General features: G+C 39.4%; 1 long non-coding RNA gene across 1 annotated transcript; it reads left to right on the top strand.

Annotated features, from left to right (window-relative positions):
- The first annotated feature begins 4,491 nt into the window (after window positions 1-4,491).
- LOC135983996 (uncharacterized) lies at window positions 4,492-45,038 on the top strand. Its single transcript, XR_010601901.1, has 2 exons — window positions 4,492-4,702; window positions 44,433-45,038. It is a non-coding gene; the product is annotated as an uncharacterized LOC135983996 (long non-coding RNA).
- The last annotated feature ends 27,051 nt before the right edge of the window (window positions 45,039-72,089 follow it).

Here is a 72,089-nt window from a genome sequence, read left to right on the forward strand (position 1 = left end):
TACTAGACTTTGACCCTGAAACTACTATTTGGAAACCAAACTGTTCCAATTTTTGACAAAAATCTTACTTCAAGCCCATCGTCTTCTGGAATCTTAATTAAGTCTATGGAGAAATTGCCAGAAATGAAAAGCACTTAAATGTGCTACTTTTGCTCCAGGCTGACAAAGTTATTATTTTGCCTTTATTTGAGTAATTCTCAGATGAAGTATGTGAATCAAATATATAAATATTGCTGTGTTCAGGCTTGACTTTCATCAGCATGAGGTGAACAGCAGGAAGTTTGCAAGTTTTTTCTAAGCATAATTACAATGATTTGTTCATCACAGCTGAGATCTCTGGAAAACCACCTCACTGTCATTCTAGATAGCACCAAATTTTATAGCAGAAACAAAGACAATTTTAACACACACACACACAAACACACACAATATGATATACCTGCGGGGTGACTATTTCAGAGTAGTTATTCCCAAACACTTTTAAAAAATGTGATTTTCATTAAAATGATTCCAGACACAAAAATCAGAAACGGAACTTCTGTACTGACCTCTATTTTTTATTTGCTTGCAAAACCAGGATCTCACAATTCTCCCAACATGCTATATGAGACAAGGACCTCTGATTGGGAATCATCTACCCATTTTCTTAAATCACCACTTCTCACAGATTTCAAATGAAGTGAATCTCCATATTGTTTTCTCAGAGTTAAAGGATTCTTAGAAGTAATCTACTGACTCAAAATAGCTGGTAAGATCATAAATATGAGTTTGTGACCACATTTCTAATATGTGAAATTTAGGACTCAAAGCTTAGGATGTGCTGAGTTCCTAAAATAGGATCACAACCTATGACAAGCTAGGGATGTGATTACCAGCGTGCATACCCATATTCACGCTAACTAAATAAGAGCTAAAATGAGTATGTGTACATGAGCTGAGAATCACACTTCTAATTCACAATGTAGATGTAGCCTTAGTTGTTGCTCACATCTTAACTTAGCAGTGTCCCAAAAGAAATAAGGAACACATACTAGAAGGGTCCCTTTCATTTTGTAAAGAAAGCATGACAGAATGTCGCTCAGTACATTAGTTATGATAATATTTTGAGAGGCTCATTACAGAGACATTTTAATAACATCAGAAAGAGATGGAGTGTCTTAAACCTAACTTCCAACTATTTTTAAGAACAAGTAAAGCAACATGGGACTTTTTCATTTATTTAACTCTGAATAATATCTAGATAAATATGATTTCAAATATGTTTATTAAGAACAAAGAAAGCCCAAGCAAAGGAAATAGTGGTAGCAAAGTCAACTTAATTAGTGCATGCATATTAATTCCAATACCCAAAATAGTTAATTTACAGTAATGGTTGCTCAAATACACTTCTTTATCAAGACAATCATTGAAAATTGAGTGAATCAATAACTGAACCAAGATTCACCTCCACAGAAACCTCAACTCACATTCCTTCTCCTCAACCACACTCAAAAACTCTGCTGCTCTTGTAAACTCTTTCAGTTGTTGTTATCTACTCCTCCACATAATACACACATCAAATATCCATAAACATACTCAGATGAATTCTGATCTAACTAAGTTAAAACAAGTTATCTATATACATACATGTAATGGTGAAGTCTGTTATATGTTATTTTTAAAGGAGAAAACATGAAATTGGAGTGAAGGTTTAGTGAGTGTGAGGAACTGTATGTGCATATTTTAGAATTGAAAGGGATTTTCTTATATTCATGGAAATGTAGGGCTGGAAGAGACCTTGAGAGGTCATCTTGTCCATCCCCCTATGCTCAGGTAGTACATAATGAATTGTTTAAGGATAGAAGCAAGATCTCGTTGAAAGTTTTGGATTGAAAAGTTGTGGAGGTGTTTTTGTTTGTTTATATGTGTTCTTTATTTGTCAAAAATGAAAAAAAAATAATTCTTTTAAACACAAAATTGTTAATGACAAATTGTTAATATTTGGAAATTTTTTAGATTTCTAGAAAAAATCTGTTTTCTTTTTGGTATTATCACTAGCAATATCAAAAAGGATTTTGAAATTTTTCATTTACTAAAACTGGGTCTCATATTAAACAAAAACATTTCAAAACAATTTTGATAATATATTCCAGTAGTTTCAATATTTTTAATTGCAAAAAAATCTGAAAAAAATAAATAATTGGTCTTCAAGCACTTTGACATGAAATCAACTTCAACATTTTGTAATTATTTCACAAAAATAGGTTTTTATCTTTCAACCAACTCTAATAGGAGTCCAAAAATATGAGTCTCTCATAAAATATCAGAAATAAGTAACTCTGAAATGCTTATAGTTTTAACAATCAGTAACTTCTGAGTTTAACAATCCTTTAGAAAGTTGAAGGATGTGCTCCTTTTAGAAATGTTATAAATTTGGAAAAATCCATGTTAGATTTAATGTTAATTTATAAAATTTAATCACTGTTTAAAGTGGAAAATGCAATGTTTTATGAAGCTGCTTGGGTGCCTGGATAATAATGAAACAATAATAACAAATAGGTCTTATATAGTGATTTTCCTTTGCAGGTCTCAAAGTGGTTTACAAAAGTAGGCAAGTATCATATCAGCATATTACTTGTCCAAACACTCCAAATCCAATCTATGGGTACAAGTAGCATCTCCAAATGGTGATGAGCATAACAACCTAGACTGACAGAAAACAAATTATAATAATTTAGCATATTTGCTATATCACCAAGTATTCATGACATTGATTTAAGATACAAAGCACCCAACCCAATGGATACTATCATCTAAGAATGAGCTAATATATTAAATCAAACAAAACAAAAGGAAGATAATAGAGTACACTTATCAGTCTTGCCCACACGTAACATTCAGCCTCAGAGATTTACAAGTCTCTAATGAGCAATGAAACCCAAATATTAAGCTTAAAATATTATGAGAAAAGGTTACTGGAGTAAACATCAATTAGATAGACTGGGATAATATATTTATAAAATTCAGGGATGTTTCATGGAGCAGCAGATAACTATCGAGTATAATTTAGTGAACAGAGTTTAATAGACATCTCAGTAGTCCCAAATTGGGTACTAATTAGATTATAATCTCTTTGGGGCAGTGACTATCTCTTATTCTGTGTTTGTACAGTGGCTAGCAAAATGGGGCCCCATTTCACTTGGCTCCTAGGTGCTGCCATAATAAACAGCATTAATAATAAAGTATTAACACAAATAGCTGAAGATGTGTGACATTCAAGACTACTATTACATACATGGTTTGTGATAGTCCCCAAATGACTCCTTTTCTGAAAGTCATTAGAAGATAAGCCTTGATTCTTGATTTTTTAAATATCTGTTTTTACATGGAAAAGTGGTTTTAGAGAGTTGTAGTGATGGTTAAATGAATTTGTATGTATGATTTGGGAATCCAAATCTATTCCACACATGAAAGCTTGGATCAATGTTGCATGCATGGTACAAAATGTCAAAAAACAAGTCCTTCTCTTTTCCAAGAAACAACTGGAAGATTTTGTTCTCATATGGGACTGGATTGTGCCTAGCCCTTCCCTCAGAATGCAATATGAGGAACCTATCCCCACCTCAGTTCAAAGTCTGCATTATTGTCAAACAGAATTTCAATCCTCACACTTAGGAGTGGGGAGGGCTGCTTCAACTCTTTCACCCGCTGCACCAGCCCAGGACGGACTTGCAGGGAGAACTACCTGCGCCCCATAAAAGGGAAGAATCGTAGACACCATTTCCCTTCCTGCCAGGCCTTTCTGGAGGCACTATGCCTCAGGGAGTCCGGTATCCTGGTGTTCACCCCCTGTGATACTGCGACACCATGTCATTTAGCAACATCTGTGCCCTGGAGATCATCCTGTGATCTCTGCTGTGAGTAGCTAACTAGTTACTGAGTGCTCTATACATGCAAAATATTATTGCGATAACATTTTATATTTGGTGTGAAAATACAGATATAATTGAACATTATTTTTATTAATGCTATAATATAGTATCTGACATAGACATTTATCTATTCAATTAAATTTCTAGCAAATTAGACCAGTCAAACCGCTGATTGCCATAGATTTAACAATTTTCTTATCATTACCTAAAACTGGTGATGCAACTGATCTAATGAACTGTGGTCCTCATTACTATATTCAGCTGGTAATGTAGTAACTCCTCGTACCATATTAACTGCATGTGTACTAATGACAGCTTTGCACAGGTAATTGCAGAGGCCAAAGTTATTTTACACCTTTTTTCCTTTTATTTGTGTTTCTTGCATTTAACATATAGAAGAACAATATTTCCCACCTTGAGAGCATCTGCATACTTCAGGGGATGGTGTCAGACAAAAGAGAAGATTACTGTGGGTGGGCACAGCTGCAAGACCATATATAGCCACAGACACTCTGCAAATTGGCTGCTACATCTGCAGGTGGCTGCTTGTAATTCATTCACTTTCCTTTCAAACCCCCACTTGTCTCCCATAAGGAAATTAGGTATGGGAACAGCTCACATGTACAGGGCTGCAAGCTCAGTCAGCAGACCATTTGCCCAAGATTCAGTTGTCAGCTACCCACTAAGCCTTATGTAGAACCAAAGGAGTCCCCTCATCTCAGCAGCAGCTAATCTTCCTGTGAATTGTGGTTGGGCGGCAGGAGAAGAGGAGTAAAACCTAACAGATGAAGGTAGGAGAGGAAGAGTCAGCATACACACTCACAGAAAATCCATCAAGAAAGAAAATAGAAGGGGAAAGGGAGGGGAGAGAAAATAAACATGAAAAGAGATAACAAGAAAAGATAGAAATGGAGATGAGAGAGAGAGAAAACAGGCAGAAGAGTAGATTTCAGCACTGACTCAGAAGCTCTAATTTGGTGGTCTGTGGATCAGCACCTCCAGTCTGCTGGTCAGGAATCAAAGGGCAAACCTTTGTAGTATCAGTGGCTCAGCATTTCCACCTTACTGGGCTGAGGTCTAGACCATCTCAGTTTCTTTCGCTCTCTGGGTTGATGACAAAGCAGGGGACTTTCTGAAGTTACTGATTCAATATTTCTAGTATTCTGGTCTGTTGTCAGGACTCAGGATTCTGTGAAGTCACTAGCTCAGCAACTTTCACATGCTTAGATGATGTCAAGGCACAAGCCTCTGTGAGATTACAGGCTCAGATCCTCTCCAATGTTGGAATGATGCCTAGGCACAAGCTTCTGAATGGTTTCTTGGTAAGACCTCTAATTTGCTGAGCAGAAGTCAAAGGAGAGGACTCACTGGCTCAGCCTTTCTAGTTTTCTGGGTTGATGTAAAATAATAAGTAGAGCTGGGCATGAAATGGTTTTCTCATCCCATTAATATTCTTGGGATTTCAGAAGTGTTTCCTGGTCTGTACTGAGATGAAACTGAGACATTTTAAGGTATTCTAAAGAGACAGACAGAGATGGCCCCAACCAGAAATACTAGGATAGTCACCTGTGATGTGGGATACCTAGGGTCATGTACTTGTTCTAAATTGAGCAGAGTAGGAACTTGAACCCAGGTCTCTCTCACCCCAGGTAACTGCCCTATCCACCAGGTTATGGGCTAAGTGGGTCTCATGTTTTGATCAGAAATTCCAACCTGAGAAAATTTTCCAGACAAAACTTTATTTGAACCAATTATGGTCACACAAAAAGTTTCACAAACTGACATTTCCCAATTAAAAACAAAAACAATAAAACATTTAATCAACAATTCCAGGTGAGCTACTCTAGTAACAAGTGTTTGTGAAGTTACTGGCTAACCATCTATATGTTTCTGGGATCTTTGACTTTACTGATTCAGTATCTTTATGTTGCGGGCTGATGTTTCAAGATGTAAGCCTCTTGAGAATACTCAACATTTCTATCCTGCTTTGCCGATGAGAAGGCACAGACACTGGTTAGCTTACTGGTTCAGTACCTCTAGTTTTCTTACCCAATGTCAAGACACAGATGTCCATGAGCTCATTGGTACTACAGTTCTAATTTGTTGGTTTCTGTGAGTTCTCTGGTTCAGCATCTGTACCTTCCATCCCTGATGTCAAGTCACAGGCCTCTGACACTGGCTAAGCACCTCTAGTTTGTTGGATTGATTTCAACACACAATTTTCTGCAAGGCTACTGGCTGAAGCTCAGCGTCTCTACTTTTCTGTGCTTTGGTAAAATTGCAATCCTCTATGAAGCTATTGGATCAATACTTTTAACTTGCTGGGCTAATGTGACACTTTTGTCATGTTTTTGGCTCAGTACCACTAGCAGGCTGGTTTGCGGCCAAGGCAAAGTAACTTGTGAGGTTGCTGGTGCTGAACACCTAGCTTGCTGATATGAAGTTTAGGATCTCACCTTTTGTAAATCACTGATTCAGCATCTCTAGGTGGCTGGCTGATGATCAACAGAGGACTCTGATGCTATTCTTGTAGGGTGACTTGGGGAGGTGCTTACTCCAATACAAAAAAAGTTTGGAATCACTACACTGCCCTTGCTAATTTGCATTAATGACTGGGAAACTTGTAACAAATTATTCACAGACACATTTACCAGATCTTTAAACAGGTATGCATGTCCACCTAAGGGTCAGTCAGAATTGCAGAACTCGTAGTCAGAGAGGCACATGTTTGCTCCGTCCCTGCTCCCCAGGGAGGTGTAGAAAGAAGACCGAGCCATGGCTCCACTGATCCCTTTTCATTCTATGCATCTGGCAGACAACTGGTAGGTAGTATGCTGTACCCCATGAAGGGTGTAATAGTAGGAGAGAAACCACTGCATAACTCCCGGTACTCTGTTTGATCATTGTGGAGATATATTGCCTCCAATGTCTAAAGACATCATCATGGTCTGAATTTAATCAGTTAGGAAATACATTGTATTTATTTACTTTGATAACTATACTGGAGTGGTAATTATTTGTAGTATCACAAGAATTGCCATACTGGTTCAGACCTGAGGTACATGGACTCCAGTAATGTTTTTCTGACAATGACCAGGTCCACATATTACAGAGGAAGGCGTAAGAATGCCACAGTAGGCTGATGTGAGATAATCTGCCTCCTTATAAGTTTTCTTCCTGATCTCTAATAGTTAGAGGTTGACTTAAATAAAGACCTCATAATATTTTTGGTATTATCCACAATCCCATTCTTCTTAGGTTCAAATATCTTGTTAGTTTTTTTCTGACTGCAGCTACACACTGAGCACAGGTTTTCCTTTAGCTGTCTACAGAGATGCCCAGGACCCTTTCTTGGGTCAATTCTGTTAACTTAGAATCTTGTAAGGTGACTGAATAGTTTAAATTTGTCCATCCCCTCCCACCCTCAGTGTGCATCAATTTGTGTTTACTAGCACTGAATTCCATTACCTTTTTATTCACCTGAAGTTCATTACAGTTCTCTCTTGTCCTGATTAACCTAAAACCAATTTTGTCATCTGCAAATTTTGCACCTACCTATTCACCCTCACCACTTTTGAGATTGTTAATAAATATATTAAACTACATGGAACCTAGTTCAGAACCTTAAGGCCCCCACTGCTAACTTTTTGCCAAGATGAGAATTGATAATTTAATCCTACTCTCTGCTTTCTGTCTCCTAGCCAATATTTGATCCAAGACAATACTTGGCCTCTCATCCCACATCTGCTTAGCTTCTTTACTGTGGGATCTTATTAAAGGTCTTTTGAAAATCTAAATAAATGATGTCAACCTGTTCACAATTATCCAATACATGATTGGCATGTTCAAAAAAATGTACAAGCTTAGTAGAACAAGATTTTCCTTTTAGAAATTCAACTGGATAGGCCCAAACAGATCATGATCTTCCAAGCATTTTGTTATTCTGCTTTTAATTATCATTTCAACCAATTTGCCATATCGAGCTTTAAAACTTACAAGCCTATAATTATCTGGATTACACCAGAGACTTTTAAAAAATACACACACAATTTCCTACCCTCCAGTCTTCTGGATTTGTGGCTGTTTTTAATGAGAGACTGCAAATTTTGATTAAAAGTTCAGCCACTTTGTACTTAAGTCTTTTCCATACTATTGGATGTATGACATATGGGTCGGAAGATTTATTGCTTTTAATTATCAGTTTGCTCTTGCTCTTCCTCTGACAGCACAGTCTTTGATAGTACCTCATCTGTGTTACCAAGAAATAATACAACCAGACCAAACATCTTGAGTGGTGAAGACGGACACATAGGAATCATTTAGCTTCACAGCAATATCATTATCATCTTTAATTGGTCTCTTTATTCCCTGGTGATCCAACAGTACCATCAATTGTTTTTTAGTTTTCTTATTTCTGATATAATTTACAAGAATCTCTTGTTTGTTTTAAACTATTAGCTATTTGTTCTTCTAACTGTTTTAGCCCTTCTAATGTCCTTCTTACGAATTGTCTCATGTAATATAGGCTCCTGTTTATTGATATCACTAGGATCAGATTTCCAAATGTTGAAGGATTTCTCAAACCTAGCCATATTTACTCCTTACCTTCCTGGTTCCCTTATTTTTCCTTGTCTTCCTGGGTTCCTTTACATTATTCCATGGTGTACCATGCAGTACTAGAAAAAGTACTGTCTTCTGCTGAGTAAAATTAATAAAGTCTTACTAATATGTGATCGCACTACAACATTCTACTGTTAAATCTGCAAGGGAAAGAGAGAGAAGACTCATGTGGAGATTATAAATGTACAGACTATGAACACTCTACTGCATTATATGGGGTTAGGAAATTCTACTTCTCCATGAAGTCCATTAGGAACTTCAGCGTGGTCAATCTGTTTTACATGGAGGGTACTCAGATAATATAGTAATGAGTAGTATTATAAGACCATAAAAATTAACAAGTCTGGAGTGAATTGAGATTCTCCTATGTTATCAAGGTTCTTTGAGTTATAGTCTTTAAAACAGATTTCCAATATTAAAACAAACAAAAAAGAAACACATTCCCAGAAATGGTAGATAGCTGTATAATTTTTCTTCATCTACAATTTTTAAATACCTACCACCATAGAAAAGCAAATTATTTTAATGCCTATACCATTACATTATAAGACTATGGGAGTTTGATTGGTTTCAATTCTTGATTAACTAAGCAGCAGGGAGTTAACAGCTGTAGCTCTGTGAAAAGTATGAGTAGTCCTATTATAAAATTAACATTTGCTGACTCGGATAATGTAGTGTATTGTAGGTCAATTGCATCATCTGTCTTTAGCTGTACATAATAATTGCTAACTCTATTCAAAATCATATTCTAAGCAATCTACTCTGTTAGGACCTTCATTAGGTGATGTACAGAAAAATAGCTGTGTCTTTAGAAAAGTATGGCTTTAGGACAAAACAATAGTCAGTTTGATTTCAAACAAAAAATGCAAAATATAATAATGCTTTGTACTTATACAGCATTGTATATCTGAGGATCTCAAAGCACATTAAAAGCATTGATTAATTAAGATCCTTTACCTTCCTGTCAGGTAGATAGAGTAAAATGCCTTTTAAAAATCAATATAATACATTAATATTAAATTAAAACATTCCACAGTTCCCACAGTTGTTTCTTATTCTAAGAAAGGAAAAAACAAATCTCTTGTATCTCAGATAATGTTTGAATGCACTATGGAAAATAATGAAAAGTGATAGAATCAATCTTGAAAATAAGGGACAAACAGAAGGAACCATACTTGAGGCTATATATCAATATTAGTCTAAATCTAGGAGCTATTTTAAATAGGGGACAGGCTTGTTAGACCATTGTCTGCAAACTAAAATGCTTCCTTCACCACCATCCTAAAAAGAAACCATACACTGCTAGCTAAGGAAAAATTGAAAATAAAACTCCAGCAGCATGTGGTTAGCTAATGGAGATCCTATATAACTGCTTGAGTAGGCTAAAATAACATGCATATAACAATAGTACTTTCTTATATTTACACAGATTGAATACAGAAGGTAGGCTATAAATCCTAGGAATATCATTAAATCATTACCGCTTATTGAATATTTACATAGAGTTCAAGGCTAAAAGCAACAGAAAAGGAGGTTTCATTGCTTATTGGCATTTAGGCACTGAAATACAAATTCTATGTGTTTAGCAGTATTTTTCAAAGCAGTTCTAGGCTGTTGGTTTCCTGTATGTTTTGGCAGTGCATTCTTCCAGACAGAGCACTTCATTTCTGTATTTCACTTTGAAAGCCTTGGCATGCAGCTGACCCTTTGGTAATTCTATCACTCTGCTGGCTCTGAACCGCCTAATAAGCAGCAAAAGGAACTGAAGATTTGATTGCATGACAAAAGACTATATAATGTGAATGCTGTCAAGCAGCAGAAGATGGAGGCAATAAAAAAAAAAAGACTGAGATTAAAAGCTTTGCCACACATTTCTGGCCCCTTGGGAAAAGAAATGCTAACAGGACATAAACCAAGTATATAATCTAGGGCAAGATATACAGACTCCCTGAAAAGATTATCTTGACAAGTTCCTCATCAGCATCATTTTGAGATGAGAACCTAGGGAATCTATGAGTCATTGAATCCAAACTTTCTCCAATTTAAATCTACTGGTCTATAGAAGATGATCAACATCAATATACAAGCAACAAAGAGTCCTGTGGCAACTTAAAGACTAACAGAGAATCTGACTGATTCTTGCTGCATATTTATACCTGCCCCTGGAAATGTCCATTACATGCTTCTGATGAAGTTGGTATTCACCTACAAACGCTTATTCTCCAATACATCTGTTAGTCTTTAAGGTGCCACAGGACTCTTTGTTGCTTTTTACAGATCCAGACTAACACGGCTACCCCTCTGATTATTGATCAATATACAAGTTCTGTCAATTTTGCCTTTTTAAAATTGTTATAAAATCCTGTTAGTAGAGAAACTACTCATGTTCTGAAAAATGTGTCAGTAATGTCACTTTTATAGTATAGCAATATGGAACTTTCATTTGTAAAATTAAGTAACCTTTCAAAAAATCTAACAGAGAAGAACAATTTGGTTACAAATCAAATTAACAAAGGAAACTTTCTCATATCATTATGCTATTTGTATTGGAAAACATTGTTGTGAGATGAAAACGAGATATTGCAATGTAACATTATTAATTTTGATGTTATATAAAAGCCTACATTATTTACGCATATCACTATATGAGAGCTTGTTTGCGGGATGTAATGGACTTGTCAAAGAAAGACTTGAGTACTTCTAAGTTTGGATATGTAAGAATATTTTCCCCCTCCAAAAAAGGAAGTTATCTTGTAACGTTGGAAGGAGGGCAGAAGACACTGGATGTGGTTTAATTAGGCTGCAACTTTATTCCTAAATGTCTGGGAGTACCCAAAAGATAAAATTGTACAGTGCAGGTAACTCCATAATAATTTACATATTCCTGGGAAACTGCTGGCAGCCTTCCCCCTGACCTATCCTGGCCCCAGCCAACCCACTGTTGGGACCTCCCTTGAATGAGAATAAAGGGAGAAGCTATGAAGGAGGGGCGGGGTTTGACTCCCTGCTGTACCACTCATAGGAGCCACAACCCCCCACTCCCCGTTTCCTGTTTGACTCCCTGCTGTACCAGTCATAGGAGCCAAAAAAAAACCCTCTCCCTGTTCCCTATTTCCACTCCTTTAAAGATTCTCTCCTTTATATCCTTTCTATTTTATCTGATCACTGTATCCATTCCCTACGGAGTACATGCACTGGGCATCAGCCACAAGTAGCCACCAGCAATTAGCTTGGCTGTCTCCCCTCTCTATACCTAACCAGGTTCCCTGACTTCTCCTGATACGTTCTGGCCAATATTAAAGAAGGTATCAGCTCCCAAGTTGGCCCCTGTGTGCTATGTCTGGATGAGAAATTAGCAAACCTGGTCCAGATGAAAAGACTTGGGCATAAATAGTCCCCTCTCCTCTGGTCACCTGGAGGTAAATGGGTCAGCAGCCCTGCGCTGACCTAGTATGAATCTGCCTCCATGTGGCAGGTAACTTTCTGGCTCTCTAGTCACCCTTCAAGGAACAGGACTCCTTCTCTGACAAGCCTGAGAAAGGTCCCTATGCTTAATGTGCAGTGAGGTCATTGTGCTACTTTATATCATATACAGTGGGAGCAAAACATTGTTAATAAGGTAAATGAATCAATAATAGTTATTATGAAAATCTACTTTGTTTTTCCTCTTACAATATTGATTTAATTTTACTTTAATTCACTGTAACTTTAAAAAACAAATAATCGAACTATTCAGAGCTAGGATACAAAAAATAAACTGGCAAAACTCATTCAGCAGCTAAAATTGTGTAGAAAAAATACAAATACCATTCAGTTATGTATTCTGTATGCAAGTTACATGTGTACAATATATGTGCCTCACAATAGTTTTATGAGGAGTCTGATATTATAAATATTATAAAGAGGAGCTAATAAATTGTATTCATTATGACTAATTTAAAGCTTGACATGTGTAGGGTAAATTTTGAATAATTCCATTCACAGCCAAAAAAACCTGAATACTATCTAGTCAGAAATGAAATAGTATAAATGCCCAATTCATCCTTTTGTTACAAATGTTTCAAAATGGTGAAATTCAATTAATTACCGGGGGGGGGGGGGGGGGGAAACCTGGTGAAATGAAGTGCAGTGCCAGCCACATCACACTTTAACGGTCACTTTAATAAATACATATTCATTTGTAAAGCCCCATCCTGAAACTTTTCAAATTTGTCATACTGTAAACTCCCCCTTGGTTACTTATTTATCTTCATCCTCACAGTTATGTCAATGGAACATCCAGGAAATGAGCAGCAGAAAATGCTGAAACCTCTGAGTAGAAAACAATATATGTTTCTTTACTTTTAAAGTATTTTATCATTTGTTGTATCTAAGGTCCCAACTCTGTAATCATTTGCATGCGCTTAAGTTTTGTGTTTATTTTTAAAGTTGAGCATGTGTATAAATGTTTACAGGATCAAGGCATGAGCTGAATGTATTCCAGTGATAATGTTGGAATACATTTACAATAAATGACTTTTCCTGCTAAAAGTAATCAAAAACTCATCCACACTTTGGCATTCAAATGACTACAAAAATAATATTATCACCTGGAATATTGCAACAACATTAACTTTATCCTTTAAGTCTCCCTAGGCTGGGAAAAGAAATAACAGTAGCTATTATTTTATAGTGTTAGGTGAACTGCAAAATTAATTCTAGTTTAATTCTTCCCTTTATCATTACAGATTTCCCCCCTACACACATACCACCACCACACAAACAACTCTTAATCCTCACCATCATGAAGGCTTACTTATCATTTACTTAAGCTTTCCAGCCCTTTCCTACATTGGTGAATTTTAATATTTTCTCCTACAGCACATTGCTCATGAATGGTCTGACATTGGTCCAACTCCCAGTGAAGTCAATGGGAGTTGAATCAGACTCTAAGGTCCAAATTCAACTCCCACTAAAGCCAAAGACTGGATATCCCATAAAGTTCCCCAACAAGGCTGATACTTCAGACTCAAGGATGGTCCTTACACTTGGAAGCAGCCCTATTCACAATATGAAATAAGTAACTTCACTGGGGCTACTTGCATGAGTAAGCAGCAGTAACTACAGGCCCTGTCCAATAATTAGTAGTGTTCATATCATTTTAAAATCACTAATAAAAGCACAAGTTAAAGTTATGAAATGCATATCCAGTCCAAAAACAATTTAGATGAGATAAGCCAATGACATTAATTTTATTTTAAATTAATTGTTATATTCAACAAATCCTCTATATTTTCTCAATCCCATAAGGGGTGAAACACCCTAACTTTCCATTGAAGGTAATGGAAATTGAGAGCAGTCACCACCTCCCAGGGCAGGCTTTATATGCGAGGCACAATAACCCAGTGGACTAAATGAGAGACTGTGATGTGGTATGATTGAAATATGACCATGTATATCATTGTTACTACCACTGTTATACAATTGCAACAAATCATATACAAAGTATGTCATGTAAGGTATCAACTATGATTATCCTCTTTATATGCATGTATCATCTTTGTACGTACATTTATGAATATTGACTATGTACCTGTATTTCAAATGTGTTTGCTCCTGGTATCACACCTGCCAGGTAATTTACATTCAGTCTGGCCAGCACATTGTGATAGACTATTAAAGAACAGTTAACTCTCACAATGGGTCATAGAAGAAGCTCATCTCCTCCTGGTGAGCCTGTGGATGTTTTAGTAAGAATATGGGCAATGGCTGCTCCTGTGAGTCTTCAAAGCATGTAAACACATGTGACTTGCTCATGTGACCCTGGACTCCATATTGTGTCTGTAATTTTCCATAAACTGTGGTGTGGGCTTTGTTTGGGACAGTAAAATTCCATCTACAGGGGAGAGGGTATAAAAGATCCTGGGAACATCTCCATTTTGTCTTCATTTCCTGCTTTAGTTCTCTGGGCTGGATTTCTAAGAAGAAAGCTTTAAACAAGGACTGATGACCCCCAAGCTGTTTGGGTAATTTCCAGAGAAACTTTTGCAAATTAGTAGTTTAGTATATCACTGCTTCAAAGCTGATATAAAAACTTTATAATCACTGGTATGTATATGATTTCCTTAACCCTTGTAACTCTACTTATTTTCTCCTAAAAATAAACCTTTAGATTTAGCTACTAAAGGATTCACAACAGCTTGATTATTGGGGAAGATCTGAGATATATATTGACCTGGCTATGTGGCTGATCTCTTGAGATCAGAAGAACCCTTTGTTTGATGAAATTGGTTTCCAATAGCTACACATCATAAAGTCTAGTGTCTGAGTGGTGAAATAAGGGATTGGATGCCTAAGAAGAATGCATTTGTGACTTCTTGTTTCCCAGTACGGTGAGACAGTATGGCATTACTGGCCTGGTATATCAAATGGTAGAATCAACACCAGTATGGAATGAGTCTGCCCTTTTTCTCAGTAATTTGTCCTGAATCTGATATTCTCAACTGTGACCCACTGAGGCCTGGTGACAGGGACTAAAAATAATATTTGTTCGGTCACTAATTTACTTTGTGGCCTTGGATGCTTCATTTACCTGCATCAGGTTTCCTCACCTGACCTGGTGATAATACCACTTACCTATCTCACAAGCATATTGTGAGAATTATTTAAGGCTTGAAAGCACTTTAGAGTTGTGAAGCACCATAAAAGTCCTACGAATTATCCTTTACTGGTTCATTAGAATTAATCTGTACACTCTTGTTTGCATGAAATTCCCCAAACTGTTTGTTTTGCGCTCAAATTTCATACAGAAGAACAACCATCAGTTGCAGCAAACTGTATCGCAAAGGGTGACTGAATAGATACATCATCCTACCAGATGTGCTTCTTCTACTCTTGACACTGAGGCTCCACTCAATGTTATGAACAAAGTGAATGATTTATTTTATTTTTTTAATTTAATTTGCAAAATGTACCTGGCATGCTCACTGGTGCAGGAACAATTTAAAAAACAAATTAATGGCTAGAAAACCAAACGAATATAGTATTAAATAAAGATCTTACTCAGCACAAACCTCCATTCCCAAGAACTTCATAAAAAAGATGCTGTATAAATAGACAGACCTTGCAGCATATCAAACTCAGGTTATCAGATCACCTGGATAATAAATTTCCACAGCCATCCAGGACTAATCACTATGAATCCTAGTTTCCTATGATTAAAATATATCTAATTAAAAAAACCATAAACATCTGTGTTTTTCCACGATTAAAATGAAATGCTGAACTTTAGTTTCCCTAGCCACAATATATATAGGTATCACTTGAACACAATGTTTTATTGATATAATTACAATTTTTAAGCTGACAGCAAGACCACTGCCCATTCTCCTGATTATCCAAATTCTTGATTATCTGGCTCCAGTCCCAATTAGATCATATAATCATATAAACAGTATATATGTTTGTTTTTATTGTTTTACAAAATGTAAAAACTAAAGATTCTCTGTAAAAACACAAATTCCACATTTTTCCCATGGTAAATGGATTTCTAGTATCCCTGGTAATCACTGAGAATGTCCTGCTTCCCAGCATGTCAATATGGGGTCTATAAGGAGGAGTGACTCAGCTAATCTGAACTATAAGGATTGCATATGGGTAGAGATGTAATATCTAAGACAACCAAGAGCCAGGGCCTAACCCATACAGGCTTGAACTGAATTGAAAGCCAGTGAAGTCTATGGAATATCAGTATAATATGGTCCATAACAACCTGAGAGACACAGCTAAATAAATGGGCAGCCTCATTCTTCACTAACTGAACTTTGTCAGCAGTCTTCAGGTGTAGTTCTATTCTCATATGCTGCCATAAATTAATCAGAAAATGACAACTGTGACAAGGTCTGTATCAGCAAGGAAAGGATGGAACCTCTTCATATAGCAAAGCTGGAAGGAAGCATTTTTGGCTTCTGCTGCAATTTGGTCATCTTTATAGAATCCAAGGCTATTCCATAGGGACGTGATAGATTGCAAACCCAACTAAAAGAATCATAGAAGATTAGAGATGGAAGAGACCACAGGAGGTCATCTAGTCCAACCCCCTGCTCAAAGCAAGACCAAACCCAACTAAATCCTCCCAGCCAGGACTTTGTCAAGATAGTCAAATCCATTCCATCAAGGGGGAAAGATAGCATATTAGGATATTTCTACATTGAAGTAAAACACCCTCTGCTGGCATGTGTCTTTGGCTGACAGGGCTCAGGCAGTAGGGTTAAATTTTTTTTTGAAGTGTAGCCATCAGTGCTTGGGCTGGAGCCTGGGCTCTGAGACCCTATGGGAGGAGGGACAGTTCCAGAGCCTGGGTTTCAACACAAGCCTCAATGACTACACTGCCATTTTATAGCCCCTCAGTCTAAGCCCCATGAACCTTAGTGTTTTATTGCAGTGTAGATATACCCTTAGTTATTGAATCTGGATGATATGCTTAGTCAACCATCATCCAGCTAAGTCCAGCTAACCTTCATTTTCATGTAATGAACTAGGGGTCAGCAACCTCTGGCATAAGGCTCGCCAGCGTAAGCCTTCTGGCGGGCCGGGCCGGTTTGTTTATTTGCCGTGTCCCCAGGTTTGGCCGATCACGGCTCCCACTGGCCGCGGTTCGCCGTCCCAAGCCAATTGGGGCAGGGGGAAATGGTGCGGGCTGAGGGATGTGCTGGCTGCTGCTTCCCACCGCCCCCATTGGCCCGGAGCAGCAAACCGCGGCCAGTGGGAGCCGCGATTGGCTGAACCTGCGGACGTGTCAGGTAAACAAACCGGCCCGGCCCACCAGAGGGCTTACGCTGGCGAGCCTCGTGCCAGAGGTTACCAATCCCTGTAATGAACCATGACTCTGTACATACAAACAACACAGTCATCCAAATGAATAAAAATAGAGACCATCAACATCGAAAGCCCAAACTCCTATCACTGGAGGGAAAAGAGTAATTCTGCCAGCTGTCTACAAGCTGTTATTATAAATCAGGGATTGGCAACCTTTAGCAGGCGGCCTGCACCGTGGTGGGCTGGACCGGTTTGTTTACCTGCCATGTCCGCAGGTTCGGCCGATCGCAGCTCCCACTGGCCGCAGTTCGCTGCTCCAGGCCAATGGAGGTGGCAGGAAGCGGCGGCCATCACATCCCTCGACATGCATTGCTTTCTGCAGCCCTCATTGGCCTGGAGCAGTGAACCTCAGCCAGTGGGAGCCATGATCGGCTGAACCTGCAGACGCGGCAGGTAAACAAACCGGCCCAGCCCGCCAGGGGCTTACCCTGACAAGCTGTGTGCCAAAGGTTGCCGAACCCTGATGTATGGAATGAAACAGATGGGGAAAAAACCCTAATATTGTTTCATCAGTGCTTCTGCTGAGAGTTGGACATTTTCTAGATAGCACGTTAAGCAGCTTGAAAATCTCCTTATCAAACTGCTAAGAGCAATCATGCATATTGAATGGAACAATAAGTTTACCATATAAGCAAACACGTATTGTCACACATTTGATTTAACACAGAAGCTATGCCCCTCAAATTCAAACTGTGGTGGATGGCACATATGACCACAGACACCCCCAAAATAAATTTCTGCTCTGAGATAGCATCTGACAAAATACATTTAAGTCAGGCAACATATGTAATTGAAAGAGATCTTTAAAATCAACCCCCAAAGTTGGTACTAGCCTTTAAACTCTCATCTGGGAAAAAAGTTCTCAAATCTCCAGTAATATCATTTTTGTATAACAATATTAGAAGCATCAGTTACCCATACTCAGTGATTAGGGTGCTCATAACTTCACAGGACTGGGACCATAATGTCTCCATTGTCATAGTTCAAAGAAGTTTTATTGAAATAATTAGAATGAAATATTAGCCCTACTGAAATCAGTGGGAGTTTTGCCATTGACGCTGATGGAGTCAGGATTTCTGAATGTGCATCCCACCAAGTAGAGTGAGGTCTGAAAATCTTAACTATTTGGGAATAGTCTTTTGGTAAGTACATTTTAGACAAAAAGAAAGGAAAAAACTGAACACAGATTCAGCCATTTTGTTTCCCAACTGAATATTGTTCAGTCTTTTCTTTTACCTTCAAACTTGATATCTTTTCTATGCTTATAAACTTGCTTGTTGACTATTGAACAGTGGTCATATTTTTTTTTCTGTACTTCTTTTAAGGGTATCTCCTGCATTGCTGGAGAAAGTCTGCATCGTGAAAAATGTTAACTACATGTCTAGAAGCAGTACTGGATATGTAAAAAAGCCATATTTCTCTTTTTTATGAGCATATGCTTCCTTTGTGTCACTGGAGATTCATATTTCAATATGACAAGGAAAGAATTCAAAATTCGAAGGGGTATTTAAATACTGATTTCGGTAATCTCTATACTTTGTCTATTATTGATTCTTTTACTTCTTTCCTGCTATATTTCCTCTATTCTATAAAGAAAATAAAACTTTTATGCTATTTTATTTAGGTCATAGAAAACATGAACACTAAAAATAAAATGGTATTTTTTTAATCAAAGATTGCACAGGAAAAACACAGGTTCTTAAGAAAATATGCCTAATTTGCTAGAGTTAGGCAAAAAGGAGACTGAAATGACAATGCCCCAACTCACGTTCATTTACTAATACATGGGCACCACTAATACACAAATAAAGTGGAGAAAGTTCTTCCCTTCAAAGTTTTCGTTTTATCCATTTAAGGAAAGCAGAAAATGACACATAAAAGCTTGAATGTGAACATCATAAAACAACAGTCTGTAAATACTTCAACTGCTTTAACTGTGCATCTACTACAAACAAGCATTTCTAAAAATAGTAATAAGGGGATTCATGTTTCCGTTGGCAATGACTTTTAGATTAATGGTCCAATCCTGTAAATCTTCAGTGCAACTCTTTGTATGAGCTGGTTTAAATGAGTAAAGATTTGCAGAATCAGTCCTCAAATTTGCCTGGTTTATAAGAAAACTTATTTTCTGGGTTATTTCCTTGTTACAAACACACTTACTAGCAACAAAGATTTCTCCTGATAAATTCTGACCTCAGTAACTCCTATGCAACCCACAGGGAAATGGAATGGATGAAAAATAAAAAAAACATTTTTGTGATATTTTTTTTAATTAAAGTTGTTTCCACATTACATGGTTTGAAATTAAACTATTTTCTGCTTTTTGAAATTTTTACCTTTTCTTTCTACTTATTGATTTCCAGTTTTCAATAAGAAAACACAATTTTAGATAAACAAAATATTTTTAAATCAATTTTGAACAGGATTTTTGTTAAAATGTCAATAATATCAACAATTTTCATTAAAAAAGTTTTGTGCTTGAGAAAAGCACTTTTTCAATAATAATAATAATAATAAAAAAAAAACCCTATCTGCAAAAATGTCAAGTATCTCTAATAGGAAACCAGCCTTGAAAGAATCAGACTTTGATCACTATACTATGTTGTCTGATCAACCTCAAGAATGTATGCACTCTGTCCAAAATGTACAGTAACATGTTTCAGAATTCCACTTAGTCAATGCTTTGAAATAAAATGCAATAGAAGAATACAAATGTATAAATATTAGGTGGAATTGTGTGCTGTGCCTCCACGCTATGCTACAGTCCTGCCCTATCCTGCCTCCATGTACATCCCTGGTACATCCTGTGATATTATTGACATGAACTGTGACTGTATAGATCATTGTTGCAGCCAGGGTCCTATGGTTGCACCAGGTCTTGTACAGAGGAGGTCAAGTGGGGTGTCTATGAAAGGTTGTAGTTTGCTGGTTATGATTATGCTGTCTGTATGTGTGTATCATTTTTGTATTTGAAGTTATGAATATTGGCTATGTACTGGTATCTCAATGGTTTGATTCTAAGTAGCTTCAGTGAAGCATTTGGTCAGCTTCGTGAGAAACTACTATTCTCAGTAAGTGCCCAGTCAAAAAACACTTAACTGACAATGGACTTTGGGAGATGCCAATTCACATCTGAGATTTCCTGGGAATGTTCAAATTAACATGTAAACAATGTGTCAGCCTGCAAAAAGGTGAATCATTCATGAACACATGACTTGCCCAAGTAGCTACAAATTCCTTCTTGTTGCTGTGACTTTGCACAGAAGAACAAAGGGGGGTCTGTCCACAAGAGAGAGAATATAAAAGGCCTTGGAAGCCTCTCCATTTTGTCTTCAGCTGGTTCAAGAAATGTCCTCTCCACCCCCAAGAGTTGCCTGAAAGAAACTGGAAAAAGGACAGTAACTATGGGGGTGTGACTCATTGCTGGACCCAGACTAGAAAGGAGTCTAGTCTGTGAAAGAAGCTTATTGGAACATCTCTGAGGGTGAAATTAACCTGTATTCAGTTTCTTAAATATATTAGCTTTAGACTTGCTTTATTAGCTTGTTTTGTTTTATTTTGTTTTGTTTGGTAACTTACTTTGTTCTGTCTGTTATTACTTGGAACCACTTAAATCCTACTTTTTATACTTAATAAAATCACTTTTGCTTATTAGTTGACCCAGAGTAAGTAATTAATACCTGGGGAAGCAAACAACTCTGCATGTCTCTCTATCGATGTTATAGAAGGTGGACAATTTATGAGTTTACCCTGTATAATCTTTATACAGAGTAAAATGAATTTATTTGGGGTTTGGATCCCATTGGGAGCTCAGTGTCTGTGTGCTAGAGACAGGAGCACTTCTTAAGCTGTTTTCAGTTAAGTCTGCAGCTTTGGGTCATGTGGTTTAGATCCTGGGTTTGTGTTGGAGCAGATTGGTGTGTCTGGCTCGACCAGGCAGGGTTCTGGAGGCCCAAACTGGCAGAGAAAAAGGGGTCAGAGGTAGTCTCAGCACATCAGGTGCCAGCCCCAAAGGGAGTTTCTGTGATCGAACCCATCACACATCCTCTCTATCAGGCCTTGTGAGGATGCCTTCACAGTCTGTCTCGTGCAATGCCCAAACTGGACAAATTCTCAGTTTGTCCGACTGAGACAACTGAAACAATCCTGGCCGGTTTGTTTACCTGCTGTATCCGCAGGTTTGGCCAATCGTGGCTCCTACTGGCCACGGTTCGTCGCTCCAGGCCAATGGGGGCTGTGGGAAGCGGTGCGGGCTGAGGGATGTGCTGGCTGCCACTTCCCACAGCCTCCATTGGCCTGGAGCGGTGAACCCTGGCCAGTGGGAGCCGCGATCAGCCAAACTTGCGGACGCAGCAGGTAAACAAACTGGCCTGGCCCGAAGGGTGCTTACCCTGGCGAGCCACATGCCAAAGGTTGCTGATCCCTGCCCTAGATAGTTGCCACTACCATTTCACAAGGTGGAAGTGAGGTTAAAAGGGCCAAGATGGTCACTGGACTTTACCCATATTGTGAGAGAGAGGATCTTCTTTCTGCAACTCATATTTACTAAGCTCAGACAGTCCAGGGGAATGCTGTCTGAATCAATCCCTAGTGTTGTAAATTGCCCCCCAAAAGACAGGAGGAAGGCAGGCATACCCAGCACTCCCCAACATCCCCTATTGACCTATATGGATGACAAGGGATAGATGAGGAGAGCACATGCACCAGCCAAAGAGATGAGGCAGCATGCAAACACGCTTTGAGTTACAGAGAGATCAGCAAGGGACTGCAATCCCTCTCTCACCTACCTTTGGGATGGTGCAACTCCACAATGCCCCCAACATGGGCCAGTACCTAACTGTCATACTTTAGTTCAGTGCTATAGTCTACCTACTGATTGGCGTTGCTTCTCTCATGTATACAGCAATTCTTAAGTCCCTCAACTTACACAGAAAATAGAATAATATTAATGTCAATTGTTAATTAGAAAGTAAATTTCACTCTCTTAAAAAGTGTAAATAGCAGTATAGAACAGATATACATAGTATTTCAATTTCCATTAGGAGAGTTTATTTTAATTTCCCCAAACACCTATTATGAATGGTGGCAAAGTCTGAAGCCTACATGCCCCATGCAGAGCTTCTAATAGAAAGAGCAGATAACAAAATGATTCCAAAGATTTGAAGGTTACCAAGACCAATTCCAACTTTGGAAATTACAGTGGCAGATGCTTTGCCCATAATCTCTGGCAGCACTGAAACATAGTTTGAAACTCAATTTCCTTCTGTATATGTCATCCTTTCCAGGCATTAAGACACATGATAAACTCCCAATATAAACAAAATAATTATTTTCTAAACTGCAAAACATACATTTAATTCAAGTATTATAGGAATGACAACACATTCTTTGGTTACCTGTGCTTTCTATTTATTTCCTCTCTGATTAGATGCCTGTTCTAGTAATTACAAATAATTAGAGTAATTCCTTATGGAATACCCTCAATTTTGTGCTATACTGCTTACCTTGATTATGTCAATCTGTTATGGGACACTCCATTTAGAAAGAATGGGACTTTAACCTGATCCATTTCTACCGCACATGACCAACTCCAATTAGGAATTTAGTCTTGCATCAGAGAGGCATAGATGATCAAAATCAGTGATTACATCCAATGCTACAGATGATGCCATATACATTTAGTAGATACATACTGTATTGGCAGTGGCTTCCAAAAAATAAATAAATAAAATAAACTACACCTTTAAAATACAAGGTGATTTTTAAAAACGTCTATTAAATATATAACAATACAATTATGTTATATTTGATTGCTATAAAAATCTGATGATTAAGATAGTGTTCATGGTAGTGATATTTTCATGGTGTATTTGTTCTTTCACAGATTGTGATATTATACTGAAATGGCCTGTCACTATATATAAATATTTTTTTTGTATCATCTATGGGGATAACGTGTTTTCTTTTTACTTCTTTATTGATTGCAATAAAATTTAATGTTGACATTTATAGCAGAAATGGTGGCAAATATTCATAAAAACATCAAACCTCCAAGCTTCAGAAAGGGAGCTATAAAATGAAAATTCACTAGGGCCTCATGAATTTAGTGTGCAACTATTTATGTAGCAAACACAAATAATCTATTAGGAAAAATTCAAATGTAAAAATGGTTGCACTTTTTAGAAAAATAATAGGTTCTTCTGGATTCTACAAAGTTCAGCTACTTAGAATTGACTAGACTTCCAAAGCACATCCTAATGCTGAAAGAATAGATAGTCCAGAGTAATGTTCCAGGAAAAGCTGTAAACAATCAGGGTTGTTTTATTTGTTTTCCTTTTTTAAACTTTTGACAATTATGTGACTCAATCATAGAATATCAGGGTTGGAAGGGACCTCAGGAAGTCATCTAGTCCAATCCCCTGCTCAAAGCAGGACCAATCCGCAACTAAATCCCCAAATCCCTAAATGGCAACCCGAAAGTCTCTTTCAGATGCCCGAATCTTCTCTGCACTCCACTCAGAGTTGCTGTTCTTGATCAGTGCCAACCCAGAGATCAGAGGTGTGTCTGCAGAGTTCACCTCCCACCCTGGGTAGGGGGAATAAAGAGGCCTCTTACTCGCTCTGCTGGCCACTCACCAGCCACCTGCTTAGTGCTCTCGCCATGGCCCTCCACCAGCAACACAGCTGGTGGCTCATCACGCCTCTCTGCCGCCACTCTGCTGGCTGATCGTTGCGCCTCTCTGCCACCATGCTGCTGGCCACTCATTCACCAGCTGATTGTCAGTCACCTTCTGCCTCTCTGCTGCGACCTCTGAACATCAGTCTCTCAGTGATTTTCAGCTCTTTTGCAGGCTGGACAGAAGCACTGCCCCATCTCAAGTGATTTCAGCTCTCAGTGATTTTAGCTCTTAGCAGGCAGGGCAGTCTTACCACAACTGGTTTCAGCTCTGATTGAGCAATTAAAATAACAAAAGAGGCTCTTAATGAAGCTTATTTAGCTCTATTCTTTGAATGGTTGGGAAGAACAGGTTAAGCCAGTCTAGAGAGAACTCAGGGTGTGTGTGGGTGGGGAGGGGGGAAATTGTGCAGCCTCCTGCCCAGGACTCCTGTCCCCACCCCTCTTACTTTCACAGGGCTCTGACATTTGAGCCCCTGCTTAATGAGGTTCTTTCAACTGAGGGTGCGCTCCTCATTTGGGACAGGTTAAGCACAGTCCTGTTTTCCTGTATTCCTACAATAATTACAACATTAGTAACCATATTTCTCCCCTGCATTCATTACTAAGATCATTTGTACTCAACACCAGCAAAAGTTGATCCTTTGACACAGCTTTAAATGATGAATATGTAAACAGAGCAGGAGCAAACTGTATTTACATAAACACACCCATAGTCTCTTCCCCTTCCAGCTAGCTGTCAGGGAAGCATTCATTGAGAACCTGCTTACATCTACAAATCCCTGATTTGTTTGGGTTTCTCATGGTGGCCAACCCAATACTAAACTGCACCTTTAAGTGGAGGAGAATTCGGCTGGCCGAATGAAGGGAACAGTGCCTTATGGCTGTGGGAGCAGGAGGAAGAGGACAAACTGCTGCAAAAGGGGACATGGGGCAACATTGACTCATTCCTTGGAACTGAATGGACAAAAGGGTTTAAAAGGGGCAGCCAGTGAGGTAAAACCCTCTTTCACACAGAGCAGCAAAAGATGGAGGGGTCTGGGAACAATTGGTCCATCTGAGGTTTTACATGGGGGGATGTGAGTGGACGTAGAAGGGTAACTAATAAGCTGGAGCTAGGAGTGGGAGTCCCAGAAGGCACATCAGGCTCGTCTGTGGAGCAAAACCCTTGTAGGGAAGCTGATGGTATTGCAGTACTGCTTCAAGCAAAACCTGCAGTTGTTGCAATAATTTGGGGCATCCATGGGTGAGGTTCCTGGCCAGAATAACAATGGATGCTCAACATGGGCACAAGTATGGCAGACAGGAGATAAGCAGCCCCCCGCACTCCCACCCTGCATGGGTATAGTAGTCCATGGTGTGGCTGAAAGCCATGTGCACCTTTCAACTCGTCCAATGTTAAGTAATGTAACCTTGTGGAGACAGAGTTACTGTTCTGGGGCAGCAGTGGGGTAGCAGGAGTCTGAGAATGCCCTAGTGTCCAGTTCCAAGTATGGTTATACCAGGGTGGCTGATCCTGTGAGAATTCACCTTTTCATCAGTAATAGGTATACATTCCTGAGAGGTAAATAAGTGGACATATAATCCAGGTTGCATAGGGTGGTGTTGGGAGATGCTCAAGTGGCCAAGTATATCTAGAACGTAGGAAAACTGGGAGACTGTCTTCCTTATTTATGTTGGTGTTATGCTAGATGTTTACCCAGAGAAAAGCCCAGACTTGTTTAAATATATGGATAAAATCTGGCAGGCATACAGTACATTTGGGGGCTTGTCTTGGTTTAATTATGATGAGCACTTCAGATTGGGGGCAGCAATGCAAACTGGGATCCAGTAGGGTATTCCACACCATATGCTGTGCTTGAAGTGGATGACACTGTGGGGACCGGAAGCCCATACAGATAGTGGCCTGTACATTCCATAGCAAGAACAGTGGGGTCTGAGTCACATAATAATATTTGCTGGATATATAATGACAGCGATTGTTTTCACATTATCTGTAAATGTAGGCACGCTTGCAAAAGGTGTTTTGGGGTCCATTCAGCCCCTTCTTCCCAGTCTGGTAGGGGAAGGTCCTTTTTTGGTACAGCTGACAATCTTGTTAACCTGTTGATGTCTTGTGTGCATTATAGCATTCTTGAAATCTTTCAGTGACTTTGTCTAGCAGTTTGCAGTCATCTTCATGGGCCCACTGGGATGTATTGTAGATATCTAATCATGCCTTTAGAGCTTCCAGTGTAGTTGTGTACACAATTTCATCTTCACTAGTATATCTCTAATGCCACTTGTTTCCAGAAAACTTGGATGTGCTACAACTGCCTCCTATGTTCAAGGTTTCCTTACAGACTTAGGCCTTGTCTACTTTATTGGCGTAAGTCAATCTAAGTGATGCTACTCCAGCTACGTGAATAACCTAACAGGAGTCAATGCAGCTTAGGTCGACTTACTGCAATGTCTACACCATGCTGCGGCAATAGGAGAGGCTCTACCGTTGACTTATCTTACTCTTCTTGTTCTGGTGGAGAACAGGAGTCTACCGGAGAGTGCTCTGCAGTCGATTTAGCAGGTCTTCACTAGACCTGCTAAATCGACCCCCTGCTGCATCGACTGCAGCAGTGTCGATCCCTGGTAAGTGTAGGCACTGCCTGAGGGATTCAGGTGGATTAATTTACTCTATTGCAATGTGTAAATTTCTCTAAGAACTCTGCAGGGTTCAGTTCTCACTACAATTAAGCTTATGTTATGTTCATGTTAGGAACATAACATCATAATAATATTGGTTGTGAAACCCCATTATGCAAAATTTGTCTTCAAACTTTCAGTAGAAAAATTAAGTAGAGACACTTTGAATGGTAGTTTTAGCCATTTATTGCTATATTATGGGAAAACTGAAATCAACAGGTAATAGAGGCAAGCTGTTTGGAAATAACAATATTCAGAGTTTGCCGTTATCAGATACAGTTGGTTTAATATTTTCTGACATTCCCTTGCTTATATATTAACAAAGCTCCACTTGCATGAATTTGGCAGGAGTTGATACATTGTTTATGCAATTTAATGCAGTGTAATGTAAATAAATGTTGATTGAGTTGAAACATTTACTGTATAGTCACAATTGAACACTGATAAGGAAAATACTCTGGGGATAGCAATAGATAGAAACAAATGCATTATGTTTAACAGGGACTAAAAGTGAAATAGAATTCCCGTGTCACAGATCTCTTACTTTTCCAGCTTTGGGACATAGCTGTTCCAGTTTCCCCGCCTTTACACTTCATTTCCCCCTCAGAGTGATTTTATGTTGTTTAGCCCTCCAGCAAAACCATTAAGTCCTCCCATTTCTGGGTAACAAATAGTCCAAATAAAACAGAAGATAGGCCTTGGCCCTCCATGGCCCAAAGTGCTCCTCCCAGAATCCAAACTGTCTCCCACCTTGAGGCAGTGAAACCTTTCTGGAACCCTAGACCTGGGATTCTCAAATAAAAATGGATGCTCACAACAAACCGACACAACTTTTCTCTCCTCTCAGGCCACACAGTCCTTCTGCTTTCACAGCTGTTTTAAATTTTCATCTCGTTGTCTTTATTCTTCCCCTCTGATGCAGGGCAGATAGTAGCCATTTGCTCTGGCTTGTCCATTCCTTCATCTCCTGCCTCATTAGGCCTCAAATAGCTTGTATTTCCCTGGAGTTCCTGTCCTTTTAGCCCCCCTTCATTAGACTCCTTTTCCCACCTCTTTTAGTGGAGAGTCTCATCCATATCTTCCTATCCCCTATCTGTCTTCTTAATGAGGAGCAGGAATTTACCCTCCTCCACCCCTGTAATTCCCCTTCACAATAAGCCTTTCTCCCTTTCAGGACCACAATTCTCAGAATGCTTGAATCAGAACCTAGGCCTATGATCTCCCTTAATGGCCCAGCACCTTGTTACTATCAGGATGTAGTACAGGAAGGAAAGAAACATATCAGATGAGGTTATGACAACCTACTTGGAATATTGTGCATAATGTTGGGTGATCTTTTATGTAAATATTATGAAAACTGAAGAATTGAAAGAGTTAGGGTGACCAGATTTCCCGATTTTATAGGGACACTGCCGTGAGAGGCACAGGCGGAGTCGATGGGGGAGCGGCAGTAGTCAACTCACCGCAGGGAGGACACCGCGGTGAGTAGGTCTAAGTACGTCGATTTCAGCTACATTATTCACATAGCTGAAGTTGCGTAACTTAGATTGAGCATCTCACGGCCCACCAGGGGCTTACTCTGAACAAGCCGTGAACCAAGTTTGGGAACCCCTGCTCTAAACTATACCAGTTATTAAAGTCCACCATGTAGTGTTAGATCACCAGAGATTGTGAGAGTACAGCACATTTTTCCAGACCCTTCACTACTATCAACACATCCCTTCCCAACACCAGTATGCTCCCAGGGCCGGTGCAAGGATATTTTGCGCCCTAGGTGAAACTTCCACCTTGCGCCCCCCCCACCCCCACCCCCCCACACACAAATAAATCACATACATTATACAAAATACACGGTCACAGAGTAACATGTTATAATTTAGAATTTATGTTTCCGCGCTTTAAGTTTAGCAAATTTAGAAACAAGTTCCTCCAAGTCAGTGCTGTGAGAAATGTCATGTTCCATGGCCACCCAAAGGATTCAGGGGGTGTGGGGCAAAGCAATTTCCGCGCCCCTTCCATAAAAAAAGTTGCAATACTATAGTAACATGGCTTTGGAAATGTAAAAAATAATTAGTGAAATACATTCAAAAATTAATTTGTAATAATTTGAAAATACATTATTAAATACATTATATAAAAACATTAAAAGCTGTAATCGTATGTATACATTTGCAATTACAAAATGGGCTGTTGCTGGGTGATGGTGATGGTTGGTACCAATGGGCTGTTGCTACCTGGGGGTGGTGCTGCTGTTGCCCAGGGCTGGGTGGGGAGCTGGGCTCTGGGTTCGGGGGTGCCCGGCTCACAGGGGCTGGGCTCAGGGAGTGAGGAGATGGGGTCAGGGGGGTGTCCGGCTCAGAGGAGCTGGGCTCAGAGCTGGGGGTCAGGGCTGTGGGGGGGATGGGGTTGGGGGGTTTCTGGCTCAGAGGGGCTGGGCTCGGAGTTGGGGGTCAGGGCTGTGGGGGGGACAGGGTCGGGGAGGTTCCGGCTCAGAGGGGCTGGGCTCGGAGCTGGGGGTCAGGGCTGTGGGGGGATGGGGTTAGGGGGGTGCCCGGCCTTGGCATCTTACCATGTCGCTTACCCCCTCTCCCAGGAGCCTCCAACATACTCGTGGGGCAGGGGGAGCCTCCGACATATTTATGGGGGCCCCTGTGGGAACCGGGGCCTGGGGCAAATTGCCCCACTTGCCTCCCCCACTGGGCGGCCCTGAACTCAGATACCGGGCATGACAGAGGCTGGAGCAGGGAGAGGGGAGCACTGGGGCAGCTCAGGTCTGCAGGCTGCCATCCTCTCCAACCACCCACACACAAGGGGAGCAGGAGCAGGGACCAGCCAAGGACCAAGGGGGCAGGAGCACAGGTGCCTGAGGCCTAGCTGTGGGGAAGCACTTACCTTGCCCAAGGCACGGGCATTGGGCTCCTATTTCTTCCTCCGCTCCACCAGACCGCCACCTGAGGCTCTTTTCTTCTCTGTGCCCCCGCTGGGGCTAACCGTGGAGGCTGAGCCAGAAGGCAGCCGCCCCTTTCCTCCAGAAGCCCTGCTGTCGCGCCCGTCGCCGGGCTTGTGCAACATGCACTAAGCAGAGCCCCCGCCGGCAATGAAAAGAATCGCATGGGATGGAGCGGCCGCAGAGCTGGGAGGGAGAGGGAGTCTGAGCCGCCGGCAGGCAGCCCAGGGGTTCCCCTGTGTCAGCGTGCCGCCGGCAGCCCAGGGGTTCCCCTGTGTCAGTGCGCCACCAACAGCCCAGGGGTTCCCCTGTGTCCATGAACCACCGGCAGCCGGGAACCCCTGGGCTGCCTGCCGGCGGCTCAGACTCCCTCTCCCTCCCAGAACAACGGCCGCTGGAATGATGTAAAAAAAAAATTGGGGGCACCACTTTTTGGCAACCCCAAATCTTGGCGCCCTAGGCAACTGCCTAGTTGGCCTAAATGCTAGCACCGGCCCTGGCTAAGGAGGAGAGGAGGCTAGGGTAGAAAGTGATGGGTATACTCATCATAGCAATCTCTGTGCCAGAGATTTCCCCCATGCTGGAGTTATGTCAGTTTTAAGACTGATTTGCTGCACCACTCACACCACTCCGAAAAAGTATAAAACAATTTTTAAAGGAGGCCTGGCTCCTATATTTGTGGGAAATTCTTTGATAATATTGGCTCGATTGTTGCTGTCTGCATTCGGTGAGAGAAGAGGTCATGCAGCAGCATGAGGAACTGGAGAATTCTGGCTTACTGAAATTCCCATACATCTACAAGTCCGTGTTCTGGGTCTCCATTGAAAGTTCAATATTTTTGCCATTATGTTGGCAATCACAAATTATTAACAAAATACAAATTGGAAAAGTAACATTTACGTAATATGGTCCGGTCTGAGATGTTTTGAGATTGACTTCTGATAATAATTCTTACAACAACTACTCTGGTGCAGTAAACTCAAATGTAATACACAGATGGGATCATTTGTTGATCTCTACTTCTAATTTGGCTTTGGCCTGTTCAACTGATTCAGATTGTGTGTATTTCTATTTGGAATAGTTGTTACAATGATCAAAATAAATAAATAAACAAATTATATTCCTCTAAAACAAGTGGGTTGTTTTTTAGTATTACTTAGTTTTACTTTTTCATTTTTGCATATGATTACACTGTTGGGCTAACTGAGAAAATATATTCTATTAAAATGGTTTGAACTTGACTATTCCCAGGTATAATATTCATTTGTTAGTTTCTCAGAACATTTTAGTTCTTGCATGCAGAATGAGTGGAGCGTCGAAGTGTTCCCCAAATCCATTAGACCTTTGATCATTATCATTGCAACTCACCATCTGTTTTGTCATATTTCTTGTCCGTTCTTTTGGGCATTGGGTGAGATATTACTGAACAGATGGCAGGGAACTGTGCCACTAATTTCTGATTGGTTAGCAGATTCAGTCACAATTTAAAGTCCTGAAGAAAGTCATTTCATGGTTGCCATTGTCCAAAATATTGAAGACATCCTATTACCTTATTCCCTTGTAGACCATTATTTTACAGAATGTTGTGATATATGAAATTTCAGTGGGAACTATGGATACTCATGTCCTCTGAAAATAAGGCATTTTATTTAGTTGCCTAAATACAGATTTATGTGGGTAAATTTAAACACCCATGCTTTAAAATGCCTCCAAGTTTTCCTGCAGTCATTTTCACATGAGAAAGCTTTTTCTCCATCTAGCTGGGGGGGGAGGGGGAAGCCTTGTATGTTTATGGAGCTTTAGCTCAAACAAAGTAAAATTTAAAATTCAGCCAACCACACAAAATAACCTCTTAAGGATGCCTCATGCTCCCATATCCTACTTTGCTTGGTCTGTGGTCACTATTAAGTTGTTGTTGGGCAAGATGAGAAGTATCTAGCGACAACTTTAGCAGAGGTTCAGAGGTTCAATTGCACCCATAGAAATAATGAAATCAAGCATGCAAAATCAGACCAAAATTCACTTCTTCTAGCCCAGTGTGGAGGAGAGGACACAGGTTGGGGTGGCAAGAAAGGTTGGAGACCAAGCCCGTCCTGAACTCACAGTGTCATGGCAGCTCCTGCCCCATGGGTCTGGGCCCAGGGCATAGTTCCCTGGTAGATGGAGTCGCAGTGCCATTCACTCAAATCTGGCCAAAATGCCTCTCCATCACAGAGGGGCAGTCAGCCCTAACCTGAGTGTTGCTGCTATTCTGTGCACTAGTTCACATTGCCCAAATTGGGAAGATGGGTCCAGACCCATGGGACAGGCGCTCCTGCTACATGTTGAGCATGGGGTGAGCTTGGTATCCAGCTCCTAACTTTGCTCCCCCTAGGGCCTCATTCATGTTGGGCCAGAATTAGGATTGTGGTAGAGTGAGCTGCTGCAGGTGGTTGGTGTCTCCTTGGCACTTAAGTACAGTGTATCCATTCAATCAGGAGCCTATATCTTCCCCTGTCTTGCGCCTTGAAAACTAAATCTACGGTATCTGTGTACAATGAGGTGTACTTTTGCAGAACATTCTGAGTGGTCTTAAAATACAATGGAAATTGATATTAAAGGTAGATACAATAACCTTTCCAAAGACTTTGAAGCTACTATTATAGACTATGGTAATATTTGTAAAGGGAATTAGAATATCATAATAGTATGAATATTTCTTACTGGCTCCAACAATGGATTATTGCTATTAAATATTAACAATAGCAATAACTTAATGTTTTACAGTGCTGAAAGTCTTACTCTCTACCAATATTTTGGGAATCACAAGAAATGCATTTACGGAAAAAAACATGCATGTAACTCATTCATTTGTTAAAGGATATATAAGATAGACACATTTTCATTAAACTTTCTTTGATAAGCCCTGCCATGCTACAAGCATGAGGAAATTTAGGAAGTCATATAATTCAGCTAATTCTGAAAGAACTGTTCTTAGCTCTGATCTGTTCTAGGAGTGCTTTTTGTCAATTAAATATCTCAGCAAGTGCCATTATTTACTGCCTATAATATGTTTATACCCGTAAAGATTTATCATTGCTCAAGCAATCACAGAAAAGAGATTTCTTTCTGCAGCTAGTACCCAGAGTCCAATTTTGAACTATGTCAGCTGGACTTTCAGCTTAGCTAAGTTTATTTCCTGGCAAGTAGTATATGAAACAGAGTGTTGTTATTTCTACCTTCTTAAATTGAAATAGTGCCTAAGCAATCTAAATTACTTTTATGAAAGTTACATTTTCTTTCCTTATAGGTACCTCACATCCTTTTAACTTATTAAAAGCTAATTTTTTACTTAAACAACATCAACATCTTCTTCTGGTGTGTATTCTCCTGAGAATTTGCAAATGATTGAATGTGACTTTGAATTAAATTTAATGCACATTGTTACATATTACTAGTGTTTATATCTTAGGAAATAACACTTAAGAGTAAAATTATAGTGAAATACCACAGATTCTGGCTCATTATGATTGCTCACATTGCGTCGATCTGCGTTTATACATGGATTGATTGTGGATAGGTGATGTAGCATCCTGTAGGGAACTTGAAGGGAGGAGCACATCCTGCAGAAGGGAAGAGTTCGGAGCAGGCACCAGGAAACCAGCCTGTGTGCACATGAATGCAAGCTGTGGGTGCAGCAGCTAGACTGTAAATAGATTGCTTAATAAAGAGCCAGTTCAGTTTTACAAACATGGAGTCCTCTCATTTTGCAACCTACCATGTGGTACATGAAAAATGGTGTCAGTGGCCAGTCTAGTGAAACCCACAGCAAGGACAGGAGTGTGATTAACAGGAAATCAAAGCAGCAGCTAGAAACAGAGCAAACAGGCAGCATGAAGGGACTCAGATGACTGGAAATGCTGGCTTTACAGGCCAAAAAAACACCTTGCACAGGTATGGAAACAGTAAAAGCAAGAGTTGAGTCTCTATACAGAACTGACCATGGGGGATAAAGATCAGAAAATGAAGATAAAACTTTTTTACTACTTCATTGAAAAAAAGGATGAGAAGTGAGTGAGATGCTGTTGCCAGGAATAATTTCCAAAACACTGTAAAGGTGTTTGATGAGTACAGTGACTCTAGGCAGAATGAAACAGTAGAGAGTTGCTTTTTTTTTTTTAATCTGAAACCAAGAAGCAGTAGAGGGACTTTGTTATGTTTATCTATGTTTATCTTTGTGATGTTTGTCTATGTTACAAAGCTGAGAATTCTGACATCTATATGCAACTTTGGAGACTTTAAAGATACAGGATCATTTGTGAGACACGTGATTCCGTCTTACAGAAAAGATGGTTGGAAAAACAGATCTAACACTTGAGGAATGCCTCCAAATTACAAGACCAAGTGGGTGAGGTAATATATTTTATTAGACCAATTTCTGTAGTTCAAGAGACAAGATTCTGAGCTTCCACAGAGCTCTTCTTCAGGTCCAAATAGCAAGGGCAGCTGAACTGTACAGGGAAAGTTTAAAACAATAACTACCACTAGTGCAGCAAAAGTACACAGCAAACTAAAGGAACCCAAGAAGCAGGGTGGAGACAGACCAAATGACAATGCAGGCATCATGGTCCAGTGCATTGATTGTAAAGATGATGATTATTAACAGTGGCTATTAAACCTGCTTTGCTGAGAGGTAGAAACATTAGCCAGGATCGTAGGTTATCTCCCACAATATTTGGAATTGTCATGGGATACTTAACATTTACCTGGACAGCCAGTGGAGATGAGTAGAAAAGACCTTATCATAACATTGTGTCCTATGGCATCACCAACACAATCAAATCCAGTCCCCCGCCACACACACACACACAGTCTAGAATTGCAGAATCCAACACCTGCGATGGTACTCAAGCCTGGATCCTTCGGTCTTACAGACAAACAAACCAGCAAGTCAGCCTGACAAATTGAATGACAAGAAGCATTACCTTCACTCCTGCCTCTTATCCACACAACTTGCCCAAAAGTAAGATTTAAAAGAGCTTTAACACAAATGAATCATTCCTATCAAATGCTGCGTAATTTTAATAAACAAAATCTAATTGACTTCCCCCCAACAGCCAATTTAGCATGAATCTATGTGATTTTCATATCTCTCTTCATTGTACTCTATTTTTAGTATAACATGTCAGTGTTTAATCTATTTGAAAAAGTCTCAGAGCTCTGAACATCTGGAAATAAAATGTTTTGATTTGACCATCACATTTTCATCAGTTTTAGAATGTGTCATACTTTGAGAATGGCTTTTCTGACTTTCCAAGAATAAATCTGTTAATACCGCTTGTGCTTTTAATCAGTTCTTCCTGACATTTCAAAAGTGTATGCAATATTCCTTCTGATCGAATTTCACTGTGTAGCAACAATTTCTTTAAGATACTTAGTCACTACCGCTTGTTTTCTTCTGTTGTATTCATTCTCCTCTTGACAAGAACTCCCTCAACAGTGGAGTTTAAGGCTTAGCTGTTGTGCCATAGTATTCCCTTTGTTTATGTTGAAATGTTTCCAATTTCTCTCTTCCTGGTGAATTTACCAGGCTAGGCGTCCACACAAATGCTTTTGAATGAGGAAATCTTCTTGTTCTTGTCTGCTTATGTATTAATACTAATGTACAGCTAGCCCCTTCAGTATCACTTGTTCCTAAAGGCACCAGTAAAACACAGCTCAGGGAGTAATCATTTTCTGTTCACAGAATAGCTCAAAATACATTAAAAAATCTTCAGATTATTCATTCTTTATAAGTATTCTACGCATTTAAAAATAACTATTGTGATTTTCCCTGTGAGTATTCATTATTTGCAATACAGGCTGTGTTGGGTTAGATTGGCCAGATACGTCACATGGTATTTGTTTCCGTAACATTCAATTTTATGAATGTTTGATGGAAGTGAATACAAAAGGGGTAGCAGCACGACTGAAGCAAATACACTGAAACTTTGAGAGAATATAGACTCTCACCACCCCAGCGTTCTTTTAGGTCTATCAAATATAGAACTTCATGGTTATACCTGGTTTTCTTTAACATAATGCTGAGTTTGTGTTGCAGTCTCAGAAATTCCACTGCTTTGATTGTGTCTATGTGAAAATGGATATATATACAAAAATCTTACCTTCTTGAAAAATCATGGAATTCTCAGTGGCAGACTGAAGTCAATTATATATTATTATCTTGTAAATTCCTTGTTTTGAAAAACACTGTTCAATTTTGTCACTTATCTGATCCCTTTTCAAAACATTTTGAATAATAGCCAGTAATGAGGAGAGAATCACTTTTGTTAAACAAATCTTGAGAAAATGTTTGCCATGGTCTGTCTGGAGTGGGATGGTTAATTAAAGGATATTTTTGCTACGGACTCTTGCAGACGATGTAGGCATTTAGACACAGTGCTTGCTGTCTAATGATTTATCCCTAGGTAAAATTTTAAAAAGGTTGTTTTCCTTCCCTTGCCTTTGCTGTGCCTAGATGATTCTATCCATCTGCTTACAAGCATTTCTAAAGCCCCTAGGTGCTGTACAGGATTACTGAAAAACAGAGAGATAAGTCCAGAGGGGTCAGTCATTTCACAGATTTCAAGGTCAGACCACCTTCATGGGCCAAAAAACTTTCTTGGAGTAATTTTCGTTGGAATTAGAGCATGTCTTTTAGAGAAAAAAAAAATCCAGTCTCATTTTAAAAGTTGCCAGTGATGGAGAATCCAACATGACCCTTGGAAAATTCTTCCAATGGTTAAGTTAATTGCCCTCACTGTTAAAAATTTACACCCTTTTTCCAATCTGAATTTGCCTAGCTTCAACTTCCAAAGACTGGATCTTGTTATACCTTTGTTAGATTGAAGTGCCCATTATCAAATATTTGTTCCCCATGTAGGTACTTATAGATTGTGATCAAATCACTCCTTTACCTTTTATTTGTTAAGCTAAATAGATGGAGTTCCTTAAGTCTATAACTATAAGGCATGTTTTCTAGTCCTTTAATCATTCCAGTGGCAATTCTCTAAACCCTCTCCAATTTATCAACACCCTTCCTCAGTTGCAGACAGGAGAAGTGAATACAGGAGTTCAGCAGCAATAACCAGTGCCAAATACAGAGGCTTGTCCCTCAATCTGTTTCAGAGGCACTACTTCCCAGGATAGAGTCCCCCATCATGTAAATATGGCCTATGTTCTTTGCTCCTAGATGAGTACATTTACATTTGGCCATATTAAAACACTTATTGTTTGCTTGTACTTAGCCTACCAAACAATCCAGATCTCTCTGTATCAGTCCTCTTTTTTCTTCCTTATTTATGATTCACCTACTTTTTGTTTCAACTGCAAAGTTTATCGGTGATGATTTTATGTTTTATGTTAAATGGCATAGGGCCAAGAACTGATCCCTGCAGGACCCCATTGAAAACACGCCTGCTTGAGAATGCCACCCTATTTACAATTACATTTTGGGACTAGTAAGCCATTTTTAATCCATTTAATTCTCCCTCCTGCTCTTTGGTTTGCTCATTGGTTTATGTCTATATTTAAAATGCTGCTTTACTTCTGCTCCTGTCTCTTGGGAAATGCTACCTGAAAATGTTGAGAGGTGGAATTTCCCTAATATTGGTCAAATGTTGAGAAAGCTCAGCCACTGAGATGTTTGACTTGATTTTATACTTGTATTGTGCCTGCAGTGGGGTGGCTGCCCCAACTCCCTGAGAGTGTGGGCTGCAGCAGGTCAATGCGCTTGCACAGACAGACAGCCAATGAGGGAAGGGCTTATTGGGAGCCAATCGGGGCCCAGATTGGAAATAGCCAATCAGGGCCAGCCCTATAAAAAGGCTGCCCAGGAAGGGAGCAGTCAGTCTGTCTCAGGTCTTTGAGAGGGGAAGGTCTGTCTCCAGAGCAGAGAGACTATCACCAGGGACAGTGCAGTGCTGGGCAGGCCCGGGGGAGCAGAAGGGAACTCCAGCCCGGTGTCTGCCAGGCTGCAGGCCCTGAGGGGAAGGGCCTAGCCGGTGTGAGGAGCTGAACGGGAAGCGGCCCAGGGACATGGACAGACGGAGGGAGAGAAGGAGGGCAGGATGGCTGCCACTAGAGGGTCCCTGGGTTGGGACCCAGAGTAGTGGGTGGGCCTGGGTCCCCCCCCTTCCTCCTTGCCTTACACCCGGCAGACGGGAGTGGCCGTCTTGGGCTGCACCAACCCCCTGCCAAGAGGGGTGTGACTTTGGAAGTGCAGTAGTCTACATTGGCCGGGGAGCAGAGAGACAGCTGATTGACCCCCCACCCTCTGGCAAGGATGGACTAAGGGCACTGCTGGAGGGCAGTGGCTTGAAAAGGATGCCGCGAGCTGGTGAGCGACACAGGCTCAGATACCAACTGAGGGTGAGACGACGGACGGGACACCACCAGGAGGGGGCACTCCACTAGACAGAGCTAATTCCCAGAGACAACCAGCAGGAGGCGCCAGGTGGTTAGTCCCAACATTGTCACAGTGCCACATTGTCAGATCTTCCATGAAAGACCTTGAATTCCATGAAAGGTGAGATAGTCCTTATAACAACAACATGGACCTATCCCCATTACTTCCTCTCTTCACATTCCCTAATGGTAGACATTGAAGGTTGCAGAGCACTGCTATAATACTTACACACTGGCTTTTCTTCTTAATGATGACTTTGTGATAGTTCTTCATGAATGTTTTACCTTATCTGAAGTAGAATGAGTTTCAGTAGTTCATCTGGGAAGTGACAAATTCTCATACCAGCACAAGCAGGTCAACCTCATGAAGGAAAAGACAGTCTTCTTGCTAGCTAAAGATTGAAGAAAGTTATCTCAGGTGGAATCCATGAAGACACTTAGGCATTGCAATGCTCAGCATCATGGTGCCCTACTTCTAGGCACCTAGAAACATCACAGGAACAACACTGTGATCCACAAAGCAGAGTTGGTGTCTAAACTACCTGTAAAATGAATAAGGAGAGATAGGTGCCTTAGAATGTGATCCACAAAAGCCTGCACACTAGGCAGGGAGCCACCTAAGCTCGCCACTGGGAGATGTTAATGAGAGGGGTGTATACTAAGCCCCTCCCCTCTCATGAGGATAGGTGCCAAGCTTAAATTTCAGGGAGGCACCTATCTCTGCTAATGATATACAAATGGAAACCAGCAACTTGGAGTCAGGCAGTGTAGGCACCTAAGTAGCTGCTTGAGGGAACGAGTTACGTGCCTACCTCACTCCACACAAAATGGACAGAGAAAAAAGTGGCGGTGCCAGTGCTCACCTTATAATTTTTAGCCCAGTGGTTAGAGCACTCACCTGAGAGGTGCAAGTCCCAAGTTCAATTCCCCTCTCTCTGCCAGAGGGGAAGAAAGAATTTGAACAAGGGTCTCTCACCACTCAGGAGGGTGCTCTAACTACTGAGCTATTGTATATTCTGGTGTAGGGCTCTCAGTCTCTTCTGTTGAAGCTAATCCACTGGGAATAAATATTTTAATAGCTGTTTTGCCAGAAGGAGAGCATGAGAATGACTCTGTAGTCCAGTAACTAGGGCACTTCCTGGGAAACCCAGGGTCCAGTCCCTAGTTAAATAACATTTTCATACATTATCCACAATAGAACAGCTTCAATAGGGGATACTGTAGAAGTTTGAACCTTTGTCTTCCACATCCCAGGTGAATTCTCTAATCATCTACTTTTCCGAACAGATTTTGAGTGGGACCTGATCTGGTAGGCTTGCTCAGAGGCTGCCTACAAGACTGGGTCCCACATGCAACCTAAGCAGCTGAATGACTATCTTCTCCTGTGAATCACTCTGGGGTTTAGGCAGGAGATAGACATCTGAATGCATAAAGCGAGGCAGCAATGTGGATCCACAGAGGCAAAAACCTCAGCATCTAGGAAGTAGACCATTAGGTTCCAAGTGAGTTTAGGTGCCTATAGGATCAAGCAGCAGCCCATCTGGAGTTTTGTGGATTGCACTGTAGCTGTGTACAGGGACACAGGCACCTAATTATGGAGTTTAGGTGCCTAGGTTATATAGACCTGAGACCTGATCAACGCTCTCCCCCCCACACCATTACCCATATTAAACCAAATGTGGGTGAAACTCAGGGAGTTCACCACTAAAATTGAAAAAAAAAAAAGGAATGTTCTGCTGCTGATAAAGCACCCCGCCTCAGGAATGTCCCTAACGAGAATTATAACCACAACGGTTGTAAAGACGCTGGGAAATTAGGGAGGATACAGAGAATCAACAAATGGTAAGATAAGCTCTGACCAGTGTTTTAGGCTGACCATCTGGACAAACAGAGACGGTCACAATTAAGTTACAATTTGGTCATGAAAGATAAAATGTAAAGAACTTGGGCAGCAAGGAGGACACATTTATGCACTGGCACCTTTGGTTAAATTGTGTGTTATTTAGGAGTGTGGGATAATGTGATAGGTTTAGTAAATTTGAAGGAGGGAGCTAGTTTTAGCTATATACTGTAAATAAAAAGCAATGCTCTTTGGGAACCATTTCTGGACTGTAGTTCAACATCAAGCTGCTGGAACTCTGACCCCTCTGCACGACCGTGACATGCTGAGGCATCTCTGGGAACCCCCAGATGAATGAATCCTGATTGGCCATCAGGTGAAATTTGTCTGTATATTGGGAATGGTGAGCATAAGAGAGTTGCTTGGTATATCTATTCTGTGTGTGTTGCTAATGAATAGATGTTTAGAGCACAACTGTGTAAGGCTCTTTCACTGGGAAAAGGTTCTGCAGACCCATAGATCCCTGAGCCCCAAGGGAAAGGGCGGGTACTTAAATTGACCAGATTTCTTCCTGCTAAGGATAGGTGCCTTACACCTTGAGCCCTCAGAAGGGAAAGGGTGGGGGTACCTAAATTGATTGGGTCATGCCTTGAGCCCTCGGTAGGGTATAGGCGGGTTGCCTTAAATTGAGCGGATAAGAGTTACTTCATGAATTATGCCCCTGATGTCAAGAGTAGTTACTTGGCATGTCCCCAGTGCTGCTTAGTATCACCAGTCAGTATATGCCACCAACTGAAGGGGAGATGTTTGTGTTTCCCTCGTGGTAATTTTTTCAAGTTCCTAGAGGTACCTGTATCCTTTGCAGATGTGATCAAGTACTATACTGATACATATATTTATATATGCCTGGATATTTAGACCCACCGATTACTTCAATCTTTCCCAAATTCAGCTTGTATTAACCATTGTTGTATCAGGTTTATATTTGCTTCATTTTTCTTAAACAGAGGAAAGACAGTGCTGTCTGTGCTGGATGAGACTAACACAGACCTAACTTCTCAAAACTGACTAGTGATTTTTGGTGTGTCAATACTGAGATGCCTTAATGGGTAATGATTTTCAGAGAGCAAGCGCTCATCAGTTTCTGAAAATCAGGCCACTTAAAAATATTTCCAATGGGGCAACCAAATGTGAATGCACTGGAAACCACGAGTCAGTTTTGAAAATTTATGAGCCAATTCAGCAGATCCCTTAAGCACATGCATAACTTTAATCTTATAAATCCATTCCTATTCAGTAAAGCCATTAAGCATGTGCTTAACTTTAGGATATATGTAAGTTTCATTGGGTTAATTTAGCTACTCAGACTACTCATATGCTTAAGCACTTTGCAGAATAAAGCTGGACTTACATGCTTACAGATGTGTAATTGGTTTGCTGAACAGGGACCTTAGGCCACATAGCATTGTGTGTTAGCTGCATACTGCTGTCAGCATAGGCCAGGCTATTTCATACTTCTCCTAGATAAATAGGAGCAGTAAAAGGACTGACCCTGTAGCCATCTTCATATGTGAGAGCTTTTGTGGAAGAGTCGTCCATCATGAATGTTTGGGATCTGTTAGTAAAGAATGATCATTATCAACTTAGCATGATCCTTTTGATCCCCGCCAGAACACATAGCCTTGTGACACATGATTGATGTATTTACATTTTACACAAAAAGAAACAACTTTTTGCTTATGGCTAACAATTGAGCAATTGTTATTTCAATATCCTTGAGTTTCAGGTGGAGATGACCAAATAGCAGGGAAAAAAAATATTTGTTGAATATATTACACAAGTAAATCCCTTTTCTGATATTCAAGTAGCTTTTACCTATTCAGCACATATATTATCTGATAAATTAACAAAATATACAAATAGTGCCATCTAGAATAGAGATTGGGGTATTGGATATCTGACAAATGTTGCTATTTCTGAATCTCAGTGGTTTTCTTATAAATCACATGGCCATCATATTAATCTCAGAACAGTTTCTTGTTCAATGGCATAAAAAATGCTGAGGTAAATTTCTTCTGTCACCATATAATAAAGGTGTGAAGTTCGCAAAAGTGCTAGTTTGAAGGTGATCATTTTTCATGCCCCCAGTTATATTACATATATTAAGTTTATAAAAGGTTGAAAGTGCATCACATGGCAGAGGTCAGTATCCAGAGATTCCAGTACCTACTGTTACAGGTGGGAGGGACAGAGGGTGAAAAGCTTGAGGCTTTATCCTTGGAAAACAATCACTGAATGACACATCTATTTTAAAACTAAAAAACAGGACATGTGAGCCTATCTCTTAAGTTCAACCCCTAAAATTGATAAGCTTTTTGAGCCGGGACCACCTTTGTTTTGTATTTGTACAGCACCTAGCATAATGAGGTCCTGCTCCAGACTAGTTCTCCTAGGTATTACGGTCATTCAAATTAAAATAAACAAACAAATAAATAAATATATGTGTATTTTACCCTCTGACATTTCCTCTCTTCTCCTCTGTATGTCTTTTTCTCCTTGTGAAGACTAGAGACATTTTCTCATATTTTTCATTTATAGCTTTTTCTTATGTGAGTTTTTAATAATATTTCTACTTTTTAAAAAAATGTTGGTACCTACAAATTTTCTGAGAGGAGCTTTTAAGAAACAGTGATCAGAATTAAGAACTCTATCCTAGGATTTTAATAGAAGCTTAGGGAACATGAAAATAGAATTCAATTTCACAGATAAGAAGGATTATTGTAAAAATATTCTAAGTATTAGGCTTAGTAATACATTTGTCTGGTAAGATATTTTTTGTATCCACAATAAGAGATATTGTCAAGAGATATTTGTCTTTCTTATAAGTTAATTTGTTTTAAAACTAAAGCAGAGTTTAATAGATGGCTTTCAAGTGATTTTCAGGAGATGTTGATTCCACATCAATGTTTCTTCTTCTTTATTGATACTCTATTGAATTTAGGGGGAATAAAATATTGTTTAATATACAGAACAATAGTCCTATGATGGTCTCAATAAGATTAGTGAAAACAATTTCAAGATTATGCTTCCAATTATTCTCCATAGCTAATATACTTTCTTTCAATACCATATTTCAAATATGTGGGGAAGAATATAAAAGAAATGATACAGAATTATTTTTAATTCTAACCTTAGAACTAGATAAGCCCCTTAACCACTCTGCATGATAAAATATTACAAAACAATTATAAAATCTAGCAATAAAGGAAGAATGATAGCAGATGGAAAGAAATCATGATAAAATTCACCCCAATACAGTGGTTCCATGCATGACGCTACCTAACCCTACTCAATATTTTTCTCTATCTCTCTATAAGCATTTGAGTTGTTACCTTTAACAACATTATGTACAAAATTCACAGGCAGAAATATGATATTTAAACTGATGGTGTCCTTTTAAACCTTTCATTAATAAGTAGTGCCTACTGCAGTTCGTCAGCACTTGTGTGACTTTCATCCATACTTTATAAGTGTTAACCATTATTATTATTTAATTATTCATGTGTGATGAACAACAGACTCCAGTTGCTGAACTACTGTAGGGGAACTCTGAGGCAGGGTTGCCTCTCTTTCCTACCCTGGTAATGGATTGGAGAGATTAAGCCAGACAGTGGGCAGCAAGACTGTAAAGTGTAAGACTTTTTAAAGACTCAAAAATGTAGTCTCACTAAACCCAGGAGGAATGCCCACTATCTGTGTCACTTCTGGGTTATTATTTTTCAAGCCCTTATCTCTGTTATAATCAAATGTGCATCTTTCATCTCCTGATTCACCATATCATGGCATTCTCAATACATGTGTATAGAGTTCCAACAAATGAGAAATAATAATTTAAGCATCTAACAGCTTTTATACTTTGTCCTTTTTAACCTTTTAATTGGCCTTTTAATAAAATTTGGTTCAATACTTCTAAAGTTTTGAGCATTACAAATTAATTAGCCCAAGCACCAGAGAAGGTTCAAGTTTTAAGTGCCCCAAATTTTAAAGCAATCTGACAGCTGAGATATTTCCTCAGCCCAGATACAGTGAACTACTGCAACTATTTTAACAAAGGGCTCCAACAAATAATGTTTCCCTTATCCTTTGACTGTCCTGCACATCGGTATTGTGGAAGACTGGAGAATTTATGTTGCTGTTTAAACAGTTTCTCATAATTCAAAAGGAAGGAAGGATGCATAATCACTTGGCAAAACCACTCCTAGTAAGTGCATTTGTTGGGAATGTTTATGGTTTGCTCCTAAAATTATACTGAGCTTACTGATGGTATCGCCCAGGGTTCAATTAATCATTTACAGTTCAGGATGGGACTGAAGACCTCAGACTGAGTGTCTTTGACTGGGATGTTTATTTATTTTTAATATCTGGCATCTCATGCAACCTCCCATGTATTGCTGTATTTTTTTATTTATATTTCTATAGCACCTGCAGATTCCACCTGAGATGAGGGTCCCACTGTCGTGGGCACTGTAAAAACACCCAGTAACAGTCTCTTCCCAGAAGATCTCACAATTCAAATAGACAACACTGCAAAAGGATTGGAGAATGGATATATTATTATCACTAATATACAAATGATTTAGCAGTGTCCAACTGAGAGGTGGGGAAATTGCCTCAACTTCTCCTGTGATTCGATGTCAGAATTTTACTAAAGGACTCATGGGAATCCTGCTGCAGCATATCACCGTGTGAAATAATCCACCATTTGAATCTTTCCTTCTAATTTTGAGATATCCAAGAGACTGAGATGATCTGAAATTCCAAATCTGAAAAGGCCAAGGATTTAGATGGCCAATATACTAAACCACTGAAGCTTTGATTCTATCTTTTTTTAAAAAGTCAAATGAAAACATTTCAGCTTGCTAAATTTGAAGATTCAGAACCTGAAATGTACAGAACCACATTTATTCAGATGTGACCTGTTTTCTAGTGCTTTGCATTGTATATTACCCAGAGGCGCTCAGATACATGACAAACAGCTTGACAGAGAAACAGAGAGATCATTGAAAATTAAAAGTCAAGCCAAGCCAGAAGAACATATGTACTGAAAAGTGACTTAGAACCTGATCCTGGAGGGTATTAGGTACCTGCTGGAAGGGTCCCATAACTCCCAGTGACTTTTTTAGTAACCTGTCCCCCATGTATCAAGGGGAAAAATCCCTGCTCATTTTCCCTTTCCTGAATTAAATAATAAATATTATATTGTGAAAAACAAGTTTTGTACTTATTTTTGTTCCTGCAGTCTGGATTAATTATTATTATTACATGCATATGACATTCAGAAAGAGAGAGCTGACAATGAAATGGTGGCTTATTCTGAGCTTTGTTACAATTCACCATAAATATTCTTCAAAACTCATTTTGTATTACCCCATCTCATCATGGGAATTCAGAATCCTTTTAAAACCAAATTTTACCTCCGAAAACCAGGCTAGGGATAAGCTATTATTAAACAGAGTTAGGCAAAAGGCTAGGGACATTTCATGGCAAAATTGAGAATTTTCTGTCGTTGTGCTGCAATCTAGACTTGGAGTAACCACTGCCGGAGTGAAAGGGGAGTTAATTCTGCATGACCCCTTCATTCCTGCATCTCTCTCGTTAGTACTAGTGTCAAATGCGGTGGAGGTGTTTTAAGATATAGACTCCACTATGGTCTGCATAGGCATCAACTCACTCTACACAGGCCACTGACTAACCATCACAGGGCAATATATTTCAACCACTATTCAGAAGTTTTGACTTAGAAGTGAAAGACTCCATTACCATTTACCTGAGCCACCAAATGAACCCATTTTTATTTCCTTAGCGTATTTTACTCCAGACCGTCTTCATTCTCACATCTAATTTTTTCAGCAGCAATTAAAAAAAAAATCCTCAGGATTTGTATTGTTTAATTCACTTCATGGTCTTTCAAATGTTCATGGAACAGTATTCCCTGCCAACGTGTGTTGTTTACCTAAATGCAGTGTATCATTTGAATCGCTAGCAAGTGCTGTCAATCAGGACTGTAGTGAGAGATCCAGCACAGCCAGAATTATTACACTAATATTAACTAGGCTTACAATTAAAACAAATTCGCTTGTAAATACAATTTCATTTATTTCCTCAATTAAATTACCATTTTACACAAATATATTAGTATTCCTCTGTTGGGAAATTGCTTGCGGAAAAGACTGTAGAGTTATTTTAGCGAGGAACATTAACAAAGCTTGCTAATATATAGAAAACCTTGTTAAGACCACAGAACAAGCAATATGTTACCATTGTATATAAAGCCCCTAAAATTAGAGTGACCAGACGTCCCGTTTTTAAAGGGACAGTCCCGTTTTTGGGGACTTTTTCTTATATAGGTGCTTATTACCCTTAACCCTCTGTCCTGTTTTTTCACAGTTGCTATCTGGTCACTCTACCTAAAATCATTCAGAGCCCTCTGCCATAAGTGACAATGTTTGCCTGTTATAGACTATGAGCAACCTCTGTGTTGTTGTGGTTTTTTTTTTTTTTTTTTTTGTAACTTCACTTAACGAATAGTTTAACTTCAAACAAGAGTACTTTTGTATTTTTTTTTAATTCAAAACCACATAGAATGGACCCGATCTTCAGCTGATGTAAATCAGCACAGCTCCATTTCAGTCAATGGGAACTGATTCTTTGGGAATGTCCAGCAAAAATGTCATTACAAATATTATTGTAGACATCAGTTAACATTACTACATAGGAGAATTAGATAACACTTCACAGCATTGCATTGGAAGGATACATACAATGATGCTCAGAGGATGTCAGCGCTTATTACAAGTGAGTCTGCACTCAAATTATTTTAATGCATCTTATAGTCAGTGTAAAACATAGGTTGTCTACATATCTGGACATTGGGCTGAACGGAAGCTACTCCACACATTTGTGTGTGTAGTGATGATTGGCCATTTTTAATACTAGCTTTAAAAAAGCTTAAATTTAAACCACAATAAGGTAACATTACGGTTGAGAAATGCACTAAGAAAAGAAAATTCTGATTTCTGTACAAAACATTGCCCTGAATTCATATGTAGAAATATTGAGTAACAAAAGAGTAAATGATCTTGCATATCATACATGCTGCAGTAGCAGACACAATGAGATTAGTTAAGTATGGTGTTTCAACCTTAACTTCAATTTCCCTGCTTTTATGGATTTAAGCCTGACCATTAATGCACTTTTGTGATTTAATTTTCTTCACAATCATACTTAAATGCTTACCATGTCATATAATGTTCAATAAAGCAAAGCAATGAAGCATAAAATAGCAGGGCCTCTTACAAAGGTTAAATTGAAACCCTTATTAGGACAAGAGTGAATAACACCTCAGTGCTAATTACCATGGTATAGCCAAAGCCCATAAACAGTGAAAAAGCTCATTAAGCTCTATTAAAATGTACGCTTAGAATTTATCTGGTCAGATAGATGAATAAAAATTAGTAGTTATTTTATCCCGTAATACCAACGTTTGCTTCTCAGCAGGGTGAATTCTCAAAGAGTTTGAATCATTGAAATAATGTGCAGTGAATGCAATTTCCCCTGCCAACTTCAAATAAGAGTAAAATACTGTGTGTAGAATTCAGATAACTCAAAAAGCAAATAAAAAGATCCCCTGATATTTTTATCTGGGCTTACAGAAAAGGTGCTGGTGAATATATGCTTCATTAAAGAAATATTTGGGAAGTATATGGATAGGGTATAAAACTGAGTCAGGAGACCTGTGGTGGGTTATATTCTCCCCTCCTCCCCCAGGCTTGAGTAAACAGCTTAATTTTTATTTTTTTTTATGTCACATATTCCCCCATCTATACAATGGAGCTAATGGAGCTTATCTAGTTTTGTACATCACTTTGAAATCTACAGAAGCAAAATATTGTATAAATGCTAAGTATTATTAATTATTATTATTTCACTGTGTGGCTCAGTTTACTTGAACAAAATGTGCTGTGGAAGTACAAATACTCTATCTTGTTATTAATTCACATTCCTTAGTACATTAAACAACTATTTCCCCAGACATAAGGGCTATGGCCTAGGTCCTCTTCTTCCATTCCAAAATTTGTCAATGGGGATGAATTTACAATAAAACTTCCGCAATTTGGAGGTTCCAGAAAATTAGTCACATCTTCCCCTCTGTGAGAGAAGGCTCGCAGTGATACTGAAAGGACAGAGGTGCATGATCTGGCAAAAGTGTAAGCCAAAGGGTTGTGGGAGAAATTGCTGAATTGTAGGCCAGATGAACATATAGGCCACAATCCTGCAAAGACTTATGCCCATACTTAACTTTACACACTGAGTAATCCATTGACTTGAGTGGAACTACTCACAGTGGGAAAAGTTAATCAAGTGCAAGGCTTTGTAGGGTAAGGCCATAGTCTCTGCATACACTCCATTCCATCTCTTCCCCAAATACTAGTAGTACAGTTGACTTCATTGCTATGCTGCCATTGTCTCTACTCTTTTGTGGAAGCTCTCATAATCCCTCTAATGGGGGCAACAGAAAGTATCTAGGGAATTAATGCTGCATCTTACTCTGGAAGTGAACCTGCAGGGGTTGGCTTGCTGCCTGTGTTCAGACATTGTAGTGTTCAGACAGTCCTATTTTTACCAGCATCAAAGGGTACGTCTATACTTATCTCCAGGTCCGGCGGTAAGCAATCAATCTTCTGGGATCGATCTCGGAAGTGCTTGCTGTTGACGCCGGTACTCCTGCTCCGCGAGAGGAGTATGCGGAGTCGACGGGGGAGCCTGCCTGCCGCGTCTGGACCCGCGGTAAGTTCGAACTAAGATTCTTCAACTTCAGCTACGTTGTTCACGTAGCTGAAGTTGCGTATCTTAGTTCGAAGTGGGGGGTTAGTGTGGACCAGCCCAAAGTGTTAAAATTCAGCATGTCCCTCTTGCAGCAACACTATTGTCTGAAATCCCAATCCTACAAAGACTTACATACATGCTTACCTTTATTCACTGTGAGTAGTCCCATTGAAGTCAATATAAAATTAAACATGTGCAAAAATCTTTGCAGGATCATGGCCCAAGGAACCATGCTGCCATTGGGTAACTCTATAAACCTGCCTCGTACCCTCTTTCCAACACAAGAAAGGGTTAATGCATGTGGGCAAGGGGACAGAAGGTGTGCGGGCTTTTCTTGAAGCTAACCTCTTCCTCTATGCTGAATACTTATATGTCCCTGCACATTCAGAGTTAATGTGAAAGAGGTTCTGGGAACTTCACAGGTGTGGCACTCTGTCCTTCCTTTCTATTGGCTCAAGGATGGTACTTCCTGTGTGTTACTCCTCACAATGAGAAATACATTATGTACCTTAAAGAAATAAACTTCACCACCAAATGTATAACAGAGTCAGACCCCGGTCTCCTTTAGCTTCATGAAATACACAAGGGATCGGCAACTTTTGGCACATGGCCTGTCAGGGAAATTTGTTGGCGGGCTGGGATGGTTTGTTTATCTGTTGCGTCTGCAGGTTCGGCTGATCGCAGCTCCCACTCGCTGCAGTTCACCGTTCCAAGCCAATGGGGGCTGCAGGAAGCAGTGTGGGCCAAGGGATGTGCTGGCTGCTGCTTCCCGCAGCCCCGATTGACCTGGAACGGCAAACTGCAGCCAGTGGGAGCTACAATCGGCCGAACCTGTAGATGCAACAGGTAAACAAACTGTCCCGGCCCACCATCAGATTTCCCTGACGGGCCATGTGCCAAAGGTTGCAGATCCCTGAAATACACATTACGTTTGCATTTTGTAAAGGAAAAGAGTTACATACAGTGTTCATGTAGGCTGTTTGACTTTAAAAAGCAGCTGTTTTCTTCATTATGTAAAAATTTAAAATACAGCTAACACTATATGTAAGAGCCTGATTTTTTTCTCCTTTTCTTTGTGTACAACAACAAAAACTATATAAATGTAACTATTAGTTGCATGTGCTTCAACATGAGAAAAAGTTCATAAACCTGCAGAAATCTTCAATTTTCAAGATTTCAGTGAAAGGAAAATGGAGTACTTGATCCTGCAGATTGCTGAGTAACTCCTGAAGGTGCTGAGTACTCTCATCTGTTACTGAAGATGACAGGATTGAAGACTTCGAATAAAGAGATGCTGTTTAAAAATGAGTCATTTTTAAGGTCACACAACTGAATGAACTGAGGTAATAAAATATGATTGTTTTGATTAAAAAAAATACATTTTTACTTGATCCTGGCTTATTTCAGAATCTCATATACTCAGTGATTTTTCAGTCAGGGAATATGATGCAGGATCAACTCCTGGCCACCAAATTATGCTACAAAATTTATACTTCCAGGATTATTTTTGTTTTTTCTTCTAAATTCTAGCCAACACAAGCAAAGAAAATACAAGGAACCTCCTTCATGCTTTTGCCAATAAAATAAGGCTCAAGCCAACCTCTTTTCATATTCTTATATTTGGTAATTTATATAATTATGCGTGAAATGTGGATATTTAATTCAGTCGACACCTATCCATCACTACTTCACAATAAAAAAATTATTACAATTTGAAGTTATTTATTCTTCATGCGGAAACCACATTTTTTTTGTTGATGAGGCTGTATTTGTTTAGAAGTGAGCAATAGCACCCCTGTAGATTCACAGAGGAACCTTTTATCAGAAACAGCCTTTAGGCCACAGTTTGCAATCAGTGAATATTTATATTAGTAGCAGTTGCACCCGACAGTAATTATCTTATCACAGAGGAAAAGGTTAGAAAGAAGCTTCTCCATTGGACACCTGCCGTGTGGATAATTAAGTATCTCCATGGTTTCTTTCATTACTACATTCAATAATAGTTAAATACCAGGGAATCCAGACATAATCAGACATGATTTGATGAGATATGAAAAGAGACAGGAACAAACAAAATTATTCTCTAAAAAACCCCAAAGGAAATAGCAAATGTTTCTATAATAAACATAAGGACAAATTACCTTCTCTAAAAGCATGTAGTGAAATAGAGTTTAAAAGAATATTTCAATCTGATTATGTTTTTAATATCAATCTAATATGTAGAAATAAAATGGAAAAAATCATTTGAATTTGCTCACAATTCTCTTTTTTAGATAAAGATACTTTTGCATAGTGACTCAGGAAAAAATAGTTTTGCAATCAGAGGCAGTTAAAGATTAAACATTGCCAGATGCCTCTGTATGCTATAAACTTTATGGGACAGGATGGCCAAAAATTCCAAACCTTGGTTTCAAAGATAGGATCCCAAATCCATATGTGGGAATCTAAATAGAAATGGACCGATTTTCAGATTTGCCCACACACCATTAGAAGTCAGGCCAAACTTTTATTTAAATGTTATTTCTTGTATTTAGATTGGCCGTGCAACCTTAATTCTGCCCCTTTATGCATGCACATGATGATACAGCCTTCCCCCCCCCACCCCGCAGGACTCCTGCATCATTCAGTGCTCAAAGAGGCAGCTGTTCAATACTTTTATCCTCATTCAATGAGTAGACGCAGACCCTGCCTTATTTAGTGCACATAATATAACACCTGCAATGTACAAATAATTAATGATTTCCTCATGGTCTTTTCTAAGGCACTCATCACTGTAAAATCTGAGTGCCTCGTAAATATTAATTTATCTTCCCTGCACAATAGACAACATTGTTATTCCCATTTAACAGAAGAGGAAGTGAGACAGAGAGACTTCTGAGGCTGCACAGTGAATCAGTAGCAGAGTCCATATTAGAACTCACAATCAGGACTCCCACCCCGTGCTCAGTCCTCCAGACCATACTGCCTTTCTGTCAGAGGTGATGCTCATCATCTACGGTTTTCACTGATTTCTATTGCCATTGATCAGCACTTCTGCATATCAGGCCCCAGGTTTCAATTTGGGCACCAAAAAAGAAAGAAAGAAAGAAAGAAAGAAAGAAAGAAAGAAAGAAAGAGAAAATGTGGCACACACAATTATATGCCACCTGCCATCATTTTGACTTAAATGAGTTGCTCGGGAAGACTAGCAAATGAAAGTTCTCCTATGTGATATTCATCAGCTTTACCACAAAATCATCTTTTCGCTTCCTGTAGACGTATGCTTTGTTCTCCACACATCTACGAACTTCTATAGCAAATGAGTCAGGTATCCTACAAACAGCCTAATTCTCTTCACTACTCTGATTCATTTACTGAACACCATCCACTCTGTGCACAAAATGGTGATTTTCAAAAGTTTATATATCAGCCAAACCAGAATGGAATTTCAAAGGACAAAGAGAAGGCACTTCTCTGGCCCAGGACTGTCTCTCTGCTGAATGTCAATGTCCTGGTGCCTTCATCGGAGGTGTTAGAGAATCTTTTACAATGGAAAGTGGTAGGTAACCTAAATATTAGGTTTACTACCAGCTCCCTGTAATAAAGTGTCTTAGTATAGCTTATGCTTCTGTTTTAAGATAACGCTAAAGGGGTAGAAGTCCAAATTTCATGTTTCAATTAAATTAAGCAATCCTGTTTCCTGGGGAAAAATATCATCAGTCTCTTGCTGTGCAACAGAAACCAAGAAAAACAACAAAAAATGTGTTGTATCTAACAGCCATTATACAACAGCTACACGTCAAATGCTTTTTGATTACCCACTTCAGGTTCTAAAAGTGGTCCATTAACCTTCAGCAGTCCTACTACTACAATTAATTAACAAAATGTCAGTATTTAAATCACACTTCCTTGGTGGTCTAGCAATTTCACTGCCAACGTACCAATAAAAATGAAAGGTTTTGTTTTTTATTGTAATACCTATTATTAAATATATTTAAAATGTGTCAAGAGAATAGAGTCAGATATGCTTTAGTCATATGATCCTGTAACTGCTTTACTAAACAGATCCAAATATGATATAAATAGATCCAAACATGAGATTGAAAAAGAAAACACAAGACTTAGATACATATTTCCACCTGTCAGTCATACTTACTGACAGACGTAAGGTTTACTGATAGCCTTCAAGAGAATCAACTGCCTTTTCCAGTCAGACACTGAGTTTGTGTCAAACGAAGCACAAACCTCTCCTCTTGATTTGGTAGAATGAATATCAATTCAGATATTCTATTTTTTTCACTGAGCACAGTACTGAAGATGAGATCAGCCATGATGATTCAAAGCAGAATTTTTCCATAAATAATTTACCAAGCAGAGTCAAAATCAGCCTGTAAATAATAAGGAACCAAATCATTAAGCATTATTCCTTTCAAGAATACCCAGAGCCCTTAAATGCCTAGAGCCCTTAAAGGTATCTTCTAGATAATCACTTTTTAAAAATTGATAACAAAGTTTACAAAATGGAGTTAATGTTGATAGTAAAGTTACCGAGAGTGAATATGGCAATAGAATTATGTACTGCTTGTACTAAAGTATGTGGTAAATGTTTGTGAGCATGCCCACTGTGCACTAGAAGTTTCCAGAAACCACATCAGACAAAACCATAGGCTCATGAAGCTACAGAATTGTGCCTTCTTATAAGAAAGCTGACTGAGTCTGAGAGCATTACTAAATATTACAAAAACACATGATGTCAGAAAAAGAACTATGCAAATCATAGAACATTCTCTTTCTTGGGTACTAAAGCTGTGTTACAATTACAAGCTATCACTTTATTTGTAAAAGGTGTTGTGTTCCTGCTTACAGGCTAGAGTTCTCTGTGGTAGGGAAGCATGTGATCAGAGTCAGGCTGCAGAGAGCCATCTTAGATCAATAAGGTGGGTTTAGTTGTATCTTGTTGTTTTAGGGAGCAGCCTGCTTTCTCTTTGTTTTGGAGTTCTTGTGTTATCATTCTGAGTGCTAAGAAATAAAATAGCATTAGACTTCAACCTTTCATCAAGGGTGTTTAATATTTTCATCTAACTTTTATATGCTATGAACAGAACACTTTTCATGATAGGTTCATGAGCTGAACCCTGCAGGTTTGGAATGCGGGGTGGGAAGGAAATCAAACCATGCAGACATATTTGAAAGTTCAAGTTAAACTAATCTCACCTTACTCCCAATATAGACAGTTAAGGGAGGTCTGCAGGGATTGCAAGTTGTATCTGTGTGAACAGCCTCATCCGGTATTAGTGAACTTTTTGCAAACCTAGGCTGAGATTCACAAAATGCTTCAAGCCTTTAACCAAGGCTGGACTCAAAGCTCAGTGCAAATAATTTGCATAGCTAAAAGCAGAAGAGTGCATTGAAACTGCAAGCTAAACTTGCAAAATATGTCAGTTTTAGTAACATGGACATATTCTTATTGCTAAGAGAAGCCTGCACATAGCAACAGAAAATGATGATTATGCTATTTTATGTGCAAGGCTCAGTATCACTGGAGGTATAAATACTTTGCATAGAAAGAAGGAAATTAAAAGGATTTGGAATAGTTTATGGATTAATTTGAGAGGTACTCTGATTGTAGTGAAAATGATAATTGAGAGACATTTAGGTTTCTTTATCTGCAATTGAGGACAACTCAAGCTAGCTGATCCATACATGACTACGTAAAAGCTTAAAATAGGTGAATTATACAAAATAGTTTGTAGAACAGAAAAGGGCCAGGCAAAAATCACACTGTTTTGAAAGCTGTTTTAGCCTTATTCTAAATAATAGGTATTTTGCATCTGATGCTGGAAGGTGCTGAGTGCCTTGTACAACAGGCTAAGAGTGTCCAGTTCCTTTGAAGTCAATGAAAGTAGGTCCATCATTCATCTTACTACCACTGGCTCAGGATTGTTGAATAGGGAAATGTGTTTTTATTGTTGTTTGTTTTTAATTAAACTGTTTTTTAAAGTACTACGTGATCTCAGATTGACCAATAGATGTCACTGGTTGGTTCAAAATGATTGTTTACATTATAGACAGCCATAACATATTATTTATTCATACTGTAGCAGTACCTAGAGACTCCAACCAAGATTTTGTGATGTGCCATACAAATATGTACTGAGACAGATCCCCTTAACCACAAGAATAGTCTGCCTTCCTCTCCTGGTTAAAGTTCTAATAGTATCATAGAAATTTATGTGGGATTTCAAAAATATTGTATAAGTATACTTTTTGAAATATTTTAATTATAGATGCATTAAAGTGCCACTTTATGTGACAAATAAATGAGAAGAATTTCTGTGTTTCTTAGTAAACATTTAAATACATGAGTGAATTTGTCCACAAGGAAACACAGAAAAAAGATTCTGAATGTTGGGCCATGTACAATGTCGGTCTTTAGCATTATTAATATTTTTTTAAAGTATTAAGTATATACATGTAAATGAGATATGCAGATATTATGGATAACATATTCATAGTCATCTAATATCTGACAAAAAAAAAGAGTCACATGCACCTCAAAAAACCTTCTCTCAAATAACTTTATTTATAAAATTGTGTTTTCATAATTTTCAGGGTTGATTCTCTTAATTTAAAGATATGTACTCTTGTTTTGGCATAGAAAAGTACAGATGAGATAAGTGTAGTTCCTTTAATGTCCTTCTTCCCATTTTCAAAAATGGCCTCTGATTTGAGGTGCTTTAATTTTGAATGCCCAACGTGGTACTTATGGCGTGAGTTTCACAGCTCCTGAGCGCCTACAATTCCCTTAATGAGAGGTGTTGGTGCTAAGTACTGCTGAAAATCAAGCCCAAAGTGTTTAAAGTTGAACACCTAAAGTTTCAGACACACAGAATCTAAAGGGTGCTCTAGAAACGTCCTGTGTAAATGGACCAGTCTCGTCTTTGTACTTCTATATTCATAGACAAAACAAGAGTAAATATCTTAAAGCTCAGAGGACCATGCACTTCACAATGATTAAAATATAATTAGTAAAATGTTAAAACAGTGAAATTCTAGGAAAATTCCAACCCTTTATTTGTGTAAAATTCCTCTCTCAATTTCCACAATAAAAAACCTATACATGGATGCAATGGTTCATAGGGAATTTCAGAAGAGCAGTGGAGCTGGGGAATTCAGAGTGAAACTGAAAATCAAGCTTATAACAGGAAACTATCTGCAATCTTATGGATGGTGGGACTAGAATCTGTCCATAGTTATTTGGCAATCCATTTGCATTATCAGTAGATGCATCATCTAATGAATTATGGTGCCAGCTGCATTTGTATCAGAATCTCTAAACAAGAAAGAAAACAGTTACATCCTGGAAGAGAATAGATGCTGACAAATGTGAGTAATGGTACTAAGTTTCATAAAGTATATGTATTCTGATGTATATGTACATGGCCAAATTGACCCCTGAGACATGTGCACACACAAGTCTGTGATTTCAATAGGAGATGCAGTCATATGTTGGTATAGAATTTGACCATTTGATTTTAGCACTTTCTTAATTTAATGCATAGGTGCTGAAACTAGGGGCGCTGCTGCACACCCAGACTTGAAGTCATTTCCATTATATATAGCAGGGATCGACAACCTTTGGCACGTGGCCCGCCAGGGAAAGCCGTTACCTGCCATGTTTGCAAGTTTGGCCGATCACGGCTCCCACTGGCCGCGGTTTGCCGTCCCAGGCCAATGGGGGCTGCGGGAAGCAGTGGTCAGCACATTCCTTGGCCCATGCCACTTCCCACACCGCCTATTTGTTATGCTCATACAAAGCACACAGGATCTTTTCAAGGGAAAAAAGGCAAATACACCACATTTATTGAAAATACAACAGTTAGCATATGCTTTTCAGTCACAAACACACACACACACACACACACACACACACACACACACACAGAGTCCTGCCAGTTGATGTTTATAGTTACCAGTCTGTAGTAGCTCGAATCAATCTAATGGCCAGTTAGATTGAGTATGAGTGAGGAGCTGGATTCTGTCGGTCGCGATCCGATGCTCCGAAGCTTTGCAGGACTGAACCCAAAGTTCCATGGCAAAACACCCCAGCTTTATAGTTGTAAATTCCTGTTTGAGTCCATGAATTTTGCAATGTCATCCTGTAATCATTAGTCCTTAAGTGGTGTTAATCTTGGGGTTTTCTGCTGCTATCATTTGATGGTTATTGTCGGGCTTCCCATCGTTATCTTCTATTTGTTGTCTCACCTTTGGAAGTGCCTGCCTCACCTCTGAGGTCGTCAATGCTGCTAACATGTTTAGCATCGGATACAATGGATGTTTTCTGATTGTCTCCTGTTTTTTCCAAGTCTCTCACTTTTTCTTGACCATCTGGACATGGCTTTCACACCTTAACTTTTCCTGATGCATGCATTCCTCATTCACACAAACAATCTCTTACAGAAACCTTCAAAGGTATACAGACAACAGTATTTTATATTCAGCAGAATACATTGTAAATCAAGCCTTGCTAAATCTTATCACTAAAACAATTCACATTGGGGCTTTAGGCCCTCAACATTCCTCTAATCTCCTTAACATAGATTCAATACAAGATCCTGTCTCTTACTTACTAAAACCTTAAAACAAAGAAATGTATATTTAACTAAAGTGCCTAATTTGTAATACATATAGGAAACCATAGTAGACATTATAACTTATCCTAAAACAAAAGGGTGACCATAATCAGTCATAAGGATTGTTCTGGTCTGTCATTCCTTTCTGCTATTCAAAAAGGGTGGCTGACAGGATAAAATCAAATCATACATTAATTCTCATAGTACAATTATAAAATCCTGCTCCTACATATTGGCCTGGAGTGGCGAACCATGGCCAGTGGGAACTGTGATCGGCTGAACCTGCGGACGCAGCAGGTAAAAAAACCAGCCTGGTCCACTGGGGCTTACCCTGACGGGCCGCATACCAAAAGTTGCCGATCCCTGATATATAGGGTTTGCAGTTTGGTTCAATGGCTCTCAGCATCTCCACTATACAAATTGTTCCAGCACTCCTGATTTAATGCAGGATGCTGAAACTGTAACAAATATTATATTCATGTGGAATCAGAGATGTTACTATACCCTGTGTATAGTATAGTTGTAACCATGCAAAAACAATATTCCGAAGCAATACCGATAAAAAATAAGTCCATGTTGGAAGTATATTCTTCCTACTACCAGAAAAGTGAAAAAAAGAAACAGAGAGATTGACAGTTCTGAGTTAACTTAAGCAATTATGCAAAAGTGACCTAAAGAGAAAGCAGAAGTAGACTCCAAACTGAGATCATACTTGCCATTTCTGGAAGACATTAATGATGAGAATGACCTTTTGCTAATGGAAAAAGAACAAAATTTGATAATTTCAGCAGTGGACATAGGAAACTTGCTAAAATGTGCAGAGAAATACAGTACAAGCTTAGATATTGAGAAAACTGAAAAGGAAGAGAGCCATGTTTTATTGGCCAGATATGAGCAACAAGATATCAAACATGATAGTTCCCTGTGATACATGTAAATTATTCAAAATCATGAAGTCTCAGAGACCATGACAAAGCTTTTGAATGTGACAAAAGCAATTTACTATTATTACTTAAGATTCTGTGGATTACTACTGTGAATTAATGGAGTTTTTAAAAAAGATACAAACAGGAGATCAGAGAAAAGCATTCAAAGTCACAGCATGCAAGGGATGGCATAAGACAAATTCTTATTATTTATAGACTTTAAGGTCAGAAGGGACCATTATGATCATCTAGTCTGACCTCCTGCACAACGCAGGACACAGAATCTCACCCACCCACTCCTGTAACAAACCCCTAACCTATGCCTGAGTTATTGAAGTCCTCAAATCGTGGTTTAAAGACCTCAAGGTGCAGACAATCCTCCAGCAAGTGACCCATGCCCCATACTGCAGAGGAAGGCGAAAAACCTCCAGGGCCTCTGCCAATCTACCCTGGAGGAAAATTCCTTCCTGACCCCAAATATGGCGATCAGTTAAACCCTGAGCATGTGGGCAAGACTCACCAGCCAGCACCCAGGAAAGAATTCTCTGTAGTAACTCAGATTCCACCCCATCTAACATCCCATCACAGACCATTGGGCATATTTACCTGCTAATAAACCTGTTACAAAATTATCTTTTATGGTTATGGATCCTAAGAGATAAAGCACAAGATTGAATACTAGTTAGTGTCTGCTACAAACCACCAAATCACACTAAAAAACAGGATAACCACTTCCTTAGACACCTATCTAAACTTGTAGGGGGAAAGAAAGTATTGACTTGAATTTGAGTGACATGACGGAGGTCTCATGCTTCCAGTAGTAACTTAGAATTTCTGAACATTAGAAATGACAATTTCCTAACTCAGAAAGTGCTGCAGCCAACACAGGGGAATTCTATGTTAGACATTGTCCTAATAGTTAAAGAGGAACCGATCACAGAAACTAAAAAAGTTCATGGTAGCTTATAGACAAGTGATCAGAACTTAATGATATTTATAATGTGCAAGCAGAATAAAGTCCAGACCAGTAGGCGAGTCGCATCATATGCGCATTTAACTTACGCAAATTCAACTATACGCGCTTGGGGGAAAAAAAAAAACACAAGATACCTGTAATTAGTGCAGGCGATTCCACTCAATGAGCGTATGTCCCGAAGTGAGCGTGAGATGGGAGACATGAATCTGCTGTTCCCTCAGTCGGTCTCAGTTCCCGCGTGTAAGCATCTTGCTGTGCTGAGTGTGATTCTAGTGTTTGAAGATATGTATTTTTCATACAACATGCACCCTAAATGCAAGCCAACTACTTCATCTGGTGCTCAACCGAAGAAACAGCGATCTGTTCCAATGCTGGAGGAAAAACTGGCTGTGTTGGACTTATTGAGACACGGTATGTTGGTCTCTAACGTGGCACGTAAATACGACTGCAACGAATCTAGCATCTGTGCCATCAAGATTCGAGAGAGAGAAATTCGTCAAGCCGTGGCATCAAGTGCTCCAATAACTGCTAAGGTGACGAGCCAGGTGCGTGATAAGACTTTAGTGAAGAATGAAAATGCATTAAACTTATGGCTGGAAGACATGAATCGTAAATGTGTGCCTATCGATGGCAGCACGTTGTGAGAAAAGGCTCTTAGCCTCTACGCGCTGTTCAAACCTCCTGCCAAAAAGGGACAGCCTTCTGATGAGAAGGAATTCAAAGCCAGACAAGGTTGGCTTAACAGAGCCAGACAAGGTTGGCTTAACAGTTTTAGGAACCGCTTCAACCTCAAAAACGTGCAGACTACTGGTGAAGCTGCATCTGCCAATGAAGAGGCAGCAATAGCCTACCCTGAAATTGACGAATTAATTGAGAGCCATAGAAAAACATTGACTAATGAAGAGTTAGAGGAACTGATAAAATCATCTACAGAAGTCGAAGATGATGACGACAAACAGGAAGAGCCAGCAAGTTGGAATCTTCATAAATTTGCTGAAGTGTTCCAAGCAGCGAAACACTTGAATTATTTAATTTCTTAATACAATCCCCCTATGGAACGAAGCCTCAAAATCACACGTAGTATTAAGGATGATTAATAAAAAATCCTAGGATGCATAAATGCATAAAAATCCTGGGATGCATCTGTGAGTGTTCTCCCTGTGTGCTGTCCCAGCTCTGCACAAACTGTTGGAATAGCAGACCTCAAGCGAACCTCCCGATAACCATAAGATCTGTTAAGGAACGAAGGCACCCAGCCAGGTTTATTGTCAACAAGGCATGGTCCTAGTATCCTGCAGGCTCTATAGGACCACTAACACATGTATGCCCATTACAATGGACACAGCTCAGTGAATGGTGGGATTTCCATTCCCCCCCCCCCCCAGGCTGGCTAAATATATTCCCTCTGAGACTCCATTTTATACATCAGTGCAAACAAGTTACATACTGCACCTCTGACATAGATAGTTGACACCCTCTGACATAGGTAGTTACCACCCATCATCTTGTACATCTCTATCCATTACACTGTAATTCTGACCTTATATTTACGATGGGTCAGCATGTTCCTGTTATCTTTAGGGAGTGTGTTGGTATCAAGGTGTTTTGGTAAAACCCTTCTGGAATATGTTTACGAGAGTGCTCTGTGCCTAGCACCTCTTAGGAATGTGTGTTTCTGCAATATCAGCCCTGTTCTTGCCTGATGCACAAAAACATGAATTGGTTATTTTGGGACATTTAGCACCTATTTCTACAAGTAAGGCTAGTTTTCTTTTGGTATTTTTTCATTGTTGTAGCTATTCCTTAGCGAAAATTCACTACATAGTTGCACTTACCTAAAGGTAAGTCACACAGCTGCAAGCTACATTTTACATTGGTGCAATGCATTTGCACTGGGAGGTTGGACTGTTAGTTATCACAGAGCAAAAATTTCCAGTGTACACACAACCTTCTTTTTTAAATACACAGTTTGTATAGTTGAGGTTTGTGTTTAAATCCCTACAGTAGTAACATGTAGCAATTTTCTGACCGCTAACAGAGAAATATACATAGGGACTAGAGATGGGCCTGAACCAAGACTCCAGGTCTGAATTTCCAAAATGTGGAAGGCAGCTCTAAATCTTAATCCAGACTTCAAGAATATGAATAAATTTATATAATGGTTAATATTTCTTGAAGTTGTATATTTCCTTGATTTTATTTTCCATTTCCCACTTTTTCCTCCCTGTCTATATTTTTTGTCCTTTTCTCTCTTTTCTCTTTGGGACACTAGTTATCCAGCTGAACATGTCCAGCTCTCCAATTTCCATGTGCAAATTTAAAAATCATTTTATTTTATTTTTGGTTGATATTTATCATGTCATAACTCCAACCATTTATGACATTTAATACTGCACATAAACTTAAAGAAATATGGCACTTAAAAGGTAGTTAAAAACAGAAGTTATAAGCAGTTACTATATTAATTAATTTAAAAGCATCACACAAATGTTGAAGTTAATAAAACGTAGTAATTAATTTCCTCTGCAAATAAAGTAAAGCACAATATACCATAAAATCTATCGCAATGTAGTATGGGTAATCTCTCTTAATTTTCTGTTTGCCGCTGTCAGGGCCGGCGCAACCCATTAGGTGACCTAGGCGGTTGCCTAGGGCACTACAATTTGGGGGGTGGCGACTGCGGCGATATTTCGGCAGCGGGACCTTCCGCCGCCTCTGTGGGGGGCGGCATTTCGGGGTGGGACCTTCCGCCGCCTAGGGCAGCAGAAAAGCTGGCGGCGCTCCTGGCTGCTGTATAGGTATGGTTTCTTTCTCGATTGCCACAATGGATCTTTAAACTAAGAGCTGATCTACCTCTTAGAAGCTGGGCTTTTTGAGATTACAATTTAAAAGCTATTTTTTTTATAAAGGCTCAGCTGTCATTTAGGCATCTAAATGAAGTGCCCAAATTTCAAAAGTGCTTAACACTTTTCAATGGAGCTGTTGGGAAGTGAGCTCTTCTGAATATCTGGGCCTAGTTGGTCAGATACAAATTGGTGGAGTGTGTCAGCCTATTGGGAATGCAGTAGTAACTGGCTACACAGCTACCGCATGCATATGAAGGGATGGATACTGAGACTTTTCACAGCATTAGAAATTCTGACCCAGGGCCTGATCCACAAACGAAGATGTGCTTTGGATCAGGCCCAATATGCCTATTCCACAAATGACTGGTGTGTAATTTGGAATGGGTGAACCATTTCAGGAAAAAAATAAGACCTGATACAAAATGTGAACTGAGCCTGAACCAAATATTACAGTGTTTGATAAATATCTGATAACTTTTTTACATTTGCATGCACCCTGGCTTTCCAGGTTCAAGACAAGGTCAAAAGCACCGAAATACCATGGGAGAGGCTAGTTTTGAACATTTTTGGCCTGAATGGATGGGGAAATTACTAGAAATTTTAAAATAAAAACTATTTCTATCAGGTTACTACTTCAATTCTGTAGATTTCTTAGGCTGAGACGTGATAGATTTAGCTAAACATTTCCCATCAGGACATCTTATATCTCTTTTCTTTGGCATCTCTCCTCTTTCACTCTTCTCATTCCCCTTCTTCATTCGTTCCTTGTATCCCAAAAATCTCGCCTTGCTTTCTTTTTTCTTGAGTCCATCCTTCCTTATTTGCCTTCTTCCAGTCATTGGAACATTAATCCAATTCTTATCCTGCTGCACTTGGAGATGAGAATTTGCACCTAAGTTAGATCAACCTTTAACCAATGTATACTTGTTTAGCAATATATGCTGTTTTTGAATTACACCTGTATGGTAACTGTGTTAATGAGTTAGAAACCACAACACTTGAAAAGAAACAAAAGTAAACTTTTGCCTGTTTTATGATAAAATGAATGTATATCACCTACAGAATTAGGTTAATATCACACAGCTTCTTACAGTGCAGAAATTAGCTGTTTGATGCCTCATCTAGTTAATTTCAAAAGACTTGTGGGAGCCACTTGTCCATGCTGTGCAGGGGAGTTAGTAGTGTTTCTAGACTGTTGAGAGGATGGCTATTCAGAGATATTGGATGGCATGCTCATCTTTCTTTCTTACTTTGGGGAAAACCCTCCAGGAAGAGCCAAGTCTTAATGAGAATGAGAATGGGGAAAGAACTAGCATGGACTGGAAACACCAATTAGTGGCAAAGTGAAGAGAGTGTGAAGCAGGTGAGGGGGTATGATCTCTCTTCCTGGGGATGAGGAGCTGGAAGGCATCTTACTATGTTTACGGGGAGGGAAAAATAAGGATGCTGTTGGAAATCAGAGAGAAGTCGGGGGTGGTAAGATGAGTTTATTCCTTCTCAGTGCCTCTGTGAAGAACACTAAAGATTGATGTGCTCATCTTCACCAGTGTAAAGGTTAATTATTTTTAAAACTTTGTTGGAAAAAAATAAGTAATTTTGTAAGAATTATTGTTCTGACAGTAATGGCTTTATATCACACTCTCCATGCTGTGTTCTGCTGCATAAATATTTTTCAAAAAGGCACGATCTACAATTTATTTTCAGAGAATGGCCTCACTGCACCCTTACCCACCATCCCAATTCTGAGCTCCTAATTAAAAATAATAAGTGGATATAGAGTGCCGACATTTCCAAAATACCCATAAAATCTCCAGGCTTTCTTTAATAGTCTTTCACAGTCAGAATAGCTCTGTCTCTCTCTCTCACTCTCTCTTTAACTATATGGGTGATGTAGTGTTTGGACACCAGTGTCAGTAAATGCGTGAAAGTTCATGCTTGACAATGAAGGATACAACTGTTTTATATGTGTGGAGGCTGGTAGGGGCAGTGTGCTGGGAGAGAAGCTGAGCCCTGATTAGGGGGTGGGGCTTCTCTGCTTAGGGGTCCTATAAAAGTAGCCAGCCAGTCAGGCAGCAGCATAGACAGCTGCAGTGGCACAGGATCCAGCAAACAGACATGTAAACAGGGGAGTTTCAGTGGGAGTTTGCAAGGGGAGCTTGCGGGGGAGACTAAGAGAGCTAGACAGAGGAATAGACAGGCTAATGAAGAGAGTGGGTGGTGTTCTGCCAGTATTTTGGTGCCTGTTGGGCATTGGTTTTGCTGTGGGTGGTGGTGGTTTAGTTTGTGTTTCCCAGACTAACAGGTTTTAGGTGGGAAGGCTATGACCGATACAGAGGCAGCAGTGGAAGACACAATGATGATGACTGGATGTGGAAGCTGCGGCATGTACATGATCCTGGAAGGGGTATCTGAAAAGAGTTTCGTCTGCATGAAGTGCCGCCTGATAGAGCTGATGGAAGAAAAGATCCAAGGATTGGAAATTTTGAAGGAGAAAGTAGTTAAGGACATTAAGGTCTATGGTAATTGCGACAAAATATAACATGGTTTTACAAAAGGTAGATTGTGCCAAACCAACCTGATCTCCTTCTTTGAAAAGGTAACAAATTTTTTAGACAAAGGAAACATAGTGGATCTAATTTACCTCAATTTCAGTAAGGCATTTGATACAGTTCCACGTGGGAATTATTAGCTAAATTGGAAACGATGGGGATCAATATGAAAATTGAAAGGTGGATAAGGAACTGGGTAAAGGGGAAACTACAATGGGTCATACTGAAAAGTGAACTGTCAGGCTGGAAGGAGGTTACTAGTGGAGTTCCTCAGGGATCGGTTTTGGGACCAATCTTATTTAATCTTGTCATTACTGACTTTGGCACAAAAAGTGGGAATGTGCTAATAAAGTTTGTGGATGACACAAAGCTGGGAGGTATTGCTAATACAGAGAAAGACTGGGATATCATACAGGAAGATCTGGGTGACCTTGTAAACTGGAGTAATAGTAATAGAATGAAATTTAATAGTGAAAAGTGCAAGGCCATGATTTAGGGATTAATAACAAGAATTTTGGTTATAAATTGGGGACACATCAGTTGGAAGTAACAGAGGAGGAGAAAGACCTTGGAGTATTGGTTGATCACAGGATGACTATGAACCGCCGATGTGATATGGCTATTAAAAAAAGCTAATGTGCTCTTGGGATGCATCAGGCGAGGTATTTCCAGTAAAGATAAGGAGGTGTTAGTACCATTATACAAGACACTGGTGAGACCTCATCTGGAATATCATGTGCAGTTCTTGTCTCCCATGTTTAAGAAGTATGAATTCAAACTGGAACAGGTATGGAGAAGGGCTACTAGGATGATCCGAGAAATGGAAAACCTGTTTTATGAAAGGAGACTCAAAGAGCTTAGCCTAACCAAAAGATATGATATGATTGCTCTTTATAAATATGTCAGAGGGATAAATATCAGGGAAGGAGAGGAATTATTTAAACTTAGTACCAATGTGGACACAAGAACAAATGGCTATAAACTGGACATTAGGAAGTTTAGATGTGAAATTAGACAAAGGTTTCTAACCATTAGAGGGGTGAAGTTCTGGAACAGCCTTCCAAGGGGAGTAGTGGGGGCAAAAGACATATCTGGCTTCAAGACTAAGCTTGATAAGTTTATGGATGGGATGGTATGATGGGATAGCCTAATTTTGGCAATTAATTGATCTTTGATTACACTGGTCTACAATTTTTGCGAAGTCGTCTGCTTCAGAGATAAAATGTTCTATTTATTATGTATTTTGATGTGCTGAATTCAAATATGACAATTAAAACAACTGATTGGCTACTGTTTCTAAGATAGTTAAGTTTTTACATTTTATGTCTATGTATATTGTGTAGATAGTAGAGTTTTAATCATAAATTGGTGATCATCATAGGTCTTTTCAAGTGTTTATGGTTGCTTTACATGATAATATTTCACCTGTCTTGTTTATGTAACACTTTAAAATCAGCAAAAGGGTTATATAAATAAAATTTATTATGAAACAAAAGGCAAAAAATATTATGTACATAGTTTAGTCCTATTCAGTGTCTACTCGGCGCTTCTTGGCTTGTCTCTTGTATTCATTCAATGGAGCATCTCTGGTCACTGTCCAGCAATAGTCTGCAAGCATTGATGGGCTCCATTTGCCCTGATAGCGTTTCTCCATTGTTGCAATGTCCTGGTGAAATCGCTCGCCGTGCTCGTCGCTCACGGCTCCGCAGTTCGGTGGAAAAAAATCTAGATGAGAGTGCAAAAAATGTATCTTTAGTGACATGTTGCAACCAAGGCTTTTGAATGCCTTGAGGAGGTTTTCCACCAACAACCTATAGTTGTCTGCCTTGTTGTTTCCAAGAAAATTTATTGCCACTAACTGGATGGCTTTCCATGCCGTCTTTTCCTTGCCACGCAGTGCATGGTCAAATGCATCATCTCAAAGAAGTTCATGAATCTGAGGACCAACAAAGACACCTTCCTTTAGCTTAGCTACACTTAACCTTGGAAATTTTCCACGGAGGTACTTGAAAGCTTCTTGTGTTTTGTCAATGGCCTTGACAAAGTTCTTCATCAGACCCAGCTTGATGTGTAAGGGTGGTAACAAAATCTTCCTTGATTCAACAAGTGGTGGATGCTGAACACTTTTCCTCCCGGGCTCCAATGACTGTCGGAGTGGTCAATCTTTCTTGATGTAGTGGGAATCTCTTGCACGACTATCCCATTCGCAGAGAAAACAGCAGTACTTTGTGTATCCAGTCTGCAGACCAAGCAAGAGAGCAACAACCTTCAAATCGCCACAAAGCTGCCACTGATTTTGGTCATAGTTTATGCCCCTCAAAAGTTGTTTCATGTTGTCATAGGTTTCCTTCATATGGACTGCATGACCAACTGCAATTGATGGCAAAACATTGCCATTATGCAAGTTTCAGAGTAACAGCCGTGTTAGTCTGTATCCGCAAAAAGAAGAACAGGAGTACTTGTGGCACCTTAGAGACTAACAAATTTATTAGAGCATAAGCTTTCGTGGACTACAGCCCACTTCTTCGGATGCATACGAAGAAGTGGGCTGTAGTCCACGAAAGCTTATGCTCTAATAAATTTGTTAGTCTCTAAGGTGCCACAAGTACTCCTGTTCTTCTTTTTGCCATTATGCAGTAAAACAGCTTTAAGACTCCTCTTCGATGAATCAATTAACAGTCTCCACTCATCCGGATCATGAACGATGTTGAGGGCTGCCATCACACCATCGATGTTGTTGCAAGCTACAAGATCACCTTCCATGAAGAAAAATGGGACAAGATCCTTTTGACGGTCATGGAACATGGAAACACTAACATCACCTGCCAGGAAGTTCCACTGCTGTAGTCTGGAGCCCAACAGCTCTGCCTTACTCTTGGGTGGTTCCAAATGCCTGACAAGGTAATTCAGTTCACCTTGTGTTATGAGGTGTGGTTCAGGGGAGGAGGATGGGAGAAAATGTGGGTCCTGTAACATTGATGGTTCAGGACCAGAAGTTTCATCCTCTTCCTCTTTCTCGTCTGACTCAAGTGAGAATGATTCTGGTGCAGCAGGAATTGGCAGTCCTTCTCCGTGGGGTACTGGGCGTATAGCTGATGGAATGTTTGGATAATGCACAGTCCACTTTTTCTTCTTTGACACACCTTTCCCAACTGGAGGCACCATGCTGGTATGATCTGTTGGCTCTCTCCAAATCATTGGCACTGCAAAAGGCATAGATTTCCTTTTCCTGTTCAACCACTGGCGAACATTTGTTGCACAAGTGTTGCAGCATATATGTGGGGCCCACCTCTTGTCCCGATCTCCAATTTTGCAGCCAAAATAAAGTTGATAGGCTTTCTTAACCATAGTGGTTATACTGTGCTTTTGTGATGCAAAAGTCACTTCACCACAAACATAGCAGACGTTATCTGCACTGTTCACACAAGCATGAGGCATCTCTGCTCACTTTGGCTAAACAGAAATGTGTCCCTTTGCAAAATCAAACACTGACAAATAAGAGAGCACGACACTGTATGATTTGTAGAGCTGATATAAGGCAATTTGTTCAGCAGAGTGATGTAAGCTTCGTTATGATTGCGTCATCCATGACTTCTAGGAATAACATGATGCAAGTCATATCATGTATGAGGCAATACCAGCTTCAGATTGCATCATTCATTGTTTTGCCTAAAAAGCAAGTACTGTCCAAACCCAGTCATAGATTTATTCATAGATCCAGTCAAACATGTATTTTAGTCATTTCTGGTTTAAATTGAGATCCCTTCCCTTTATAACTCACTTATCCTCTGCCATTCCCAAGTCAAGGTTTGTATATACTGACCCAATAGCATATCTTGAAAACTAGAGCCAATCAACAATTTTAAGCATCATTTTCGTTCTCAGTGACCCAGAATTAGTAAAGTTTGACTACATTTATTTCAGAAGCATTTTGGCTGTAGAGCAGTGTTATCAGTGATTTGGAAACAGGTAATAGCATTTTTATGTATCATGCCACTCCCTTCCCCCTTTGTCTACTCAGTCCTTCCTAAATAGGTTATAAGCATTGATTTTACCATTACTTGTGCAAATTATCCCACCACATTTCAGTGATTGAATTTATTGAATTGAATTTATTATCATAAATGTATAATTCTAATTCCTCTTGTTTGTTTCCCAGGCTCCTAGCATTAGTGTAGAGACAATTGAAAAATTTCTTTTCTTCATGTCCTTTGGTTTATTGATTAATTCCCCCCCCCCCCAACATCTTGATTTTGTGCTGAGTGCTAATATCTTCCCTTTTTTTACCCTCTCCTTTTGCTATTCATTTAACCCCCTCCTGATTACTTTTTCCAGCCTGTTCCCAAGAATATTAGTCCCACTTCTTCTGAGGCGGAGGCCATACAAACTATACAGCCCCCTCTCCCACATAGAAGAGGAATGGTGAAGACTTTGGAGAAAGAGTGTTGATATTTCTTCTCTCCCATCCCGTGTCAGATCTCCAAGGACTTGAAGGAGACCCCATTGCTTCCAGGCCTTGTAATCAGAGTAGAAATATTTCTGTGATCAACTTGTTTTTCCTGGGCTCACACAGAGTAATCACTCTCAGGGGCAGGGCTGGTGCAACCCATTAGGCGACCTAGGTGGTCACCTAGGGCACTACAATTTGGCGGGCGGTGACCACGGCGATATTTCGGCGGCAGGGACCTTCCGCCGCCTCTGTGGGGAGCGGCATTTCGGGGTGGGACCTTCCACCGCCTACGGTGGCAGAAAAGCTGGTGGCGCTCCTGCTCAGGGGACTGACCCTGTTTTCACTACTGGGATCAAGGAGACAGAAAACTGAAACTTTTAGTAAGGGGACAATTACTTATGAATGCCCTGTTTTGAATTTCCTTCAAAAATCCTCTGATTAGTACTCTACTTTCCTCGTCTGATGACTTCATAAACCTCCCTTGTAAAGAATTTTGTTTGTTTGTGGGTTTAATTTCTTTTTAGTGAAAAAATGATAATAATATATGATAAAACTAATTCACCTTCATGGTCAGAAAATTCCAGTTAAGTCCCCCCTGGCTCTTCTCATTTTTGGTGGTAGAATCTGGGCCAGTTGCTGCTGCTTGTAGATTTTTTGGTGGTGCTGTTCTAGCATACCAAACTCCTGTGAAGTCCCAGTACGGAACGTGGAGTTTCTGTGGTGCACTGTGCAGTTATTAAGTGAAATTGAAAAAGGGCAGCAATGGGCTCAATACTTCTCCAGGATAGTGGTGAGACTGGAAGAGTATCCTCACTGGAAAAATGATCCTGGTAGAAGGAAGACATACCGTCTGACCCCACCCAAAAAAAGGACTGATCCTAGAGGAGTGCTATAGAGCCTTTTACCAAGAAAAGTCCTGCGAGTGGGGTAAAGTTACCAAGATTCCCTTGATCAATGTTGTTGATGTCAGAAAAGAAGGAAAAGTCCTCCCACAGCAGCATATAGGGGTCAAGAAGGAAGGGTCACTAACGATCAAAGGACATGATTTGTTTGGATAAACCTTAGATAAGCATCTGGTATAAAATCCTAGGCCCATTGACGTCAATAAAAATGTTGCCACTGATTGCAATGGAACCAGAATTTCACCCCTGAACTATATTGATATTTATCCATAAGTGAAATAAATAACCCAACTTTTCAACACATGTCAATTGCTATTGCAAACTCCATCCCATCTCTCATTCTTAAATACTTCTAATATGCTTGGTTCATGGAGGGATATCCTCCTTTTTCTGGGCTTATGAACACAGATACCCTCAATTGAAACCCTGCTTTTATAGTTATGTGTGACACACAGACATGCACATGAGGTGTCTTCTTTAGTAGAATGAAAGAAAAATAGGATAGGCATTCAATGGCCATTTCTAGTGCCATTTAAACTAACTGGTCACATACCTTGAGGAAACATGATTGCAACATAAAAACAAACACAAAGACTAACTATATGGGCATACAATTGTTGTGACTGATTTCAGCTGCATTAAAATTGTAAATAGTTATTTTTAGTTCTTTTGTCTAACATCTCCCTCATTAAAAACTCAGTGCTTGTAGATTCTACTATTATATATTTTATCACCACATAGTCATGGATTTTTAATATATGTAATCTTACAACCATATAGCAGAGAAAATGAGATTACTCAAATATATTTCTCCACCTCAGAAAAATTCACATGAATATTACATATATACCGACAACCACATAGTAAAAATAATGAGATTACAACTACTCCTACTCACACTACAGATAATAAGATGAAAACTATATTCTACATGATTATATTTCTGAAGTCATTGTGAAGGACAAAGGAGACTATGGCTGTCTAATAATGAGAGAGCAGAAGAATCACTGTTAAATCATTCAGTATTAGCCTCTACAATGTACCATTAAACTGTATGAAGAGAAATTGAGAGATTCCCCATTATATTTTCTTACTACCCTAATGAAAATACACAGAGAAAAGAGCTTTAATGGTAATGTTCATTTTTGCAGTAACTATAGTATTCTTACTATAACTATTTGAAAGAGAAAAAATCAGGACTAAATCAAGAGTGCCCCTGTTAACCAAGGTAAGATATTATTATTTCGAGGTTGGTGTAGGGCATGCTATGAATGTAATGCATCTGTAGAAGTGAATTTATTATTAATTATGTAATTTATAATAAGCCTCTGTGAGGCACTGAGTTTGGAAGCCTCATTGGATCACTCAATAACTGTGTCATTGGATCTGCTCTATCTCTGAAGAAATACTCTTCCCACAGAGTATTGTGTATAAGGTGAATCACATCCCATCACTCCTTCCTTTCCCCTTCCCCCACCCATCAACTGACCTCAGCAGTAAAGCTGGGCAAAATGTTACAGTCAATAGTAATTTTTCCAGAAAATGCCCCCTGTTTGGGGTGAGTGAAACTATTCACAAATTTGCATCAAATTCAGCAAATCGTTATGACAGAATAAAACCTGAGGGATTTTTTTAACGTCAAAATGGTATTTTGACACTTCTTAATTAACCGTTTCAGCATTTGATTTAGAAAAAAAGTCTTCTTTTGAATTGATATTCCATTCTGAAAATATAAATTTTAATCAACATTTCAATTTTAAAATGTCTTCTCAAATCGACGTTGAAAACATTTCATTCGACCCAAATGATTTTGGGGGAGAAGGGAAAGGTTTCGTTAAGACAAGAAAAATTTAGATTTGAAACTAACCAACTTTTTTTTTCCAGTTTGGTCACTGAACCAAAAAAAATAAATTATTCACTCAGATTTATGCTGCAGCCATATGCGTATAATATTCACTTATTCTTGCAAGTGGATTTGTTAAGTGACAA

Source organism: Chrysemys picta, chromosome 1 (assembly GCF_011386835.1).
Source record: "Chrysemys picta bellii isolate R12L10 chromosome 1, ASM1138683v2, whole genome shotgun sequence".
Lineage (NCBI taxonomy): Eukaryota > Metazoa > Chordata > Testudines > Emydidae > Chrysemys > Chrysemys picta.